The following is a 72,089-nucleotide window of genomic DNA, read 5'->3' as shown; positions in this document are numbered from 1 at the left end:
TCTTTACCTTCGTCGAGGTCTCAATCTTCAGATTTGCGTTTAATTGTTTCCAATAAATCCTATTTGAATTCAATAGTCTTCATCATAAAAGAGCTAGTACAAGAAGTATCGAGCATGGAGCGATTATTGAGAGAAAGCCGAGCATAAAAATTTTGAATAATCATTTCTCTTGAGAGCTCATGATTGGGGCATGAATATAACATTGACTTAAGCCTCCGCCAAGCTTGAGCGATGCTTTCTCCTTCACGAGGCCAAAAATTATATATATAATTACGATCACGATGAACAAGATGCATAGGATAAAACTTCTGATGAAATTCCAATTTCAATCGTTTGTAGTTCCATGATCCCATATCATCACATGGCCTATACCATGTCAATGCCTCTCCCTTCAAAGATAAAGGGAAGACTTTCTTCTTGATAACATCATCGGGCATACCTGCAAGCTTAAATAATCCACAAACTTCATCCACATAGATTAAGTGTAAATCGAGATGCAATGTTCCATCTCCTGCAAAAGGATTAGCTAGCAGTTTCTCTATCATACCTGAAGGAATTTCAAAGTAAACATTTTCAGTAGGTTCAGTCGGTTGAGGAGCAACTCTTTGCTCTACTGGTCGGGGTGAAGATATCCCGAACAAGCCCCTCAGAGGATTACTTTCCATAGTAACAAGTGACAGTAAATTTCAGCACACTATATAAATTTTTCCTTACCAAATTCCACCTACCAAAGGCGCTTCACTCCCCGGCAACGGCACCAGAAAAGAGTCTTGATGACCCACAAGTATAGGGGATCTATCGTAGTCCTTTCGATAAGTAAGAGTGTCGAACCCAACGAGGAGCAGAAGGAAATGATAAGCGGTTTTCAGCAAGGTATTCTCTGCAAGCACTAAAATTATCGGTAACAGATAGTTTTGTGATAAGGTAATTTGTAACAGGTAACGGGTAACAAGTGTAAATAAAGTGCAGCAAGATGCCCCAATCCTTTTTGTAGCAAAGGACAAGCCTGGACAAACTCTTATATAGAGAAAGGCGCTCCCGAGGACACATGGGAATTATCGTCAAGCTAGTTTTCATCACGCTCATATGATTCGCGTTCGTTACTTTGATAATTTGGTATGTGGGTGGACCGGTGCTTGGGTGCTGTACTTTCATGGACAAGCATCCCACTTATGATTAACCCCTATTGCAAGCATCCGCAACTACAAAAGAAGTATTTAGGTAAACCTAACCATAGCATGAAACATATGGATCCAAATCAGCCCCTTACGAAGCAACTCATAAACTAGGGATTAAGCTTCTGTCACTCTAGCAACCCATCATCTACTTATTACTTCCCAATGCCTTCCTCTAGGCCCAAATAATTGTGAAGTGTCATGTAGTCGACGTTCACATAACACCACTAGAGGAAAGACAACATACATCTCATCAAAATATCGAACGAATACCAAATTCACATGACTACTAATAGCAAGACTTCTCCCATGTCCTCAGGAACAAACATAACTAATCACAAATCATATTCATGTTCATAATCAGAGGGGTATTAATATGCACAATGGATCTGAACATATGATCTTCCACCAAATAAACCAACTAGCATCAACTACAAGGAGTAATCAACACTACTAGCAACCCACAGGTACCAATCTGAGGCTTTGGGACAAAGATTGGATACAAGAGATGAACTAGGGTTTGAGAGGAGATGGTGCTAGTGAAGATGTTGATGGATATTGACCCCCTCCTAATGAGAGGATCGTTGGTGATGACGATGGAGATGATTTCCCCCTCCCGGAGGGAAGTTTCCCCAGCAGAACAGCTCTGCCGGAGCCCTAGATTGGTTCCGCCAAGGTTCCGCCTCGTGGCGGCGGAGTTTCTTCCCGAAAGCTTGCTTATGATTTTTTTCTCGGATGAAAGACTTCATATAGCAGAAGATGGGCACCGGAGGCCTGATGGGGGGCCCACAAGGCAGGGGGCGCGCCCAGGGGGTAGGGCGCGCCCCCCACCCTCGTGGCCAGGGTGTGGGCCACCTCTGGTATTTTCTTCGCTCAGTATTTTTTATTAATTCCAAAAATGACTTCCGCGAAGTTTCAGGACTTTTGGAGGTGTGCAGAATAGGTCTCCAATATTTGCTCCTTTTCCAGCCCAGAATTCCAGCTGCCGGCATTCTCCCTCTTCATGTAAACCTTGTAAAATAAGAGAGAATAGGCATAAGTGTTGTGACATAACGTGTAATAACAGCCCATAATGCAACAAATATCGATATGAAAGCATGATGCAAAATGGACGTATCAACCTGCAAGCTTAAACAATCCACAAATTTCTTCCACATATATCAAGTGCATATCAGGATGTTCGGTTCCATCTCCTGCATAAGGATTAGCTAGCCGTTGTTCTATCATACCCGAAGGAATTTCATATTCAATATTTTTAGTAGGTGTTGTAGGTTGAGGGGTAACTAATTGTGGTTCCGGTCGAGGTGAAGATACCCCGAACAAACCCCTCAAAGGATTGTTTTCCATAGTAACAAGTGACAATAAATTTCAGCACGTAGTAATAATTCTTTCCTTACCGATTTCCACATACCAAGAGCGCTTCACTCCCTGGCAACGGCGCCAGAAAATAGCCTTGATGACCCACAAGTATATGGGATCAATTGTAGCATTTTCGATAAGTAAGAGTTTTGAACCCAACGAGGAGCAGAAGGAAATGACAAGTGGTTTTCAGCAAGGTAATGTCTGCAAGCGCTGAAATTATAAGTAACAAAGTAGTTTGATAGCAAGATAATTTGTAACGAGCAAGTAATGATAGTAGTAACAAAAGTGCACCAAGGTAGTCCAATCCTTTTGAGGCAAAGGACAGGCCAAAACGGTCTTTTATAATAAGCAAAGCGTTCTTAAGGGTACACGGGAATTTCGTCTAGTCACTTTCATCATATTGGTTCGATTTGTGTTCGCTACTTTGATAATTTGATATGTGGGTGTATGGCTGCTTAGGTGATGTTCTTACTTGAACAAGCCTCCTACTTATGATTAACCCCCTCGCAAGCATCAGCAACTACGAGAAAAGTATTAATAATAAATTCTAACCATAGCATTAAACTTTTGAATCCAATCGGTCCCTTACGGAATAGTGCATAAACTAGGGTTTAAGCTTCTGTCACTATCGCAACCCATCATCTAATAACTACTCCACAATGCATTCCTTAGGCCCAAATATGGTGAAGTGTCATGTAGTCGACATTCACATGACACCACTAAGGGAATAACAACATACATACTATCAAAATATCGAACACATATCAAGTTCACATGATTACTTGCAACATGATTTCTCCCGTGACCTCAAGAACAAAAGTAACTACTCACAAATGATAATCATGCTCAAGATCAGAGGGGTATTAAATAGCATATTAGATCTGAACATATAATCTTCCACCAAATAAACCATATAGTAATCAACTACAAGATGTAATCAACACTACTAGTCACCCACAAGCACCAATATATAGTTCCAGTACAAAGACTGAACACAAGAGATGAACTAGGGTTTGAAAGGAGATGGTGCTGTTGAAGATGTTGATGGAGATTGCCCTCCCCAAGATGGGAGAGTTGTTGGTGATGATGATGCTCCGGGAGGAAAGTTCCCCCGGCGGAATCGGTCCGCCGGAGGGCAAAAGTGCTCCTGCCCAAGTTCCGCCTCGAGACGGCGGCGCTCCGTCCCGAAAGTCCTCACCTTATTTTTTCTAGGTCCAAATGACTTATATACCAGAAGATGGGCACCGGAGGTGGGACGAGGGGAGCACAAGCCACCATGGCGCGCCTGGGCTCCCTGGCGCGCCCAGGTGGGTTGTGCCCACCTGGTGGGCCCCCTCTGGTACTTATTGGCTCCAACATTCCTCATTTATTCCATAAAAATTCCTCGTGAAGTTTCAGCTTATTTGGAGTTGTGCAGATTAGGTGGCCTGACATAGCTTGTCGAGGTCCAGATTTCCAGCTGCCGGAATTCTCCCTCTTTTGTGTGTACCTTGCATATTATGAGAGAAAAGGCATAAGAATTAGTCCAAAAAGCATTATTATGCACAAAAAATCATAAATAACAGTAGGTAAACATGATGCAAAATGGACGTATCAAATAGCAAGACAAAAAAAAGTAAGAACCACAAGTAGACATTTTAAAAGATATCCAAGTTCTGTAACTGCTCCCACAAGTTGGATTAGTATCTTCTCGGTGCCTTCGTTGTTGATCAGTCGATTCTCGATCTTGCATACTTCTTTCTTCTTCGATTCTAAAGAAGTAGACATTGCTTCGCATCTAGTCTCATATCTAGCCTTTATTCTAGCAACGAGTGCACGAACATCTATCAAATTTTGTTCTATCAATAGATCGATGTATTCTTCTTTCCAATACCCAAACTTGCATCCTTCCTACACAATTTTTTTGAGTATATAAGTAAAGAGCTAGCTATAGAAAATGTGCCGAATCTAGGAGCACAACCGAAGCAAAACAAGCACATACCCCATCATTTTTGCACTTGACGAGCACCCATTCGGGATGTTCCGATGTTGTAGACACGCGGTGCACGACCATCCGTGGGCAGCCATCGCACTTTCTGAGTGGAAATGATGCACCGACGAGCCTTTAGGCCAGCACCGAGCCCGGACGACGGCCGGGCGTGTCTTTGCCGGCGAACCGCCGACGGGATAGATCCGAGCGGCTAAAGGCGAAGTCAATACTTTTATGCGGCATGGGGGCGTTGGCGGGGCTGTGCAGTCCAGTACCAGGCCAATCCATGGCAAGGCGCAGCCTCCGGCAGCCGGGTGTGCTCAAATCCGGCCGGATCCGCTGCAAATCCGGCGGGTGGATGTGCTGAAATCAGGCAGCCGGGGTTGGACAACTCGGGGGCCGCGAAAAAGGGGGGCTTTGGCAATGGTAGGGGCGCGGCGTAGCCGTGCTGGACAGCGATGTGACTGAGAAAAATGGTGGAAGTGGCGGATAGGGCGGCGAAAAGTGGGGCGGGGCGGCTGCTGGAGTGGGGGATAGAAAAAGGGGTGTTTGTGTCCCCGACAGGCGGGCCAGCGGTGGACAAGGGCACGCATCCTGCCCGTCCGCGCGTGTCCGTTTTGACGCAAACGTGACCCAAAGTTGGGCCGGGAATGGGTCAAAAGCGGCCGAAAATTGGATTTTTGTCCATTTGCACCCGCGCATTGGGCTGTGTTTTGTGTCCGTTTACCCCCAAACAGACGCGGTCGGACCATTTGGGGTTGTGCGTGGGCCCAATGCCAACTCCAATGCACGACCCCATCATGTCCGGCCCTATCCGCTTCGGCCAAAATGGACATAGGAGACGACCCAACGAGCGACCCCATCCGCAAAAATGTCTATTCGACGTCTAGCTTGACCCATTTTCGGTGCAAACAAGTGCTCCGTTTGCCTCCAGACGGACAAGAACAAATAACCACGCGCCCGCTCCTCGTCCGCCTCGGTTCCGCCTGTCGGCCGCCTCCCACCACACAAATTAATTGCACACGGGCGGTCGGACCCACCTGCCAGCCACCCATGAACCTGGTCCTCGTCCTTTTTAATGTGGAAGCCGTGGACCGGCCAGTCCACAGGCTCCCACTTCCATCAACGCATGCCTCCTCGAGCCCCGACAAGCAAACCCTATCCCGCCGCTCCTCCACCTCCCTATCGGCGACCATGGTTGGACGCTGGTTCCCCGGCTGCAAGACGAGGCACGACCACACGGCCTCGTCGTTGTCCGGCCATCATCACCGCTCTACCACTCCACCTCCACCTCCACCGCCTGCATTCCACATCTCGCCGACGGGGCCGCACCTTGGATGTAGCCGTACGTCAAGGCAGAGATCTATAAGAGATATTGAGAGACATGCACCTCCCCAATAACTGGCATCTCAGCGTGGATCAGGTGCCCATTGCCCCGATCCCGGTGAGCGGCCGCGCCCGTCGCGACGAGATCAACCGATGCTGCGCCCGCCTGCCGCCGGACCTCATCGACGACTGGAGGTATGCCATCGATTCCCCACTGTGGGATACGTAGCTCCGTGATGAGCACGACATATGCCGGCGATCTTTCTTTGTCGGTCGTTCTCCGAGCCCGTCGCAGGTCCACTCTGACAACCGGGCACGTGCTCCCAACCCGCCCTAGCCACGCGGGCGTAGGCTGCTTCTCGGCCTGACTCCTACGCCATCGCCGTCCCCGTCACCGCCACCACCCACACCAATGACGACCGAGGTGGAGGAGGAGCTCATGAGGCAGGTGATGGAGGACTCCGTCCACACCCACGATGAGCGACAATGGCAGGGCCTTGAGGAGATGATGGCCCTGACAGCGGCCGGCGCTATCACCTTCCCGGAGCTAGATGCCTACATCAAGGAGGAGGCCATGGTGAACGTTCGTTCAGAGTCGCTGAGGGAGGAGGAGCCGATGGGATGGAACCCTGCTTTGGTCGGGCAGTCTTGGTCATGGACGAAGACCATGCCATGCATGCCTAAAGTGGACGCCGGCCCATGGTCAGCCTCCCTGCCATGGGAAGAGGTTGTGCAGGCACAACCGCAACTGCCACAGCAGCCGCTTCCGGCCTGGCAGGGGCCGCCAGCCCACCTCTAGCAGCCACCTCCATACGTCGACTTCACTGGCGACGATGACGACGAGTAGGACGGCGGCTATGGAAGACGATGGCGGCCGTAGCGGCAACGAGCCTTATCTAGTTTTTTTAATGTTTTCTAATGTTTTGTTTATATTAATGTGTTGAACTTGGCTACTGTGGACGTTTTAATGTTTATATTAATCTTTTTATATTATTTGAAATGTTTATTTGGTTAAAATCTCAAGTCCAAATAAAAGGACGGTTTGGGGTGCGGCAGGCCGGTTGGACGCACCGACAGCCCCATGACCACAAGCGGACAGGCGTGTCCGTTTTTCTGCCCCAAATGGATGAAATCCTGGCAAAACGAGCGTCCGTTTGGGGTCATCCGTTGGAGTTGGACTTAGAGTTTCTTATGGAAAAGCCTCTAGTACTGTCCCGAGTGTGACGGCTTGAAAGTGCCTCTGGCCAGTAGAGTGCCCCTGTGTGGGACCTGGTCCCTTTCCCCCAAATGCACCCTTTTCCATCCTCTTTCAATCCCAATCCTAGCTAAACCCACCGATCCTGGAGCCCTTTTCCTAGGAGGGGGGTTCCCCATCGTAGGGCCAATGCAATGGGGAGGATTCCTCCCCCTTTGTGGCGCCCCCTCCCCTTGGATACACAAGTTTAAGAGCCACATATAGTTCTCTAGTTCTAATTCTAGTTGATCCAAATAGAGCTAGATCTAATCCTCTCTAGTCCTCATAATTAGAAGCCCAGTGTGGTTCTAATATTCTCCCTCTAATTCTCCAGCATCGATTAGCTCTGGACGGTGAAGTGTTGCCAGATCGTGAAGACCGTAGCTTGCAAACTATGGAGAGGTCGTGCTTTCGGTCTTCGATTCGAGGGATCATTCGTGAAATGTTTGAGGGGCTTCAAGTATGATCTACAACGACTCTTCTTCCGCTGCAACTCAGAGTTGGTAATGATCCTATAAAAACCGTTAATGCATCTTCATATTGTTCCGAGTTTGGTCGTAGGGTGAATTTTTTTCTACTACGTTTCCCATCAACTTCGGGTGGCTGCAGGTGGGACTTTTATGACCTGGAGCGGGGTGCGCGGTCTTGTTCGGTCGCCGCCATATCGTCCCTACATTTGGTCCCGATTTGAGGGTTGCGGGTTAGTCCGGGCGTTTAGGGACTAAGTGAGGGGTCCGGTTGGGTCAACTTTTTTGACCGGGCACTAATCAGGCGAACGTTGTGGATGTTTAATGAGGAAATAGGGGGTCTAAAATCACATTTTCTCCCTTGGTGGTTTTTGTAATTCATCTCAACATACATATTGTTGGACTAATGTTTCCCTCAAGTATATTTCAGGAAAAGTTCAACTGAGGCAAGAAGATGGATGGAGATGTGGACCCCTAAGCTACTAAGGAACAATGTTGGCAAAGCCTCAAGATTCTACATTTTGGTTAAGTGATCCAAAATCACATCGAGTCCTTAGGAAAGTCAATACTATTAAAAGGGGATGAGATTTTGATCATGGACTATTTGCTCAAAGTGCTTAGAGATATTGCTCCAAAACCCTCAGCTACACCCTCATATTCCTATCTGTCCAGAACATCAAAGTCAAACTTGGGCCCACCGAACCATTCCTAGCCGGCTCATCAAGTTATACTTAATAGAGCCACTACCTAAACCCTAGGAACTTGGTCTCACCGAGATGACATTCGGTCCTACCGAAGTGCGTGTGCCAACCATTTGTAACCTATCGATTTTCACTTCGGAATTTTCGAGTGGTTTCGATCGGTGTCACCGAAGTGTGCAAAGTGCTTAGGTCATCACCCATCAGTCCCTCCGAGTAGTTTCACCCGGTCTCACCGAAAAGCCTGAAGTTCAAACCTTTTGCACTAGTCGGTCTCACCGAGTGGTTTCACCCAGTCCCACCAAGTTGTGCATAAAGGTGTGTAATAGTTAGATTTTTGGTGATGGACATATATACCCCACCCATTCCACCTACTATCAGAGAGAGCAACCAGGACGAACCTACCACTTCCCACATCATTTTTCTGAGAGAGAACCACCTATCTCGTCTTGAAATCAAGGGGATTCCACTCCAACCTTTGATCCTTGATTTCTACCCCCCCCCCTCCCCCTCAAGTTGCTTTCCACTCCAACCCTTCTCCTACCACCATGCCAAATCTGTGAGAGAGTGACTGAGTGTTGAGGAGACTATCTTTTGAAGAACAAGAGCAAGGAGTTCATCATCAACAACATCTATTACCTTTTGAAGAGTGGTGTCTTATTGATTGGTTAGGTATAACTTGGGAGCCTCCAAATCTTGTGGAGTTGAACCAAGGAGTTTGTAAGGGAAAGGAGATCACCTACATCATGATGGCATAGACAAGGTTGCTTCTTCGTGGACCCTTCGTGGGTGGGGCCCTCCATGGACTTGCCCACTCGTTACCATCTGTGGTTTGAAGTCTCCATCAACGTGGATATACGATAGCACCACCTATCGGAACCATGCCAAAAACCAGCGTGTCTTCGTTGCGTTTCATCTTCCTAACTCTACCCCTTTACTTTCTTGCACTTGCATGTTGTCTAGTATCCATTGTCTATACTATAGATATACATGTGTGAAAGGATCGATATGGTTAACTAGAGGGGGGTTAATAGGCAACTACCAATTTTTAGCTCTTTTAATCAAATTAGGTTTAACAACAAAATATGTTGTCTAGATATTCAACTAGGTGAACAACCTATATGACAAGAACAACAACAAGCTCACAAGCAAGCACAAGATACAAACACAATATAAGCTTGCACAAAGTAAAGGTAAGAAGTAACCACAAGTGAAGTCGATGAAGACGAGAATATGTTACCGAAGTTCCCTCCCTTTAGAGGGGGTACGTCTCTGTGGAGCAGTGTGGAGGCACAATGCTCCCAAGAAACCACTAGGGCCATCATATTCTCTTCACGCCCTCGCTCAATGCAAGATGTCGTGATTCCACTAGTGGTGCCCTTGAAGGTGGCGACCGAACATTTACAAACAAGGTTGGGCTCTTTCCACAACTTGATTGAAGACTCCCAACACCATCATGGAGCTTTACCACAATGGATTGTGGCTCTAAGGTGACATTTTCCATCTAGGATGCCCACCCAAGAGTAAGAGCATCTCCACTCGTTCGGCCCCCAAGGGCTAGAAATAGCGCCGCTCTAGGGGCGCCCCGACTGAAATTTCGGCTTGGGGGCGATCGGGTTCCCAGCCGCCGCCCCCGGGCGCCGATTTCGGCCCATTTCCGGCGCAAATTGGCCCACTTTCCAGCACATTTTCAGTGCAAAATGGCCCACTATCGGCGCAAATTGACCAATTTCGGCCCTTATTCGGCGTGATTCGGCGTGCTTCGACATAAATTCAATAGAAACTATTTTTTATCACATAGTTCATCACAGAAAATCAATAGAAATAAAACAGTTCAATACAAATTATATAGTTCAACAAATAAAAACTCATATTTCATCACACGTCGAGCTAGGCGTTGCCCTTGAGCCTCCATAGGTGCTCCACCAGATCCTGCTGCAGTTGTTGGTGCACCTGTGGGTCTCGGATCTCCTAACACATATTGAGGAAGGCAGTCCAGGTTGCCGGTGGCTGGTGATCAACTTGGGCAAGAGGACCCTGCCTATAATATGGTTCGGTGTCAAACACTGGCTCTTCCTGCTCGCTCTTAATGATCATGTTGTGCAAGATGACACAGCAAGTCATGATCTCCCACATTTGATCTTTTGACCAGGTCTGAGTGGGGTACCGGACAACAGCAAATCGAGATTGGAGCACACCAATTGCCTGCTCGACATCCTTCCTGCAAGCCTCCTTAACCTTTGCAAAGTGGGAGTTCTTGCCTCCTGGCACAGGGTTTGAGATAGTCTTCACAAATGTGGACCATCTCGGATAGATGCCATCTGCAAGGTAGTATCCCTTGTTGTAGTGCCGCCCATTGACCTTGAAGTTCACTGGAGGAGAATGACCTTCAACAAGCTTGGCAAAGATAGGGGAGCACTGCAGTACGTTGATGTCATTGTGAGTTCCTGCATACCAAAGAAGGAGTGCCAAATCCAGAGGTCCTGTGTGGCCACTACCTAAAGTACCACACTGCAACCGCCTTTGGCGCCTTTGTACATCCCCTGCCAAGCAAATGGACAGTTTTTCCATTTCCAATGCATGCATTCGATGCTTTCAAGCATCCCAGGAAATCCTCTTGCTGCATTCTGTGCTAGGATCCGAGCAGTGTCTTCAGCATTGGGTGATCGCAAGTACTGCAGTCCAAACACTACCAGCACTGCCCTGGAGAACTTGTAGAAAAAATCAATGGTCGTGGACTCGGCCATGCGCCCATAGTCGTCGAGTGAATAACCGGGAGCTCCGTGTGCAAGCATCCTCATAGCTGTCATGCACTTCTGGATTGAGGTGAATCCAAGTGTGCCAGTGCAATCCTTCTTGCACTTGAAGTAGCCGTCGAACTCCCCGATGGAATTCAGAATCCTGAGGAAAAGCTTTCGCCTCATTTGATAATGGCGCCGAAATACTTTGTCGCTGATGACCCACAAGTATAGGAGATCTATTGTAGTCCTTTTGATAAGTAAGAGTGTCGAACCCAATGAGGAGCAGTAGGGAATGACAAGCGGTTTTCAGCAAGGCATTCTCTGCAAGCACTGAAATTATCGGTAACAAATAGTTTCGTGATAAGATAATTCATAACGGGTAACAAGTAACAAGTGTAAAAAAGGTGCAGCAAGGTGGCCTGATGTCTACTACGCAACTTTATTCTTGTAGACACGTGTTGGGCCTCCAAGCACAGAGTTTTGTAGGACTGTAGCAATTTTCCCTCAAGTGGATGACCTAAGGTTTATCAATCCATGAGAGGTGTAGGATGAAGATGGTCTCTCTCAAACGACCCTTCAACCAAATACAAGAAATCTCTTGTGTCCCCAACACACCCAATACAATGGCAAATTGTATAGGTGCACTAGTTTGGCGAAGTGATAAAAGTGTAATATGGATGGTAGAAATATATTTTTATAATCTAAATAAATAAAAACAGCAAGGTAACAATTAGTAAACAGGCACAAAAATGGTATTGCAATGCTTGGAAACAAGGCCTAGGGTCCATACTTTCGCTAGTGCAATCTCTCAACAATGCTAACATAGTTGGATCATATGATTATCCCTCAAAGTACAGCAAAGAATCACTCCTGAGTTCCTATTAGCAGAGAACAAAAGATAGAAATTGTTTCTAGGGTAAGAGACCACCTCAAAGCTATTCTTTCTGATCAATCTATCCAAGAGTTCGTACTAGAATAACGCAAGCTATTCTTCCCGATCGATCTAATCAAGAGTTCGTACTAGAATAACACCAAAGCAAATTCATATTCATAATATTCAGTCCACACAAAGAACTACAAGGAGACCCCAAAATTTCCGTCGGAGAAAAACGTGCATCAACCCCTATGCATAGATTACCCCAATGTCACCACGGGAATCCGCAAGTTGAATGCCATAACACATATCAAGTGAATCAATGGGATACCTCATTGTCACCTCAAGTATTCATATTGCAAGACATATATCATATGTTCTCATCTCTGAATATTCAATCCGACAAGACAAAACTTTGAAGGGTAAAGATTCAATTCATCATAACAAGAGTATAGAGGGGAGAAACATCATATGATCCAACTATATTAACAAAGCCCATGATATAGATCACGAGAGATAGAGAGATTAAACACATAGCTACTGGTACAAACCCTCAGCCCCAAGGGTGGACTACTCCCTCCTCATTGTGGTGGCCGCTGGGATGATGAAGATGGCCACCTGTGATGATTCACCCCTCCGGCAGGGTGCCGGAACGGGTCTAGATTGGTTTTCGGGGGCTACGGAGCCCTGCAGCAGCGGAACTTCTGATCTAGGGTAACCCCGATGGGTTTCAGAATATTTTGGAATTTATAGTGCAAAGAAGGGGTACCGGAGGCCTCCGAGGTGGGCACAACCCACCTGGGCACGCCAGGGGGCCTGGCGCGCCCTGGTGGGTTGTGCCCCCCTCGGGGCACCCCCCAGGTGCAGCTCTCGCCCAATGGATGTCTTCTGGCCCCAAAAAAATCTCCAAAAAGTTTCGCGTTGTTTGGAATTTGTTTGATATTGATTTCCTGCGATGTAAAAGACAAGCAAAAAACAGCAACTGGCACTGGGCACTGGGTCAATAGGTTAGTCCCAAAAAATGATATAAAGTTGCTATAAAATGATTGTAAAACATCCAAGAATGATAAAATAATAGCATGGATACTTCATAAATTATAGATACGTTGGAGACGTATCATGGCCCAATCTTTTTTATAGCAAAGCACAAGCCTGGATGAACTCTTATATAAAGCAAAGCACTCCCGAGGACACATGGGAATTATTGTCAAGCTAGTTTTCATCATGCTCATATGATTCGCGTTCGTTACTTTGATAATTTGATTTGTGGGTGGGCCGGTGCTTGGGTGTTGTCTTTACTTGGACAAGCCTCCCACTTATGATTAACCCCTCTCGCAAGCATCCGCAACTACAAAAGAAGAATTAAGATAAATCTAACCATAGCATGATACATATGGATCCAAATCAGCCCCTTACGAAGCAACGCATAAACTAGGGTTTAAGCTTCTGTCACTCTAGCAACCCATCATCTACTTATTACTTCCAAATGCCTTCCCCTAGGCCCAAATAATGGTGAAGTGTCATGTAGTCGACGTTCACATAACACCACTAGAGGAAAGACAACATACATCTCATCAAGATATCGAACGAATACCAAATTCACATGATTACTTATAACAAGACTTTTCCCATGTCCTCAGGAAAAAACGTAACTACTCACAAAGCATATTCATGTTCATAATCAGAGGAGTAATAATTATCATTAAGGATCTGAACATATGATCTTCCACTGAATAAACCAACTAGCATCAACTACAAGGAGTAATCAACACTGCTAGCAACCCACAGGTACCAATTTGCGGCTTTGAGACAAAGATCGGATACAAGATATGAACTAGGGTTTGAGAGGAGATGGTGCTAGTGAAGATGTTGATGGAGATTGACCCCCTCTCGATGAGAGGGTCGTTGGTGATGACGATAGCTTTGATTTCCCCCTCCGGGAGGGAAGTTTCCCCGGCAGAACAGCTTTGCCGAAGCCCTAGATTGCTACTGCCCAGGTTCCGCCTCGAGACGGCGGCGCTTCGTCCCGGAAGCTCAAATCTGATTTTTTTTCCACGTCAAAACACATCACATAGCGGAAGATGGGCACCAGGGGCCTGCCAGGGGGCCCACAAGCCTGGGGCGCGCCTAAGGGGGTAGGGCGCGCCCCCACCCTTGTGGCTACCTGGTGGGTCCCCTCTGGTACTTTCTTCGCCCAATATTTTTTATATATTCCAAAATAATTCTCTGTAAATTTTCAGGACTTTTGGAGTTGTGCAGAATAGGTCTGTCAGATTTTCTCCTTTTCCAGTCTAGAATTCCAGCTGCCGTCATTCTCCCTCTTCAGGTAAACTTTGTAAAATAAGAGAGAAAAGGCATAAGTATTGTACCAAAATAGGTAATAACAGCCCATAATGCAATAAATAACAATATAAAAGCATGATGCAAAATGGACGTATCAACTCCCCCAAGCTTAGACCTCGCTTGTCCTGAAGTGAAAGCCAAAATCGGTAATCATGTCCACATGTTTAGAGATAGAGGTGTCGATAAAATAAAATATGGACATGAAGGCATCATGATCATCTTTAGAACAACAACATATTGTTATATAATTTCTCATGCTAAAGTAACAATTCGTTCAGAAGGTAAAGTATGAAACAAGAACTTTATTGGAAACTAACAATCATGCTAAAGTAACAATTCGTTCAGAAGGTAAAGTATGAAACAAGAACTTTATTGGAAACTAACAAACTGTGATCTCAGTCATTGAAGCAATTGCAATTTATCGTAACATAAGTAAGAGTCAATATAAGAGCTTTTCAGCAAGTTCACATACTCAACTATCATTTAACCTTTCATAATTGCTAGCACTCACGCGATACTTATGAGATCAAAGTTTCAATCGGACACAGAGAAAGATAGGGGCTTATGGTTTCACCTCCCAACCTTTTACCTCAAGGGTAATGTCAACAATAATAGCTTATGAATTTCTACATCCGAGTGGATATATATATATATATATATATATATATATATATATATATATATATATATTTGGATCTTCTGCCAACATAAAGTGCTTGCCAAAAAGAAAAAGTGTAAAAAGGAATAGGTGAAGATCACCATGACTCTTGTCTAAAGGTAGAAAGTAAAAGGTAAAATATAGGCCCTTCGTAGAGGGAAGTAGAGGTTGTCATGCGCTTTTATGGTTGGATCACAAAATCTTAATGCAAAAGAACGTCACTTTACATTACCGCTTGTGATAAAGAACTTTATTATGCAGTCTGTCGCTTTTATTTCTTCCATATCACAAGTTCGTATAAAGCTTATTTTCTTCGCACTAATAGATCATACATATTTAGAGAGCAATTTTTATTGCTTGCACAGATGACAACTTATTTGAAGGATCTTACTCAATCCATAGGTAGGTATGGTGGACTCTCATGGCAAAACTGGGTTAAAGGATGTTTGTATGCACACGTAGTATCTCTACTTGGTGCAAAGGATTTGGCTAGCAAGCGGTGAGAATCAAGCTCAACATGTTCGAGGATCCATAATAATATAACTTCTATTCGGATATAAAGAAACATAACCCATTGTGTTGTCTTCCTTGTCCAACATCAACCTTTTAGCATATAATATTTTAATGAGTGCTCACTATCACAAAAGATGTCCAAGATAGTATATTTATATGTGAGACCTCTCTTTCTTTATTACTTCCTATTAATTGCAACAATGACCAAAACTATGTTTGTAAACTACCAACAAGTTTCATACGACATACTTCTTATATGTGAAGTCGTCACTTCCCATAAGATCATTATATGATATTTTTATTTCTTTTATTCTTTTTCTTTTTCTCATGATCATAGCAAGAAAACAAAGCCCTCAACTCAAAACTAATCTTTATTATATATCTCTCGGACTCGATTACATAGGGGGAACATAAAGCAAAACTCAAGGCTAGATCATACTAAAAAGATATAACCAAAAGGATCGAACTAAGAAAAACGATAAAGGTAAAGGTGTGATGGTGATATGATACCGGGGCACCTCCCCCAAGCTTGGCACAAGCCAAGGGGAGTGCCCATACCCATGTATTTATGTCTCTTTCTTCGGAGGTGGTGATGATGGAGTTGTTGATGATGAAAGAATCTTATCCTCCATCTTCCAACGCATAGGTTCACCATCATAAAAAGATGAATGAGTCTCCAGGATCCTAAAATCTACAACCAAACTCATCCTCTTAAATCTGTATTCATACTCACCGTTTTGGTTTTGCAGGTCATAGATCTGGGCTTGGAGATGCTCAATTCTCTCATGAAGCTTGAAGATAGCCTCTCCGATGTTCTTGGCGTCCAGCTCGTGGTCACGGGTAAACTCCGTGATCATCAAGTGATTGGCATTGAGTCCATGTTCCACCATCCCTTGGCACTTGAAGACTTGCTGCTCCATTGCTTCGAGCCTTGCCTCCACGCTTCCTGTCTTCTTTGGCCCTTCAACATCACGGATGTGCAGCACCCCCTCACGCATCTCAATGGTTTGAGGGTGTTGCAGCACCTCAACGAGATAAGGGTCGATGACCTTCTCGAAAGACTTGTCCTTGGGGGCGCTTGGAGACGTCATGGCGATCTAGATCTGTCAGAAAAACAACCCGAAACAAGAATAGAGGATTTTGTCATGGTACGGTGGTCAAAACCTTCGGGAGATTATGTAATGAATTTTTACCGATCAAAATGAGTATTCCACAAGAAAACGGAGTCCAGAGGGCATACGAGGCGGCCACAAGCCACAGGGGCGCGCCCCCAGGTTTGTCGCCTCCTCGTGCACTTTTTGGACTACTTTTAATTTTCCTAATTTTTTAAATATTCCAAGACGGAGTAAAATTGCCAATTGAAAAGTTTTTTAGTCGGTTTACTTACCGTACCACATACCTATTCCTTTTCGGAGTCTAAAACGTTCTGGAAAGTCTCCCTTATGTACTCCTCTGGGGTTATCATATTAATTATATTGGTTTCAACATTTATGGGAGTACCTGAGATATAACGTTTAATTCTTTGCCTGTTTACCACCTTCGGCGTTGTTGATCTTGATGGCACCGGAATGGTAGACCTCCTCGATAATATAAGTACCTTCCCATTTAGAGAGAATCTTTCCTGCAAAAAATCTTAAATGAGAGTTGTATAGAAAGACAAGATCACCGACATTAAATTCACGCTTTTGTATCCTTTTGTCATGCCATCTTTTAACTTTTTATTTAAACAATTTGGCATTCTCATAGGCTTGGGTTCTCCATTCATCAAGTGAGCTAATGTCAAATAACCTCTTTTCACCAGCAAGATTGAAATCATACCTGAGCTCTTTAATTGCCCAATAAGCTTTATGTTCTAGTTCAAGAGGTAAGTGACATGTTTTCCCCATAAACCATTTTATATGGAGACATACCCATAGGGTTTTTATAAGCAGTTCTATATAAGCTCATAATGCATCATCAAGTTTCTTAGACCAATTCTTTCTGGATCTATTAACATTCTTTTGTAAGATCAATTTAATTTCTCTATTGCTCAATTCTACTTGACCACTAGACTAAGGATGATAAGGAGATGCAATCCTATGGTTAACATCATACTTAGCAAGCAATTTACGGAAAGCACCATGAATAAAGTGTGAACCACTACCGGTCATTAAATATCTAGGGCCTCCAAACCTCGGAAAATAACTTTTTAAGCATTTTAATGGAAGTGTTATGATCAGCACTACTAGTTGGAATAGCTTCTACCCACTTAGTAACATAATCAACAGCAACCAAAATATGTGTATATCCATTGAAGGAAGGAAAAGGTCCCATATAATCCAAGCCCCAAACATCAAATGCGTCAATAACAAGTGAATAGTTCATAGGCATTTCCCGACGTCTACTAATATTACCAATTCTCTGGCATTCATCACAAGACAAGACAAGCTTACGAGCATCCTTGAAGAGAGTAGGCCAATAAAAACCAGATTGTAATACCTTGTGTGCAGTTCTATCTCCAGCATGGTGTCCTCCATAAGCTTTGGAGTGACACTTGCGTAGGATCTGTTCCTGTTCATGCTTAGGTACACAAAGTCTAATAACACCATCTACTCCTTCTTTATAAATGTTTGGGTCATCCCAAAAGTAATGTCTTAAATCATATAAAACTTTTTCTTTTGCTAGTATGTGAAACTAGGTGGTATAAATTTAGCAACAATGTAATTAGCATAATCAGCATACCATGGAGCATTACGAGAAGCATTTATGACAGCTAATTGTTCATCGGGAAAGCTATCATCAATAGGTAGTGGGTCATCAAGAACATTTTCTAACCTAGACAAGTTGTCTGCTACGGGCCGTTCTCAGCACCCTTTATGTCAATAATATGCAAATCAAATTCTTGAAGCAAGAGAACCCATCTAATAAGTCTAGGTTTAGCGTCTTTCTTTTCCATAAGGTATTTAATAGCAGCATGATCGATGTGAACAGTTACTTTGGAATCAACAATGTAAGATCTAAACTTGTCACAAGCAAAAACAACTGCTAAAAAATCTGTTTCAGTAGTAGCATAATTTCTATGGGCACTGTCTAGAGTTTTACTAGCATAATGAATAGCATTCAATTTCTTATCAACTCTTTGTCCTAGAACAGCACCAACAGCATAATCACTAGCATCACACATAATTTCAAAGGGTAGATTCCAATCAGGTGGTTGAACAATAGGTGCAGAAATCAAGGCTTTCTTAAGTATTTCAAATACTTCTACACAATCATCATCAAAAACAAATGGGACATCTTTTTGCAAGAGATTAGTGAGAGGCCAAGAAATTTTAGAGAAGTCTATAATAAACCTCCTATAGAAACCAACAAGACCAAGGAAACTTCTTATACCTTTGATATCCGTGGGACACGGCATTTTTTCAATAGCATCAACTTTAGCTTTATCAACTTCAATACCTCTTTTAGAGATTTCATGCCCCAAGACAATACCTTCATTAACCATAAAGTGGCACTTCTCCCAATTCAAGACAAGATTAGTTTCTTCACATCTCTGCAAAACTCGATCAAGGTTTCCTAAGCAATCATCAAAAGAAGTTCCGTAAACGTAGAAATCATCCATGAAAACCTCAACAATCTTTTCACAAAAGTCAGAGAAAATAGCAGTCATACATCTTTGAAAGGTAGCAGGTGCATTGCATAAACCAAAAGGCATACGCCTATAAGCAAAGGTACCGAAAGGGCAAGTAAAGTGGTCTTTTCTTGATCCTATTTTGACACAGGTATTTGAGAGAAACCAGAATAACCATCTAGAAAGAAGAAGTGTGTATGTTTGGATAGTCTTTCCAACATTTGATCAATAAAAGGTAGAGGGTAATGATCCTTCCTAGTCACTTTGTTTAATTTGCAAAAATCAATTACCATTTTGTAACATGTAACAATTCTTTGTGGGATCAATTCATTTTTATCATTAGGGACAACAGTAATACCTCCCTTCTTAGGGACACAATGAACATGACTTACCCATCTACTATCAACAATATGATAAATTATACATGCCTCCAGAAGCTTTAGTATTTCATTTCTTACCACTTCTTTCATCTTGGGATTTAACCGTCGTTGGTGATCAACAACTGGTTTAACATCAGGCTCCATATTAATTTTATGCTGACATAGAGTGGGACTAATGTCCTTAAGATCATCAAGACTATATCCAATAGTTTCACGGTGCTTCCTCAGAGTTTTCAATAATCTCTTTTCTTCATGCTCTGAAAGTTTATCACTAATAATAACAGGATATATCTTCTTTTCATCAAGATAAACATATTTCAGAGTATTAAGTAATTATTTAAGCTCATGGGATCACCCTTGGGTGGAGGAGGATCCCCAAGAATCTCAACAGGCAAGTTATGTTTCAAAATAGGCATTTGGTTAAAGAACATTTCATCTAACTCCTTCCTTTCATTCATAAACATATCATTTTCATGGTCTAGCAGATATTGTTCTAAAGGATTAGTAGGCGGCACAGCAATAGAAGCAAGACCAATAGTTTCATATTTACTAGGAAATTCTTTGTCATGGGGTTGTCTACGAAATTTAGAGAAATTAAACTCATGAGACACATCCCCAAAACTTACAGTAACAGTTTCTTTTTCACAATCTATCTTAGCATTAACAGTGTTCAAGAAAGGTCTACCAAATGTAATGGGACAAAAATCATCTTGTGGGGAACCAAGAACAAGAAAATCAGTAGGGTATTTTATTTCCCCACACAAGACTTCAACATCTCTAACAATCCCAATTGGTGATATAGTATCTCTATTGGCAAGCTTGATAGTAACATCAATATCTTCTATCTCAGCAGGTGCAATATCATTCATAATTTCTTCATATAAAGTAAAGGGAATTGCACTCACACTAGCACCCAAATCACATAAGCCATGATAACAATGATCTCCTATTTTAACGGAAACAACAAACATGCCAGCAACAGGTCTATGTTTATCCTTTTCATCGGGTCTAGCAATCTAGCAGCTTCATCACAGAAGTAAATAACATGCCCATCAATATTATCGACCAAGAGATCTTTAACCATAGCAATACTAGGTTCAACTTTAATTTGTTCAGGGGGTGTAGGTGTTCTAGTATAACTCTTACGAACCACAGCTGAAGCTTTAGCTTGTTCCTTTATGCTAACAGGGAAAGGTGGTTTTTCAATATAAGCAGTAGGAACAACAGGATCAACATTGTAAGTAATAGTTTCTTCTTCAACTATAATAGGTTCTGCTACTTTCACTTCAATGGGAGCATGATATTTAAACCACTTCTCCTTAGGGAGATCAACATGAGTAGCAAACGATTCACAGAAAGAAGCTACTATCTCAGAGTCAGGTCCATATTTAGTGCTAAATTCATGAAAAGCATCAGTATCCATAAAATATTTAACACAATCAAACTTAAAGTTTATACCTGACTCCTTATGTTTGTCGAGTTCCCAATCTTCAGAGTTGCGTTTAATTCTTTCCAATAAATCCCATTTGAATTCAATAGTCTTCTTCATAAAAGAACTAGTACAAGAAGTATCGAGCATGGATTGATCATTACGAGAAAGCCAAGCATAAAAATTCTGAATAATAATTTCTCTTGAGAGCTCATGATTGGGGCATGGATATAACATTGAATTAAGCCTCCTCCAAGCTTCAGCGATACTCTCTCCTTCACGAGGCCAAAAATTATAAATATAATTCCGATCACGATGAACCAGATGCATAGGATAAAACTTCTGATGAAATTCCAATTTCAATCGGTTGTAGTTCCAAGTCCCAATATCATCGCATAGCCTATACCAAGTCAATGCCTTCTCCTTCAAACATAAAGGGAAGACCTTATTCTTGACTTCATCCTTGGGCAAACCTGCAAACTTAAATAATCCACAAACTTCATCCACATAGATTAGATGCATATCAGGATGCAATGTTCCATCTCCTGCATAAGGATTAGCTAGCAGTTTCTCTATCATACCCGAAGGAATTTCATAATAAATATTTTCAATAGGTTCAGTAGGTTGAGGGGCAACTCTTTGCTCTTCCTGTCGGGGTGAAGATACCCTGAACAAACCCCTCAAAGGATTATTTTCCATAGCAACAAGTGACAGTAAATTTCAGCACACTATATAAATGTTTCCTTACCAATTCCACTTACCAAAGGCGCTTCACTCCCCGGCAACGGCACCAGAAAAGAGTCTTGATGACCCACAAGTATAGGGGATCTATCGTAGTCCTTTCGATAAGTAAGAGTGTCGAACCCAACAAGGAGCAAAAGGAAATGACAAGCGGTTTTCAGCAAGGTATTCTCTGCAAGCACTGAAATTATCGGTAACAGATAGTTTTGTGATAAGATAATTCGTAACAGGTAACAAGTAACAAGTGTAACGAAGGTGCAGCAAGGTGGCCCAATCCTTTTTATAGCAAAGGACAAGCCTAGACGAACTCTTATATAAAGCAAAGCGCTCCCGAGGACACATGGGAATTATTGTCAAGCTAGTTTTCATCATGCTCATATGATTCGCGTTCGTTACTTTGATAATTTGATATGTGGGTGGACCGGTGCTTGGGTGCTGTCCTTACTTGGACAAGCCTCCCACTTGTGATTAACCCCTCTCGCAAGCATCCACAACTACGAAAGAAGAATTAAGATAAATCTAACCATAGCATGAAACATATGGATCCAAATAAGCCCCTTATGAAGCGACGCATAAACTAGGGTTTAAGCGTCTGTCACTCTAGCAACCCATCATCTACTTATTACTTCCAAATGTCTTCCCCTAGGCCCAAACAATGGTGAAGTGTCATGTAGTCGACGTTCACATAACACCACTAGAGGAAAGACAACATACATCTCATCAAAATATCAAATGAGTACCAAATTCACATGATTACTTATAACAAGACTTTTCCCATGTCCTCGGGAACAAACATAACTACTCACAAAGCATATTCATGTTCATAATCAGAGGAGTAATAATTATCATTAAGGATCTGAGCATATGATCTTCCATCGAATAAACCAACTAGCATCAACTACAAGGAGTAATCAACATTGCTAGCAACCCACAGGTACCAATCTGAGGTTTTGAGACAAAGATGGATACAAGAGATGAACTAGGGTTTGAGAGGAGATGGTGCTGGTGAAGATGTTGATGGAGATTGGCCCCCTCTCGATGAGAGGATCGTTGGTGATGACGATGGCTTCGATCCCCCCCCCCCCGGGGGGGGAGGGAAGTTTCCCCAGCAGAACGGCTCCGCCAGAGCCCTGGATTGCTTCTGCCCAGGTTCCGCGTCGAGACGGTGGTGCTTCATCCCGAAAGCTCTCTTTTGATTTTTTCCAGGTCATAACACATCATATAACAGAAGATGGGCACCGGGGGCCTGCCAGGGGGACCACAAGCTAGGGGGCGCCCCCCACCCTTATGGCTACCTGGTGGGTTCCCTCTGGTACTTTCTTCGCCCAATATTTTTTATATATTCCAAAATAATTCTCTGTAAATTTTCAGGACTTTTGGAGTTGTGCAGAATATGTCTCTCAGATTTGCTCCTTTTCCAGTCCAGAATTCCAACTGCCAGCATTCTACCTCTTCAGGTAAACCTTGTAAAATAAGAGAGAAAAGGCATAAGTATTGTACCAAAATAGATAATAACAACCCATAATGCAATAAATATCAATATAAAAGCATGATGCAAAATGGACGTATCAGTCGCCGTGCAGTGGAGCGTCGGCGAAGTAGTCGAAGTAGAGCATGCAATAGCCTTCCAACCGATGCCGGTTCTTTGCTTTCAGCCGCCCCAGCGCCGAGCCACCTTGTTGTTGGGGATCGTTGCAGAAATTAAAAAAATTCTACGCATCACCAAGATCAATCTATGGAGTTTACCAGCAACGAGAGGGAAGTGCATCTTCATACCTTTGAAGATCGCGATGCGGAAGCGTTGCAAGAACGCGGTTGGAGGAGTCGTACACATAGTGATTCAGATCGTGGCAGAATCCGATCCAAGCACCGAACAACGGTGCCTCCGCGTTCAACACACGTGCAGCCCGGTGATGTCTCCCGCGCCTTGATCCAGCAAGGAGGAGGGAGAGGTTGAGGAAGAAGGCTCCAACAGCAGCACAACGGCGTGGTGGTGGTGGAGTGGCAGTTCTCCGGCAGGGCTTCGCCAAGCTCACGCGGAGGAGGAGAGGTGTTGGGGAGGGGAGGGGCTGCGCCTTGGATGTGGTGTTGCAGCCCTCCCTCCACCCCTCTATTTATAGGGAGAAGGGGCAAGGGGGCCGGCCCCTCTAGATGAGATCTAGAGGGGGGCGGCGGCCAAGGGGGACGGGGCTTGCCCCCCAAGCAAGGGGGGCGCCCCCCTTTAGGGTTCTCCCCAATCCTAGGCGCATGGGCCCTAGGGGGATGGAGCCCAACCCACTTAGGGGCTGGTTCCCTTCCACCTACAGCCCATAAGGCACTCCGGGGCAGGTGGACCCTACTGGTGGACCCTCGGAACCCCTCCGGTGGTCCCGGTACAATACCGGTATACCCCCGAATATTTCCGGTGACCGTATGATGACTTCCCATATATAAATCTTCACCTCCAGACCAATCCGGAACTCCTCGTGACATCCGGCATCTCATCCGGGACTCCGAACAACATTCGGTAATCACATACAAACCTTCCTTATAACCCTAGCGTCATCGAACCTTAAGTGTGTAGACCCTACGGGTTCGGGAATCATGCAGACATGACTGAGACACCTCTCTAGCCAATAACCAAGAGCGGGATCTGGATACCCATGTTGGCTCCCACACGTTCCATGATGATCTCATCGGATGAACCACGATGTCGAGGATTCAAGCAATCCCGTATACAATTCCCTTTGTCAATCGGTACGTTACTTGCCCGAGATTCGATCGTCGGTATCCCAATACCTCGTTCAATCTCGTTACCGGCAAGTCACTTTACTCGTTCTGTAATGCATGATCCCGTGACCAACTACTTGGTCACATTGAGCTCATTATGATGGAGCATTATCGAGTGGGCCCAGAGATACCTCTCCGTCATATGGAGTGACAAATTCCAGTCTCGATCCGTGCCAACCCAACAGACACTTTCGGAGATACCTGTAGTGCACCTTTATAGCCACCCAGTTACGTTGTGACGTTTGGTACACCCAAAGCATTCCTACGGCATCCGGGAGTTGCACGATCTCATGGTCTAAGGAAATGATACTTGACATTAGAAAAGCTTTAGCAAACGAACTACACGATCTAGTGCTATGCTTAGGATTGGGTCTTGTCCATCACATCATTCTCCTAGTGATGTGATCCCGTTATCAATGACATCCAATGTCCATGGTCAGGAAACCGTAACCATCTATTGATCAACGAGCTAGTCAACTAGAGGCTCACTAGGGACATGTTGTGGTCTATGTATTCACACATGTATTACGATTTCCGGATAACACAATTATAGCATGAACAATAGACAATTATCATGAACAAGGAAATATAATAATAACCATTTTATTATTGCCTCTAGGGCATATTTCCAACAATCTCCCACTTGCACTAGAGTCAATAATCTAGTTACATTGTGATGAATCGAACACCCATAGAGTTCTGGTGTTGTTCATGTTTTGCTCGTGGAAGAGGTTTAGTCAACGGATCTGCGACATTCAGGTCCGTATGCACTTTCCAAATATCTATGTCTCCATCTTGAACATTTTCACGAATGGAGTTGAAGCGACGCTTGATATGCCTGGTCTTCTTGTGAAACCTGGGCTCCTTGGCCAAGGCAATAGCTCCAGTGTTGTCACAGAAGAGAGTCATCGGGCCCGACGCATTGGGAATAACTCCTAGGTCGGTAATGAACTCCTTCATCCAGATTGCTTCATGCGCTGCCTCCGAGGCTGCCATGTACTCCGCTTCACATGTAGATCCCGCCACGACGCTTTGCTTGCAACTGCACCAGCTGACTGCCCCACCATTCAAAATATACACGTATCCGGTTTGTGACTTAGAGTCATCCAGATCTGTGTCGAAGCTAGCGTCGACGTAACCCTTTACGACGAGCTCTTCGTCACCTCCATAAACGAGAAACATATCCTTAGTCCTCTTCAGGTACTTCAGGATATTCTTGACCGCTGTCCAGTGTTCCATGCCGGGATTACTTTGGTACGTTCCTACCAAACTTACGGCAAGGTTTACATCAGGTCTGGTACACAGCATGGCATACATAATAGACCCTATGGCCGAGGCATAGGGGATGACACTCATCTTTTCTCTATCTTCTGCCGTGGTCGGGCATTGAGCCGTGCTCAATCTCACACCTTGCAATACAGGCAAGAACCCCTTCTTGGACTGATCCATATTGAACTTCTTCAATATCTTGTCAAGGTACGTGCTTTGTGAAAGACCAATGAGGCGTCTCGATCTATCTCTATAGATCTTGATGCCTAATATATAAGCAGCTTCTCCAAGGTCCTTCATTGAAAAACACTTATTCAAGTAGGCCTTTATGCTTCCAAGAATTCTATATCATTTCCCATCAATAGTATGTCATCCACATATAATATGAGAAACGCTACAGAGCTCCCACTCACTTTCTTGTAAACACAGGCTTCTCCATAAGTCTGCGTAAACCCAAACGCTTTGATCATCTCATCAAAGCGAATGTTCCAACTCCGAGATGCTTGCACCAGCCCATAGATTGAGCGTTGGAGCTTGCACACCTTGTCAGCATTCTTAGGATCGACAAAACCTTCTGGCTGCATCATATACAATTCTTCCTTAAGGAAACCATTAAGGAATGCCGTTTTGACGTCCATTTGCCATATCTCATAATCATAGAACGCGGCAATTGCTAACATGATTCGGATGGACTTCAGCTTCGCTACGGGTGAGAAAGTCTCATCGTAGTCAACCCCTTGAACTTGTCGATAACCCTTAGCGACAAGCCGAGCCTTATAGATGGTCACATTACCATCCGCGTCTGTCTTCTTCTTAAAGATCCATTTATTTTCTATGGCTCGCCGATCAGCGGGCAAGTCAGTCAAAGTCCATACTTCATTTTCATACATGGATCCTATCTCGGATTTCATGGCTTCAAGCCATTTGTCGGAATCCGGGCCCGCCATCGCTTCTTCATAGTTCGAAGGTTCACCGTTGTCTAACAACATGATTTCCAAGACAGGGTTGCCGTACCACTCTGGTGCGGAACGTGTCCTTGTGGACCTACGAAGTTCAGTGGTAACTTGATCGTGATCGTCATCATTAACCTCCTCTCTAGTCGGCGCAGGCACCACAGAAACATTTTCTTGTGTTGCGCTACTCTCTGGTTCGAGAAGAGTCATCTCATCAAGTTCCACTTTCCTCCCACTTACTTCTTTCGAGAGAAACTCTTTCTCCAGAAAGGACCCGTTCTTGGCAACGAAGATCTTGCCTTCGGATCTGAGGTAGAAGGTATACCCAATGGTTTCCTTCGGGTATCCTATGAAGACGCATTTTTCCGACTTGGGTTCGAGCTTTTCAGGTTGAAGTTTCTTGACATAAGCATCGCATCCCCAAACTTTTAGAAATGACAGCTTAGGTTTCTTCCCAAACCATAATTCATACGGTGTTGTCTCAACGGATTTCGACGGAGCCCTATTTAAAGTGAATGCGGCAGTCTCTAAAGCATATCCCCAAAATGATAGCGGTAGGTCGGTAAGAGACATCATAGATCGCACCATGTCCAACAGAGTGCGATTACGACATTCGGACACACCATTACGCTGAGGTGTTCCAGGCGGCGTGAGTTGTGAAACAATTCCACATTTCCTTAAGTGCGTGCCAAATTCATGACTCAAATATTCTCCCCCACGATCTGATCGTAAGAACTTTATTTTCCTGTCACGTTGATTCTCAACCTCACTCTGAAATTCCTTGAACTTTTCAAAGGTCTCAGACTTGTGTTTCATCAAGTAGACATACCCATATCTACTTAAGTCATCAGTGAGGGTGAGAACATAACGATAGCCACCGCGAGCCTCAACGCTCATTGGACCGCACACATCAGTATGTATGATTTCCAATAAGTTGGTTGCTCGCTCCATTGTTCCGGAGAACGGAGTCTTGGTCATTTTGCCCATGAGGCATGGTTCGCACGTGTCAAATGATTCATAATCAAGAGACTCCAAAAGTCCATCTGCATGGAGTTTCTTCATGCGTTTGACACCAATGTGACCAAGGCGGCAGTGCCACAAGTATGTGGGACTATCATTATCAACCTTACATTTCTTGGCATTCACACTATGAATATGTGTAACATCACGTTCGAGATTCATTAAGAATAAACCATTGACCAGCGGGGCATGACCATAAAACATATCTCTCATATAAATAGAACAACCATTATTCTCGGATTTAAATGAGTAGCCATCTCGCATTAAACGAGATCCAGATACAATGTTCATGCTCAAAGCTGGCACTAAATAACAATTATTGAGGTTTAAAACTAATCCCGTAGGTAAATGTAGAGGCAGCGTGCCGACGGCGATCACATCGACCTTGGAACCATTTCCGACGCGCATCGTCACCTCGTCCTTCGCCAGTCTCCGCTTATTCCGCAGCTCATGTTTTGAGTTACAAATATGAGCAACCGCACCGGTATCAAATACCCAGGAGCTACTACGAGTACTGGTAAGGTACACATCAATAACATGTATATCACATATACCTTTGGTGTTGCCGGCCTTCTTATCCGCTAAGTACTTGGGGCAGTTCCGCTTCCAGTGACCGTTCCCCTTGCAATAAAAGCACTCAGTCTCAGGCTTGGGTCCATGCTTTGGCTTCTTCCCGGCAACTGGCTTACCGGGCGCAGCAACCCCCTTGTCGTCCTTCTTGAAGTTCTTCTTACCCTTGCCTTTCTTGAAACTAGTGGTTTTATTGACCATCAACACTTGATGTTCCTTTTTGATCTCCACCTCCGCTGATTTCAGCATTGAATATACCTCAGGAATGGTCTTTTCCATCCCCTACATATTGAAGTTCATCACAAAGCTCTTGTAGCTAGGTGGGAGCGACTGAAGGATTTTGTCAATGACCGCGTCATCCGGGAGATTAACTCCCAGCTGAGATAAGCGATTGTGTAACCCAGACATTTTGAGTATGTGCTCGCTGACAGAACTATTCTCCTCCATCTTACAACTGTAGAACTTGTCGGAGACTTCATATCTCTCGACCCGGGCATGAGCTTGGAAAACCATTTTCAGCTCTTGGAACATCTCATATGCTCCGTGCTGCTCAAAACGCTTTTGGAGCCCCGGTTCTAAGCTGTAAAGCATGCCGCACTGAACCAGGGCGTAATCATCAACACGTGCTTGCCAGGCGTTCATAACGTCTTGGTTTGCTGGGACAGGTGCTTCACCTAGCGGTGCTTCCAGGACATATGCTTTCTTGGCAGCTATGAGGATGATCCTCAAGTTCCGGACCCAGTCCGTATAGTTGCTACCATCGTCTTTCAGCTTGGTTTTCTCTAGGAACGCGTTGAAGTTGAGGTTGACATTAGCGTGGGCCATTTGATCTACAAGACATATTGTAAAGGTTTTAGACTAAGTTCATGATAATTAAGTTCATCTAATCAAATTATTAATGAACTCCCACTCAGACAGACATCCCTCTAGTCATCTAAGTGATACATGATCCGAGTCAACTAGGCCGTGTCCGATCATCACGTGAGACGGACTAGTCATCATCGGTGAACATCTTAATGTTGATCGTATCTGCTATACGACTCATGCTCGACCTTTCGGTCTCTTGTGTTCCGAGGCCATGTCTGTACATGCTAGGCTCGTCAAGTCAACCTAAGTGTATTGCGTGTGTAAATCTGGCTTACACCCGTTGTATGCGAACGTTAGAACCTATCACACCCGATCATCACGTGGTGCTTCGGAACAACGAACCTTCGCAACAGTGCACAGTTAGGGGGAACACTTTCTTGAAATTTTAGCAAGGGATCATCTTATTTATGCTACCGTCGTTCTAAGCAAATAAGATGTAAAACATGATAAACATCACATGCAATCAAATAGTGACATGATATGGCCAATATCATTTTGCTCCTTTTGATCTCCATCTTCGGGGCGCCATGATCATCATCGTCACCGGCATGACACCATGATCTCCATCATCGTGTCTTCATGAAGTTGTCTCGCCAACTATTACTTCTACTACTATGGCTAACGGTTAGCAATAAAGTAAAGTAATTACATGACGTTCCAGTTGACACGCAGGTCATAAATAAATTAAGACAACTCCTATGGCTCCTGCCGGTTGTCATACTCATCGACATGCAAGTCGTGATTCCTATTACAAGAACATGATCAATCTCATACATCACATATATCATTCATCACATCCTTCTGGCCATATCACATCACATGACACTTGCTGCAAAAACAAGTTAGACGTCCTCTAATTGTTGTTGCAATTTTTACGTGGCTGCTATAGGTTTCTAGCAAGAACGTTTCTTACCTACGCCAAAACCACAACGTGATATGCCAATTTCTATTTACCCTTCATAAGGACCCTTTTCATCGAATCCGATCCGACTAAAGTGGGAGAGACAGACACCCGCTAGCCACCTTATGCAACTAGTGCATGTCAGTCGGTGGAACCTGTCTCACATAAGCGTACGTGTAAGGTCGGTCCAGGACGCTTCATCCCACGATGCCGCCGAATCAAGATAAGACTAGTAACGGCAAGTAAATTGACAAAATCGACGCCCACAACAACTTGTGTTCTACTCGTGCATAGAAACTACGCATAGACCTAGCTCATGATGCCACTGTTGGGGATCGTTGCAGAAATTAAAAATTTTCTACGCATCACCAAGATCAATCTATGGAGTTTACCAGCAACGAGAGAGGAGTGCATCTTCATACCTTTGAAGATCGCGATGCGGAAGCGTTGCAAGAACGCGGTTGGAGGAGTCGTACACGTAGCGATTCAGATCGCGGCAGAATCCGATCCAAGCACCGAACACCGGTGCCTCCGCGTTCAACACACGTGCAGCCTGGTGACGTCTCCCGCTCCTTGATCCAACAAGGAGGAGGGAGAGGTTGAGGAAGAAGGCTCCAACAGCAACACGACGGCGTGGTGGTGGTGGAGTGGCAGTTCTCCGGCAGGACTTCGCCAAGCTCACGCGGAGGAGGAGAGGTGTTGGGGAGGGGAGGGGCTGCGCCTTGGATGTGGTGCTGCAGCCCTCCCTCCACCCCTCTATTTATAGGGAGAAGGGGGAAGGGGGCCGGCCCCTCGAGATGAGATCTAGAGGGGGGCGGCGGCCAAGGGGGAGGGGGCCCTTTAGGGTTCCCCCCAACCCTAGGCGCATGGGCCCTAGGGGGGACGGCGCCCAGCCCACTTAGGGGCTGGTTCCCTTCCACCTACAGCCCATAAGGCCCTCCGGGGCAGTGGACCCTCCCGATGGACCCCCGGAACCCCTCCGGTGGTCCCGGTACAATACCGGTATACCCCCGAATATTTCTGGTGACCGTATGATGACTTCCCATATATAAATCTTCACCTCCGGACCAATACGGAACTCCTCGTGACGTCCGGGATCTCATCCGGGACTCCGAACAACATTCGGTAATCACATACAAACCTTCCTTATAACCCTAGCGTCATCGAACCTTAAGTGTGTAGACCCTACGGGTTCGGGAATCATGCAGGCATGACCGAGACACCTCTCTAGCCAATAACCAACAGCGGGATCTGGATACCCATGTTGGCTCCCACACGTTCCACGATGATCTCATCGGATGAACCACGATATCAAGGATTCAAGCAATCCCGTATAGAATTCCCTTTGTCAATCGGTACGTTACTTGCCCGAGGTTCGATCGTCGGTATCCCAATACCTCGTTCAATCTCGTTACCGGCAAGTCACTTTACTCGTTCCGTAATGCATGATCCCGTGACCAACTACTTGGTCACATTGAGCTCATTATGATGATGCATTACCGAGTGGGCCCAAAGATACCTCTCCGTCATACGGAGTGACAAATCCCAGTCTCGATCTGTGCCAACCCAACAGACACTTTTGGAGATACCTGTAGTGCACCTTTATAGCCACCCAGTTACGTTGTGACGTTTGGTACACCCAAAGCATTCCTACGGCATCCGGGAGTTGCACGATCTCATGGTCTAAGGAAATGATACTTGACATTAGAAAAGCTTTAGCAAACGAACTACACGATCTAGTGCTATGCTTAGGATTGGGTCTTGTCCATCACATCATTCTCCTAATGATGTGATCTCGTTATCAATGACATACATTGTCCATGGTCAGGAAACCGTAACCATCTATTGATCAACGAGCTAGTCAACTAGAGGCTCACTAGGGACATGTTGTGGTCTATGTATTCACACATGTATTACGATTTCCGGATAACACAATTATAGCATGAACAATAGACAATTATCATGAACAAGGAAATATAATAATAACCATTTTATTATTGCCTCTAGGGCATATTTCCAACACTCGCCGCGGCTTTGCATTGCTCGCGCGTAGGCCGGACAGGGCAGCGAGGACCATGAGATGCTCTTCGTCCTGGACTTCGGCATCGGCTTCCTCCTCCAGCAGCGCCGCGAGCGCGTCCTCGTCGTCCGAGTCCATCGCCGAGCAGACAATCGCCGAACACCCAGCGGGCGTGCTGGGCGCACAGCCGCCGGTATCCCGCCCTGCGAGGCCGGAGCACTGGGAAAACTCGTCCAGGAAGGTGGTGGGGAAGTTGTCGCGGCGAAACCCTCTCTTTTTTCCGGCGGGTAATGGCCTATCTAGCGGTGGTGGGGGGTGGAGGGTGGGCGGCGCCGGGATCGGCAAGACGTGCGCGCGTGTGGCCCAAGCACGGTTTTCCCCTTCCACCGGAGCCCCCAAGCGCCCCCCAGTGCGCTGGGTTCGGCCTGGGATCGCCGAGCCCAAAAACGGGCCGAGCCGGCGGATTTTGGCGTTTTGGGGGCGCGACTGGGGGTTTTTTCGGCGCCGGCGTGAAAAAAGTGACCCTGGGGGGCTGTTGGGGCCGCGGCTGGAGATGCTCTAACAAGATTCGCAAAGAGAGGGGCGATGACGGCGGCGTGCCTTCGGCTCGCTTCAGTGCTTGTAGTCGTCGCTAGGTGGTCTACAAATTTGAATGTAATTTTTATTATTTCTAAAATGTCCGTTGTACTGACATTATTGAAGATGAATAAATCAGGAGTTTTTAAAAAAAAGGAGAGTAAAGTTACATATACGCCTAAAAAAGAGTGAGGTTGCATCGTTTGCAAGAAATAATTTAACAAGAAATCAGGAGGTTCCTAAAGTAAGTTCTCCCTTCGCCTCAAGAGGGGAATAGGATGACCACACCTCCCAGCTTGGTCGATTTCCTCTCCTCTCTGATTCTGTCTCCCTCGGGGCGTATAGCGGCCCCGACTAGCAGTTGGCACTGACCGGCGGTCCCTCAGCGACATCGGTGTTTGAGGAGAAGAATAGGGCGGGATGTCCTTCCCGAGCCGAGCGTCCCACTTGAACTCAAGTAGTAGCAGAGAGGGGGAGACAGAGGAGAGCAGAGAAACAGAGAGAGGACAGGATTATCGGAGCATGGGGCTGCTGGCGCTCAAGCGGGAGCTCAAGCGGAACCATGGCCGTAGCCAATCCAATAGTAAGCCCCGATCAGCCGATCTGCCAATACTCATCTATGTTCTGTTCTTCTGTCTGTATATTCAGATTCAGATGCTCAGCCGCTACTGATTTGCTTACTTTTGTTCATATATACGAGTACAAAAAAGAACCCTTTGATGTGCTTAGTCTGGTTCGTTTGCGAAAATACGTATGCTCAATATGTAGTTTGATTTTTCATATTAACACAATGTGTGCGCCGCGGCTACTCATGACACTTAAGTGCTGCAGAAGGATCGGCTGCTTCATTATCTAAAAGAGACATATCACCTTTCCAACAGGATGATAATTCACACACGGAAAAAAGAAAGGATGATAATTCTCATGGTGGAAAAAAGGCAAGATTTATTGGTCCAGACCTTCCAGAGGTATGTTCCGATAACTCAGACTTCTACTGCAAGTGAAAATATCAGTAGAATAGCTAAAGGCAAAAAATTACGAACATAGTCTTCACAACCGCAATCTCCTAAGATCCCAGTGCATTAGTACTAGCTTTGCTTTGTTCTGCTTCCAGCTGCAACCGGTTCCCCAGCGGAAAATTGTTTCGCAAAATAAAGATACCCTGTTATCATGTTTCCCTCATAAGTGGTGTCTTCTGTTTCATTCACCATGATTCCTGCAGTTTAGATCCACTCTTTGGTGTATGGTTAGAAGAAGCCTTTGAAGGCTTTTTAGTCCTTAGCCTCTCATCCTCTATCTTATGCTACCCATGTCCAGCTTAAAATCAACATTTAAAGAGCAATTCTTGTGCATTATTATCCCTGAATAGTAGTTCCTTTGTAATTTTGACTCCGCGAGTCAAATGTTGAATTTCTCCACTTATGCATGCAGGAAATCTGGCATCATATACATTCACTAGTGCCAATGCGGGACGCGGCCAGGGCTGCCTGTGTGTCTCGTTCCTTTCTGAACTCATGGAAATGCCATCAGAATCTCGCCTTCACCAATGAAACAATGTGCTCAGAAGAAACATCATTGAAGGGAACAACTGACCCGAATTATAGAAGAAATAGAAGAGAGTATAACAACAATATTGACCGTATTATGGCAAATCATAGAGACGTCGGTGTGAAGACATTCGAGCTTGAATTCTATGGTCCTTACAATACCAAATTTTATAATCGTCTCAATAATTGGCTTCAGATTGTTGTTACACCAGTGATGGAAAAACTTACACTTACACTTCCATCGGAGAAGGCAAAGTATGAGTTCCCTTGTTCACTTTTATCTGACAGAAGTGGAAACACGATAAGGCATCTCGACCTTGCTAATTGTATCTTGCATCCAACAGTTAACCTTAATTTGAGATGCCTGGCAGTATTGGATTTGTATGAAGTGCATATCACAGGGGGTGAGTTAGCGTGCCTTCTTTCTAATTCATTTTCTCTGGAAAAATTGACACTCCTACATTGTCATGATATGATTCGCCTCGAGGTGCCTTGCCTGCTGCAGCGGCTAAGCCATCTCGAGGTGTTTGAATGCCCGAGACTTCAAGTTATAGAGAACAAAGCTCCAAATATCTCCAGCTTTGAGTATACAGGTAATGAAGTAGTACAACTCTCACTTGGAGAATCATTGCAAGTGAAGTACCTTAGGTTGGATTATAGATGTGCCATCAGTCATGCTATCGACAAGCTTCCATCCAGTGTGCCTAATCTTGAGACTCTCATAATAATTTCTCCTCGTGAGGTACCACGTTCTTATATTTAGGTGATACATATGCACGCAACAGTAGCTATATCTTGGATTGTAATTAATCTGAGACATTTTTATGCAGATAGTCAATGCACCAATGATACCTAGCAAATTTCTCCACCTCAAGACCTTGAGTATTACTATTCGTAGGTGGTGGAGCCTCAATATGGAATATGATTTTTTATCTTTGGTTTCTTTCCTCGATGCTTCTCCTTCCTTGGAGACTTTTGGCTTGTCTGTAAGTCACTGTTCATCATGCAAATGTATTTGATAACTATGGTGGAATCATTTGTTAGGAATAAGCAACTTGTATTCCCATGAGGCCATAGGCCGATATATATACATGTACAGGTGTGGAACATATGCAGGAAACCCCTTATACAACGGGATAAATACAAAGGGGTACATGACCTATATTATAGCTCTAACACCCCCCTCAAACTCATGGTGGAGGAACAACACTGAGTTTGGAGAGATAAAAGCCATGGTGCGCTCTAGTCTGGGCCTTCGTCAGGAAATCCGCCAACTGTAACTCGGAAGGCACATACTGAAGAGCAATAACCTGATCCTGCACAGCAGCGCGCACATAGAAAGCATCAACACCAATATGCTTGGTGAGCTCATGCTTCACAGGATCGCGCGCAATGCTAATAGCACCTGTACTGTCAGATAAGAGCATAGTCGGTGTAGTGACAGAAACACCAAAATCCTGAAGTAACCACCGTAACCAAGTCACCTCTGCCGTCAAAAGAGCCATAGCTCGCAACTCAGCCTCAGCACTCGAACGAGAAACTGCAATCTGTTTCTTCGTCTTCCAGGCAATGAGAGAACCGCCAAGAAAAACACAGTAAGCAGAAAGTGAACGGCGATCAGAAGGATCACTAGCCCACGTAGCATCCGCATAGGCCTGAAGCTGTAAAGAACTGGAGCTAGGAAAGAAGAGACGGTGAGAGATCGTGCCCCGAAGATATCGGAGAACACGAAGGAGATGACTATAATGAACCGATGTGGGAGCAGAAACAAACTGACTCAGAATATGAACCGGATAAGAGATGTCCGGACGAGTGACAGCTAGATAGACAAGACTGCCAACGAGATGACGATAGCGCGTCGGGTCAGGAAGAGGATCACCATCAGTAGCACGGAGGTGAACATTGAGCTCCATAGGAGTCTCAACAATGCGCTCGTCAGTAAGAGCAGCACGGGCAAGAAGATCCTGAATATACTTTTCCTGGGATATAAAAAAGCCATCAGAGGTAGAAGAGACTTCAATCCCAAGAAAGTAGCGAAGAGGTCCAAGATCGGACATAAGAAACTGCTCACTAAGACGGGCCTTTACAAAGGCAATATACTCAGGGTCATCCCCAGTGATGACCATATCATCAACATAGAGAAGAAGAAGAGTCCGGCCACGAGGAGAAAGGTGAATAAATAATGCTGGATCATGAGCACTTGCTGAAAAACCAGCAGTAGTGACCACAGAGGCAAAACGCTCAAACCAGGCGCGAGGGGCTTGCTTAAGGCCATAGAGAGAGCGACGAAGACGACACACCATGCCATCAGGAACAGAATACCCAGGTGGTGGCTGCATGTACACCTCCTCACGCAGCTCACCATTAAGAAAGGCATTCTTAACATCAAGTTGGGATATAGACCAGTGGCATGCAGAGGCCACGGCAAGAAGTGTACGAATAGTGGTCATATGGGCCACAGGAGCAAAAGTCTCGTCATAATCACGACCATGCTCTTGCTGAAAACCACGAGCCACGAGACGAGCTTTGTGACGCTCAAGAGAACCATCGGAGCGAGTCTTAACCTTGTAGACCCACTTACAAGTGATGGGACGGACGCCGGGAGGAAGAGAAACAAGATCCCAGGTACCAGTGCGTTCAAGAGCAGCAATCTCCTCTGCCATCGCAAACTGCCATTCAGGATGAACAACAGCCTGACGGTAAGAAGTCGGCTCAAGAACAGCAGCACCAGCGGTGGGAAATCCAAAGCGATCAATAGGCGGACGAGGACGAGAACGCAAGCCATAAGTAGGCTGAGAGGAAGAGGACGACTCATCCAAGGAAGCATCCACAGGTCGTGAACGACGAGTGTAATGCTGAGGCAAAGACGGAATAAGAGAAGGAGGAATCGCCAAGGTAGAATCGGGGGGTGGTGATGAAGAAGTCATCGGAGATGAAGGTGTAGAATCCAGTGACATGCTAGGGGAGGAGACCGGGGAAGACGGTGGCGATGACTCGACGAGAGGTGGAGAAGCAGAGGGAGGGGAACGAAAAGGCACAGGCGCGACAGGGGTGATAGGTGAGTCAGGAAAAGTGAGGAAAGAGATATCCTCCACTGAAAAAGACGAGGAAGATGGGCGTGGGTAGAAAGGACGAGACTCATCAAAAGTCACGTCTCGAGAGATACGCATCCGACGACCGATAGGATCCCAACAACGATAGCCCTTATGCTCATCACTGTAGCCTAAGAAGACACACTCAACAGACTGAGCGGTCAGCTTGGTGCGTTCGCGAGGGGCAAGAAGAACATAGCAAACACAACCAAACAAGCGAAGCATCGAATAATCGGGAGACCGATCAAAAAGACGCTCAAAAGGAACACCACCCTGCAAAGCAGCGGACGGCTGAAGGTTGATGAGAGAGGCGGAAGTGGAGATAGCCTCGGCCCAAAAATGAGGCGGAAGAGAGGCGGCAATCATCATAGCACGAGCCGTCTCAAGAAGGTGACGATGCTTGCGCTCAGACACGCCATTCTGAGCATGAGCACTAGGACAAGAGAACTGGGCAAGAGTACCCTGCTCAGCAAGAACACCACGCAACATCTTAGAGATATACTCACCAGCGGAGTCAGCACGGAAAACACGAATGGGTGAAGAGAACTGAGTATGAACCATGGCAGCAAAACGCTTATAAATAGGCAACACCTCACTACGTGAAGTCATGAAATAAAGCCATGTGTAACGAGAAAAATCATCGATGAAAATAATATAGTATTTATGACCACCTTTCGAAGCGAAAGGAGCCGGACCCCATACATCAGAATGGACTAAATCGAAAGGACGCTTAGATACTGACTCACTATGTGAATATGGTAGCTGAATCTACTTGCCAAGACGACAACCCTGACACTCTAAAGAGACATCTCCTGAGACAGACCCCAGAAGACCTCGACGAACTAAAGACGATAACCGAGAACCACACAGATGACCAAGTCGATGATGCCACTGCTTGAAGGAACCAGTAACAGAGGCGACAGCAGCGGAGAGACTGGCAGTGGTGGTGGCAGCGGAAGGAACATGAAGCCAGTCCAACTCCCAAAGACCCTGAGAATCACGACGGCGAGGGCCAGCCCCAACCAGAGTGTGCGTGCGACGATCCTGGACAGAACAAGAGTCAACATCAAGGATGACACGACAACCAGAATCAGTAAGTTGACCAGCAGAAAACAGATTCATGGTAAGGCGAGGAACATGAGCAACATCAGGAACAGAATAAGAAAGAGTGGAAAGATGGCCTCGACTAGCAACAGAAAGTGGAGTACCATCAGCAGTTAAGACATGAACAGGAGAAGCCAGCGATCGAAGAGAGGACAAAGCAGAAGAATGAGAAGACATATGAAAAGAAGCTCCAGAGTCCAGAACCCATGGGAATGTACCTGACTGTGTAGAGGGCGGGTGCTCAGTGCGGGAAGCATCAGTCACAGAACCAGCAGTACCCGTCGAGGAAGAACCTGAAGCCGCGAGCAGACGCTTAAGTCTCAGAATATCCTGCTCAGTCAAAGCAATGGCTGAAGCTGGCGAGGGAGATGACGAAGTCCCTGAGGAGGATGAACGCGCCTTGCGCAGATGTTTCCGCTTTGTGTAGCACTGGGACTCAATATGACCATCATTATTGCAGTAGTCACAATGTGAACGGGGGCGACCTGAGCCTCCAGAAGGAGTGGGCAAGAGCGGCGGAGCACTCGAGCGAGAATGGGGCGGTGCAGCAGGTGGAGTGGAAGAAACCCGAGTAGCGAGCACAGAGGGAACCTCCAGCAAACCAGCACCACGTAGGCGAGTCTCCTCAGCACGAATCTCTGAAAGCGCCTCCATGAGAGAAATACGGCCACGAGCAAGCAACTGAGCACGCCGGGGCTCAAACTCCTTACGGAGCCGAGACAGGAACTCGTAGACGCGATGAAACTCCAAATCGGCCTGGACAGCCTGGCAGCAGGGGCAAGCACGACAACCAGCACTGCGGAGAGAATCAAGCTGGCGCCAGATAGCAGAACTCTGTGCATAAAAGTCATCAACAGTAGAGTCACCCTGCTGAAGAGCATGCTCCTGACGAACCACAGAAAGGTATAAGGCATCACCAGAGGGCTCATAGCGCTGACGAAGACAGGTCCACATCTGGAAGACAGTAGGAAGACCCAGAAACTCATAAGCAAACTGAGGCAGAACACTAGCAGTGAGAACAGCTGCAGCACGAGCATCATCATCAAGCCACTGGGTGTAAACAGACAAAGCACCATGATACGTCTGAAGAGCCTCCTCATAAGCCAAAGCCCTCTCATCATAGGCACGATCAGCAGCCTCATCAGCAACCTTAGCCGCATCCTTGGCGGCCTGATTAGCATCCGGAGGAAGAACCAGTGGAGTCGGCGGAGTAGGGGCCACCGGAGGAACCGGACGTGGCGGACAGCAGACCTCGCCAGAAAGAACACCCCAGAGACGGATGCCACGCATGTGAATGCGCATGAAGCCAGCGAACTCGGTGTAGTTAGTACCATCGAAGATCACCGGACAGCGAGGGACAGCAACATAGCCCGATGCAGCAGACATTTTTTTTTTGGAAAGAGATCCGAAAGCAGTAGAACACCGGACGGCAAGCGGAAGACCACGAGCGAACGGCGGCCGCGGGAAGGGGATGCGAAGTCCAGGCGGGAGGGGCGGAGTCCAGGCACCTGAGCGCGGGAGCGGCGGGAGCAGCGGGCACCTGGCGGGCGGCGGGAGCTGGCAGGCGGGAGCGGCGCCTGAGCGCGGGGGCGGCGGGAGCTGGCGGGCGGGAGCGGCGCCTGAGTGCGGGAGCTGGCGGGCGGGAGCGGCGCCTGAGCGCGGGAGCGGCAGGAGCGACCCGGAGTCCTGGCGGGAGAGGCAGACGACCGCTGAGCGGGACCAGCTGGGCGCCTGGAGATCGATCGGGGGCCTCCCTGCGGCGATCGAGGAGGAGAGGCGCCTGGCGGGAGGAGATGTAGCAGCGACGCCGAGCGAAGGGAGAACGCGGCGACGACAGGAGTGGATCGAAGCACGAGTTGCGCGTGCGAAAAAAAAAACCTAAAGCTCTAATACCATGTTAGGAATAAGCAACTTGTATTCCCATGAGGCCATAGGCCGATATATATACATGTACAGGTGTGGAACATATGCAGGAAACCCCTTATACAACGGGATAAATACAAAGGGGTACATGACCTATATTATAGCTCTAACATCATTAACCCAAAAAATTGGCCATTTATCTTCAGCTATCAGTGGAGGCGAAGTATGACTTGTTGGTTGGAGATCCATCAACCCTGAGGCAAATGCCAGAACACCACCATGACAAGCTCAAGAGTTTCCGGATCACTGGTTTTTGCCCCCAAAGGAGCTTGGTTGAGCTAACACGCCATATTCTAGAGAGTTCAATGTCAATTAAGTGCCTTATATTAGACACTATTAGGGTGAATCGTCGGTGCTTTGGAAACATATCTAGGAAATGCTCTACCCTGGACAAGGCGTATATCAAGGAGGCGTGCGAATCGATTGTGGCTATAAAGACATACATTGAAGGAGTAGTTCCATCTACAACTCGGTTACATGTTCTGGGGCCTTGCAGCCGGTGTCATGCTTTGTGAAATCTAGAGGTCGAATTATCATACATTACCAAATATTCATTTGTGTAGTCGTAGCTGTGCTAGGCTTTGCTGCTTCTGTTTTTATTTTCTTTTGAGAAACACATGTAAGATTCATACTCGTAACCATTATAAGTACGATCCTTTGGACCCAAGATCCAAGAAACTACTCCCTCCATTCACTGTTATAAGATGTTTTTTAAAAATAATCTGATTCGGATGTATATATATAGACACATTTTAGTGTGTTTGCTCACTCATTTATGTAATCCATATTGAAATGTCCAAAACATCTTATATTTGTGAATGGAGGGAGTACAAAGTAATTCCTACAAGTAAGAATTACAATAAAACCGCTCGGAGTTATCTTCTCCATATTACCAGAGTTGCCCAATGGCTGCAGGGATCTATAGTGGATGCACTGTCATTGATCACTGATGTACAACTTGTACTGAAGGAAGTGGACAGGTACCCCAGCAGGCCCAGCTGTAGGTGCAGCTAGGGATCGTACCAAGGCAGCGGTAACTACAACAACGGGCCAGGGAGGCATTACCAACAGAGAACTCTGCCAGAAGAGTGCCGTGTAGGAAGTTAGTGCCAAGTCTGCCGTAACGGTGTTCTGAGAACTATAATTACCACTACAAACTTGGCTTAGGTAAGTGCTCTGTTTTCCCCTTTGTTGAAATAAATACATTGCTGACTATGTTTTTCGCATTGAGCCAGAACTTTGCTATCCGTGGTCATACTGTAACAGCGACTTGCTCTGTTTTTTCGTTCTGTCGGATCACTTTTCCCTATCATTTAGAGTAATTGTGTGTGCACAAATGGGTTTGCCGCGTGTCGATTGATTGTAGCAGATCCTGGATTTCAGGTTCTTGCAGCGGCTGATGTCTGAGCTCCTTTTTGCGTTTGCGCATTTTGGTGTTAGATAAGAAATGCATGTTTCCTCATGGTGCCAAGGTTCCCGGCTCCATTGATTTGTGTCCAGACTCGAGAGTGTGTCACCGCATTTATATGAAGGGGTTGCGGCGATTCTTGGTTTTAGGCATGTAATACCGTTCACCATCGATTTGTTATGTGACAGCCTTTTTTTTATCTCAAACCAAGGTAAGCTATTAGGTTTTCCGTGGCTTGGGCAGTTGTGCATAATATGTATCCAATTTGTGTTGCTGACTATCCTGTCGACCTGCTGGCTACCTGGACAATTAAGATGTGATCTCAGCTGGAGCAGCCTATCCCTTTTTTATTTCTTCACCGCCCGTCATCCAAGTCCACTATCATGGTTCTAGGGGCTTTGGGACTGAAGGTGATTTGAACTTGTAGCTGTGAGGTTGTCAGTACGAGTGTAGCTATCTGATCTATACAATATGTGGGTTTCTGAAGGAGTGAATTGCAAAAAGCATTAACATTGAAGGCTAGGGTTACAGAACCACGCTTCAGTTTTGTGTCAGAAACCACTAATTCCAAGACTAACTTTTTGCAAAAAACACTAGTCACCCGGTTGCAACTTCACAGACATCTGTCTTGTGCCGGTTTCAAAGTTACATTCTGCCGTCTCTAGCAACGGTTTTACGATACAAGCTTCTCCAATGCACACAAATACGTACTCCCTCCGTTCCAAATTAGTTGACTTGAATTTGTCTAAATACGGATGTATCGATACTTGTTTAGTGTCCAGATACATCCGTGTCTAGATAAATATGGGTCAAGTAATTTGGAACGGAGGGAGTATTTTCTTGCAGGCGGGAAACTAACTACAGAAGCTCACTTCTTGCCACGCCCCTTGTCGGGCTTCTTCGTCCTCTTGGATTTCTTCTTGCCCTTCTGCTTCTGCGCCGCCTTTGTTGAAGTCGAGGCAGCTTCTCCCGTGTCAGCTCGTTCATCATCTGGGCGAGTGTTCGATATACTCGCTGTGGGCACCTTCATGATGCTGAAGCCCGGGAATTTCCCCTTCCCCTTGCAACAGCCATCCTTACTTTTGTGATTCGCGAAACAATCATCCATGACATGCCTTGTACCATACACAAGGCGGATGACCTGCTCCAGTGCCTTCTTAGAACCTTGCCACTTTGAGAATAGATCATCCACGGCGTTTTTCGCCGTCCTGTGAATTTTCACGTGCAAGTGCTAAGGTCAATTTTCACAAGACATGTTTTACACTAGACTAGAAGGTACTGTACTACCTCTGTTCCAAAATAACTGAAGTTCTAGGATTGTCCTAAGTCAAACTTCATAAACTTTGACAATGTCTATGTAAAAATATATCAACATCTACAAAACCAAATTTACTTCTTTAGATTCATTAAGAAATCTATTTTCATATTGTACATATTCGCTATCGTAGATCCTTGCGGATTTTTCTACAGACTTGCTCAAGCTTTAAAATGTTAATAATATCCTAGAACTGCAATTGCAATACAGCATATTATGAAATTTAGATAGAGCTGGCCCTAAATTAACCCTTTCTTACCTGTCAGAAAGTTTTTCAAACTCACTGCAGATGTGCTTGATCTCTTCCAGATTGTGTTCATCAATCTGTTTATCAATCACTGCTAGAACGCCTGATTGCTCCAGCCATGGAAGGGCATCTCTAAGAAATTGAATAACAACCCTTGAGTCTTTCTGCAGAAATTAGCTTTTAGAATTAGTTGGCAGCTGCCGATAATGGGACAAACTGGAGAATAACAATACAAGCAATATTTATAACATGTGAAACTCACATGGCCTTCCTCGTCGAGTCGAAAAGTCTCAAACTTCTTCCAGAGAGTCTCAAACATATCATTTGATGAATCTGTCTGTCTCGAACTCTCTATCGTTAATACCTCTACAGGCACAGGATTTCCAAACTTGGTACCATCAGATTTTTCTGGCAATGGAGTCTCTTGCTTTACAGAATTTGGTTCTTCAAGACACAGAAGTGCCATTATCTTCGGAACATCATGCAAATCCTCCTTGCTAATCATATAAGCATTCAAATTTTGACAGATTGCTGGGCCTTTGGGTGAACCAATAAATACCATATGATCCCCGATTGTGGCAAGTGCATCAGCAAGCACTCTTGTGAAGTCGCTCCGTGTGCGAGGCCTCATTTTCAAAGCATCTTCAATCTTCTTAGAGAACTCCAAAGGTAAATCCTTGAAGACTTCATTCCTCACAAGGATACGTGTGACCTCATAGCAATTCCCTAGAGAAAGAGTGATGATCAGAGGATAAAGTGTAACAACTAGTCTCAGGAAAACTGCTGTGTATGAAGTACTAGAAGGACATGAAGTCTTGTGCACCCATTCCTGGAGCATATGTTTGGTCGTCAAGATAGTCATAATTGTGTCATATATGAAACGGCCTGATGACTTTGTCCAATGATCTAGATCAGAATCTGGGCTCGACTTAGATACCAGGCAGCTTTCAATGTAAGCCTTGCTGGTACGGCACTCCAGCATATTGACCAACAGAGATTTCGTGCAGCATATAAATTCATTCTGTACCAAGTATGATGAAGCCAAGAAACCAAGGCACTCCATAAGGCTCACATAGCATATTGGGGATATGTAGTCTAATTCATCCTTCCAGTTTACACTGAAGGTAAACTCAAGAGCAAGCTTAAAGTTCAAGATCAAGGAGGATCTATCACAACCACTGTCAAGAAATCTCTTCAAAAATCAGAAAAAATCTGCCCACTCAGAATTATTGCCCAGGTACTGTAGTAGTCTTGAAAGTAGCACTTCATCCAATTGTGCTGCATGAAGCAGAAGCATGGTCGTTCTCCCAAGATGCCCATGAGTCAAATTTTTATTTGCTGGGCGAAGATTTGCACTAAGAGAATCAGCAATCAACCCATATGCAGCTGGTGAGTCAAGTAGATGCAAGAGGCTCCCCTTTGTCCCATATCTCCACACAAGAAAAACTAACTCAAAGAAGCGACGCTCACAGAGAACAAAAAAGCTTCTTAACTTCATGGAACCTTTTGGCATACTGAACTGTGGTTCTTCCAGAAGCTTTCCTATCTCATGCATGATAAGGATAGTTCTCAACAGGGTATATGAAGATGTCGGCTTTGGAGAAATTTGAACAATCGACTCCAACTTCTTAAGTACACTGAAACCAACAGAAGACAGTTCATTCATCCAGAAACACTGAGCACATGAATGACACTGAGGGGCACCCAATAAACATCTGTTGCCGTCTTGCGGCAATGAATTCCTGTCAGCATTGGAAAGCCAACTTGCATTCATGTTCAGCACAACATATCTGTCAACTTCACCATCTTTTCTCAATCCAAAGTACTTGGCGCAAAGATCTTCATACACAAAAGCATAATCATTTAATTCTGGACCATCAGTGTGGCGAAGATGAGATAGTACTTTGATTATGATCGACTTCCAGTGATTCCAGGCATAAAACAGAGTTTAGGGTGACATCTGGTTAGAGGCCAGTATATCATTGCAGCTATTTTCATCTTCAGATCCTGGCCCTAATTCTATCTTGTATCCAGAGGCTCGAGACTGAAGATGAACATCAAGGATTGAACGGGAAGCAACAAGTTCAACTAGTAAGTTTGCACATTTTCTGCCCTCAAGCAAAGTGCAATTCAAACTGGAAAGAGACTTATTCACATCTGACAATGCATCAGCTTCGACGCAAACAAAGCAGTAGAAGCACTCAGAGACCTTTTTTGCCATCTCTTTGGCTTTTGCAAGCAACTTTGCCTTCTCTGCATAACTTTTGGGAGGCCACCCTCTACTATTTGAAGACCACAAGGATTCCACAATGATATGGAGGAGTAGAAGGCGTGTTGCATCCTCAAACAAATCTGCCTTCTCGAGGATGTCTACCTCCAGTAATACATCTCCCTTATGCTTTGCTATTCCTGCAGCTTCTAGGAAATTACCCATTTCCATCTCTAAACTCAACAGTTCATCAACAAGATTTCTAGAATTTAGGAACGTCCGTACGTGATCCATAGAGCTGAATGCTTTAACAAAGGGCATCATATGCTTTATGTCAGCATGCTCAAAATAATGTTGAGCGCAATTATCCAGATACTTCGTTCTAATTGCAGAAACCTCCAAGGATTTTGAATTCTCAAGTGAATGTTCCTCCTCTAACTGTTGCAGAAACTGCAAGCCCAGATTGTATAATTGTTTTCCTTTCGAGCACATGGAGAAACACTTGGTGTAACATTTAGCTTTCAAGAACATTTCAGCCGCCTCCGACCAGCATTCAGCCTTAGCAAAACAGTCACCAGCTTCCTCAAGTCTAGAAGTACCACACTTTTGCATATAGACCATACCTATGTCAATGCAAGGAGCACAATGTTTAGTCAGACAGAGCTTCGTGGAGTGTAAGGTAAAATTACCCATATGAAAGCTAAAAAATAGCATGTCTGCAATTTATATAGGGATATCATTTCGAAAAAAATGATTTGAAATTTGATGACATTTACTTATATAGCAACTCTTTAACAGCACCTATTCATTTGTAAAACGTTAAGGAATGATGAAATCTCAAAGTACGGATATAGCTTGAGAATTATGGAGAGTTGGCAGACCTGCTTTTTTGTAGTCACCTAATTTGATATAGCAAGTAGCAGCTTTCTCATGCATGCCTATGGACTCGTAAATTTCTGATGCTGTTTGCAATGAAGCCTTGCCCAACTCCAAATTTGTTGAAATGACACGGTCAGCGGTAGCTACAAGTCCGGAAGCTCTTGCCTACTTCTCTCTGTATGCATCACCAGCCTTTTCGAAACACATAGTAGCCATCTCGAATTGCCCCTCATTGAACAACTACAGAAGGAAAAGAGAGAGAACTTGTGACATGGAATAACAATGGTAAAAGAGAAGCACAGAAGAAGTGTAAGTAGGTATGCGCCATGACCCACCTAAGACCTAACAAAGAATTTGTGTGCATAGAACAATCGTGAGAAAAAAACATGAATTTCACAGGATTAAAAACACACAAAAAACCACTGAGTAGGGCAAAATAATGCATAGCATGATAAACTAAAATTGCTTTCCAGACCAAACAAGTAAAGATCACCAACCTTGATTCCCCGTAGCCTCCAATCATCACTGCTGCTCCCTGTCTGCATTGCCTGAATGAGGGAAGAATCAAGTAATCTAACTTCTACAAGACACAACTTTTTCCAGTAGTCAAACATTGGTCGACAGTAATCATCTGTATTTTCACACATCCACAGTCTTTGCCTAGTGCGTGTGATTGCAACATATAATTGCTTCAGCTCTGAACAGAGAAGATAATGCTTGCTTGTGTCAAAACCCGGATGAGAAATCTCCTCAGAGTGTGCTATGATATCTTTATCCTCCATGTAGCCATAGAGAACTCTCCATTTGTTTCTTAAAGGCGACAAACCAAAGAAGTTGTACAACAGCACATCCTATAAAATATCTTTGAAGTAAGTATATTTGACATTTTGAAACAACGTGTTTTACAGTTAAAATATTTTGCAAAATAAATAAAGATGAAACTGAATTTATAGGCCCATACCTGAAACTCAAGGCCCTTACATTCAACAATAGTCAAAACAAGAGCTTGTTTACCAACAATATCAATAATTTGTTTTTTGGTAGCATCATCACGAACTAATATGACTTGCTCAGCACCAAACCCATGCAGGTTACCATGTTTACTTTTGCTTTCTCCAAAAATAGTCATAATTGCATTCTCATCGTTATCAGACTCCAGCAGCACAGGAGCTTCTCCATGTACAAGTCCAGTCTCTGGATTAAGCTTGTCAACACTTGACGGGAAAAAGAAGTAAAGAAGGCTCATGATACTTTGTGCCATACGGAGGATGCCAGAGTGTGTGCGGAAATTCTGAGATAGTTGGAACATATCTGAGAGATGTACTCTTTTCCGATGTTTAAGTCCTTCATTAGACGCTTCAGTTTCTGGGAGGAATGCAGTATAAAAAAGTGAACGGATATCTTCAAACCTGAAATCAATACCCCTTGCTATAGTCTGTGCAGTGTCACCAGCAAAAAGGAAGCCTTCCTTGATGTTCACACAGACATACTTAATAAGTGCTATTTGTGTCATGGTGAGATCCTGCACCTCATCTATGTAAACAAAATCCACCATATCTCCATTGTAGCCCTCGGATACAAGACTGCTGTGAAGACTATTGACGAAATCTGACAAATCAAACTCCCTGGCAGTGCATTTCATACTCTCATATTCAAGGAATATATCATAAATTCTATCTCTCTTCTCATTGTTCAAAGATGAAAATCTTTTGTCTGCGAGCATCACATAATCTTGTCTTCCCAGTTTGCCAGTATAAGGCCTGCTTGCTTGATACGCGCCCTTTATATGAGAAATTATTTCAGTGAAGACAGTAGACGCAGCAAATTTCTTTGTCAGGTCTGCATTAAAACGAGGCCAGTAGAAGGTAACAAATTTTTCATAGGTAACTTCCTTCAATTCAATAAAAGTTTGCACTGCACGAGATCTTGAATGGCCTCTCTCAAAGCTAGACTTCATTTCACCATAAAACGCATCGAAAAAAGATGTCTGGCATGTTCCATCAAGCATCATCAAAAACTTGTGATATGTTATAGTAAGAGGATAGTGCCCGTGAGGTAGATCACAAAAACTGTCAGGAATTTCTGTAAACTCTTCCAGGTCATCCATGATGTCATGCATGTGAAGAATGCTAGGCTGGTCAGAGACATCACTGGTGCCAAATCTATAAAGGGTTGAAATAAATTGGAATTAATACAAGAATTATTGTTGGTACAAATCATAAAAGAAGCAAAGCGAGTATCTTCTAAGAAATCAATGAACCAGCTTGCGATGTACTCCCTCTGTAAAGAAATACTCCCTCCGTTCCAAAATAGATGACTCAACTTTGTACTAACTTTGTACTAAAGTTAGTACAAAGTCGAGTCATCTATTTTGGAACGGAGGGAGTATAACAGTGTTTAGGTCACTAATTTAGTGATCTAAACGCTCTTATATTTCTTTACAGAGGGAGTATAATTTCACAAAAGAGAACCAAGCGTGGCTCAGTTGGCTAGTCATGTGAGTGGCTGAGTGCACGCCCAGCCCAGCCGCATTCAAGTCCTGGCCTGCAAAGTAGTGCTCATGATTTGTCTAACCCTTTTATAAAAAGCTACTGGCACAGTCCCCATATGTGTACTTTCTTTTTCTAATTCCCAAAAATCACATCTTAAAGAGAAAATGCACCTCATATGGATGAAATATCAACCCTTCATAAGGGTATGCAAAGGGCCTAAAGAATATGAGGTTAGAGAAAGAAGTACAGTGAAAAAAAACTGAGCCAACCCGTGCACACATTGCTGTCCACTTTAAATAGTTATATGAAAATCATTTCCAAAATGGTGTAGACATATGTAATACTTTTAAATAGGGGTCCAATTCAACAGACTTGCCTTTTAAGTCTGCAGATGTGATCTTTTATGGCTGAACATAGCTTTGGGCTTACAGTGATAAATACTTGTCTCACAGAACTTTCTCCTCCATTCTTTGGTGGCATAATATTACTGTCATCTACCCCAGATAAATCAGCTCCATCCAAATTTAGACCTTGGGATGCAATCAATGACTGTTGCTCTTTTTGAATCAGTTTCATTGTCAATATAGTGGTTTTTCCAGTGCCTGACCTCCCAAGTATAAAACTAGTGAGCGGGAATTGGATTATCACCTACTCTTCATCAGTCAGTTCAAAGGGGATGTTGATTTCGGACCCATCAGTAGCTGTCAGCAAATGCTTTGCCATTCCAGATGATAAAGAGTAGAATTTCATCAGCAAGAAGCTTTCACTGACTTTTGAGTTCTCCAAGGCATATGATGTATCGACGAGATCATGCTCTTCATGAGCATCAACTTTGCAATCCTTGTTATAGCGGACAACATCATGCACAATATTCCAAACCATAGGAACCTCCATTTTCCTGTTATCCACAACAAAAAGGAGGGCAAAAATTAGAAGAATGTCTTCAGGCAGTTCATTTGTATGCATAACCTATGTACAAACAGTTCATCTCTGTAAGTATCAGAGGTATAAAATATCTAAGGAACTAGATTAACAATAAAAAAACTCATACCCCTGTGTCTGCACTCTCCTGCAAAGATCCAGGTAATCATCCGTGTACAAGGAGAACAAATTCTCGAGACGTTGAACAGTTCTTGCAACATTTTTCTGTGACAGTAGGTCCCAAATTCTTATTATCTGGGAATACATTCTTTCGGTTTTCTCCACGTCAATACTCCAAACAAGATACAAGTCCCAGACCTTGTATACTTTTACAAGATGAGAAACACCAGGCATATCAAGGTTCTTAACTGTTGTCCTCCAACCATCTCCAAGTTTGATAAGCTTTTGGAGTACTTCCTTCCTGAGCTGTGGTGATTTTAGTTTGGTGAAAGACTTTCTAAACTCGTCGCTAAGAATGACCTGTTGAATATATGAATACAAAAAATGGAACGTGAGAAAGAGTGTATACGAGAAAATGAACAGTGTGTACTTCCAAGAAAACTAGAGGTTCAAGTAGCACATGTCCTGAAAACCTTATTTACAAACCTCTCACGATCCAATTACAGAGCAAACAGCCTAGCAGAGACAAGTGAACCACATACATGATTCCAAAAAGTAAAAACAGATCTATTTGTGAACACAAACAAAATCACACTATAAATGAAGTGTATATTCAGTAAACCCTAACTACCTGACAACAAGCATGAGTCTCATAAGACAAATGCACATACATGTGGCTTGCATTCTGGGTAATTTAAGTGCAGCGATATATTAGAAAACAAGAAAGTAGTTCAAAGCCAAACTGGCTGAAACCATGGTACTTACCTTCCATCTGGTATTGCTGAAAACCGCTGAATCAGCACTAAGAAGATCCTCAAGTTCATCAAGCTCTTGTTTTACTTGCAAAACCAACTTACAGATGGTTGCGTCATTAGTGGCACTGAAAATACATTTACGTCTCTCCGCATCAGCAACAAGGTCTGTCCATTCGGTCCCACTTTTATAAAGTGTATGAGCATTCCCAACAATCCAAAGACAGTGCCTGTATGAATAAAGCATACATCAGATAATTTATATCACCAGTCTGACATACTTTGAACAGCAACAAAACAAGGGACCGCAAAAAAATTGATGCACACCTTGCTCTAGTAAGAGCAACATTTGTTCTTTGGTTATCAGCAAGAAATCCAACAACTCCTCTCCCGTTGGATCTAACAGTTGATAGTATTATTATATCATCCTCTTCTCCTTGAAAACCATCAATGGACATCACCCGCACATGAAATCCATCACATGTATCATATTTTTTGCCAAGTCAGCTTTTAATTGCATCAACTTGAGCATTATATGGAGAGACCACGCCGACGCTGAGCCCTTGGTCTGTCCTTTTCCAAGCTGCAGAGAAAACTCAAGTGGTATGCTTACTGATCTTTAGGCACATTTGGACAAGGCAACTGAAAGAATTTTCTTCAGCAAATTTAAGTTGATTCTGTATCACCAAATCATTGACATATCATTGCTTTTCAATTACAAAGTCCCAAGATAGGGTATAATGTTTTATCTTTCATGTCATCTACCTAATGTTCTCTTTTTTCTAAATAAAAATGTAACACTGTCTACAAACAGGGGCAGTAGAATAGAAATTTCATAGAGCCGGATTGATGCAATTAACCATATCATGACATACACATGGAAAACTGGACTCTCGAATGTACACTATTGTAGTAAATACCTTTCTACAATTGGAGGTTATGCACTATGCAATACAAGAATGGCAGACCACATAAGCTTCTAAAGATCTCATGTTATATTAGCCAAGTAGTGTGATAAAAAATAACTAGAAAGGATATTAAGGTTAAAGAAAGGATAGAGTTCAGCTTAGACATACATTTGAAGATGGTATGGATTAGGTGCAAAACAACAGCAACTTCAACCATGTTTCTGCGACTGTTTCCCGTGCCCTCTTTGTCTTCCCTTCCATCGGTGAGATTTATAAACGTGTAGCTTCCAAAAGGGAGGCATGTGTAATCCTTATTATAACTAGGAGACAGGACGTCGAAACCATCTAAAATCTTCCTCTCATAAAACTGAGCATTTGGAAATAAGCTGGTACAAGGATTCATGCGATACTGTATATTCAGCAAATGTTTGTCAAATTTGAGCATAACCAATCTCCCAAATAAACTTGTCGCAAAACCAGCTTCTTTGCATACCTAGAGATAAACAATGAAAAGTAAGATTTAAGAATATAAAAAACAGATCAATAACAATGCAGCATAAAAGAAAGATATGGCCGTTACATTTTTTTGGAAGAAAAAAAATAGCATTTCAGTATCAAAAGTTTATCTTGTTAGTAAATGCACCAATGACTAAGAAATGAACTCAGACGGTATAAAGAGGGTTAGGCAAAACCTTACTTTGCTTTTAACCATTGCACTCAGCTGACAGTTATCTCCTACCAAAACAACATGTTTTAACCAATGCAGACGTAGCGGGATCACCAATTCACACTCCCGCACTTGAGCAGCCTCATCAACAATCAATACATCGAGGGGTGCAATCTCCATGTGATGCAACTGATAAGAGCTAGAGGTAGTACAGAAAAGAAGTGTTGCATTGCATATGCAGTAGTTCTGCACCCAGCTTTTGTCTACTCCAGTGGGTAAATTAAGTGAGTGTAGCAGATCTTTAAGCAATTTGAGGCATGTAGACCTTGCTCCATCCAGTTCCTTCTCAATAGAAGATATAGGCTGTGTACAAACAGAGTTTTCAGCTGACAGACAACCAAGGCCCCTTTTCAAGCCCTCGTCAGTCAAGTCTACGTCGCACAGAAGGGCGCCAAAATTTTCCAGCATATGAAGCAGTGTAGATATATTTATGATGCTATCACAAGAAAAGCACCTTCCAGGAAGGTGAACCCACAAATTCATTATGCATCTTTTCAGAGCTATTGCTGTAGCGTCAAATTGCTTCTTTATGAAGTCAAGAAAGCACACTGGATCAGTTTTGCCATCATCCTCAAGAAGCATATCATACCGTGAAGCAGAGTCTTCAAAAAAGGATATCATTGAAGCTATTCTGCTGTTCCATCCAGACAACGATGAAAAGCATTCCACAAGTTCGTCGACACGAAAATCCAAGAAAACCTCCTGAAGATCCTTGGTGATGTCCATGTTAGACCTGCTTCCAAATAACAAGATATCTCCAAGAGAAGTAGGTAGACCAATGTTGTCAGTGTGCTGATTGAAATCCTTCAAGTTTTGAAGGAAACGAGTGCAAACTCCAACAACAGCAACATTTGTGGGAGCACAAGCAAGAGTTCTGCATTTCAAACACGCCAAGACCCACAGTAAAGCGCTAACCGTCTTGGTTTTTCCAGTGCCTGGTGGACCCCATATAAGCTTCATGAGGTTCACATGCCCACATTGTACAGCTGAGATGACAGATTCAATAGCATCCACTTGTGATTGATTAAGCATAACCGACAGCAATTGCTCTGTGAAAGAAGCCAAAGAGCCCCCATCCTGCTTAACACACATACCGCAAATATCCTCACCCTGCAACAGAGCAGGCAAAGAGGAGCTCAAAAGGTTAGGTCCCATACTAATTTATACTGGTAATGAAAATGGCAAGTAAAACTAAAACACGAGTATGCATGTCATATTACCAGATTTGTGGGGGCTAAGAGCGACTTGATTATTGTGAAATTGCCATTCATGTGTGCATCGAAGGTAGGTGCTTTCCATATACGTATGTTTGTGGTGATATTATTGAGAAATATTGCATGTTTGAGTTTGTTCAAGTCTTCTTCCAAATCAATATTCTTTTCAACTTTGACTCTGAAGCCCTTCTGGTATTCATCATCCATTGAAACCTCAGTAACCATTGCCAAGCAATATGTGACACCATGGCGGTTTAAGTCCTCTGCAGCTTCAGGTTTTATGCTAGACAAAATAAAGATGTCACCATTCCTGGCAGAATAAGCCCCAGTAGAGAAACCAGCATCATTGTCCCAAAAGTCCACATCCATGAAGTATGATCCCGACTTTCCTGCTACCTCCATGGAAAGTATTTTGGACGAGGGTGCTTGACTGATGAGTTCAAGGCATGAGCACAGATCTGACCTTGTTTCTTCAATCAGAGGCACACGGTACGATGCGAGATAGTGATCAAGTGACTTGAAGTTGCAGGGAATAGTCTCAACCTAAAAACAAAAGAGGCCATTTCCAAAAGAAATATGATTATAGCTAGCAAAAGATGGTTCTCCAACAGTTCCTTGAGCACACAAATGGCATGTAAACAGAAGAGCTATATGGTCAATTTCATCTACTGCAAGAACAAGCAGTGATCAATACAGGGCTTAAGCTGCTCATATCACAGGGACTCAACAGTTCCTTGAAACTTATTAGAGACAGTTCACAAATGGTGGTCACATGATAGGCATAGCAAATTGGTGTGTTATCGTTTTCAACAGCAATGGGCACCTCCATTCAGCAACAATGTAACATAAGAAAAAATGCATAACATTTTTTAGAATGATGTACAGTAGTTAGCCCGAATCAGTCAGAAATACTAGCAGCAACAGGCAACAGCAACCTGCAATTTCCTGAAATCCAACAATTACGTACGTTGCCATCAGACGACAGTCCAGAAATGGCACTCAGCACATGCTAATTAATTGCAGTTCCAGTTCCATGACACGTGGACAGAAACCCCCTCTAAACCCTAGCGCACGGATCACACACACCACAATCTGGAGCATCCAACGGCTGGCCCAGCTTCGATTACACACAAAAAGGCAGCGCACTAAACGCTATTAATAAAAAAAACACCAGATTTAAACCCAGCTTGTCCGGAGTCCGTGCCAGACACACACAGATTCGGGCGACAAAAGGGTCGAGCCCGCACAAATCATCATCATCCGGAGGCGGAGCGAGGGAGGGATGAATGGATGGCGCACGGAGAGCACCACGTGCAAGGCACGTACCTTCCCCCTGTAGAGGTCGTCGTCGTTGATCTCCTGGAGCGACCAGGAGAGCACCACGTCCTCCAAATCCGTCTCCCCCATGGCTTCCCCCCTCGGCCTCGCGCGTCGTCCTAGCCGCTCACGCGCGAGCACCGGAGCAGGCAGGCGGCATTTGGGAGGAGAGGGAGGAGGAATGGAAGCAAGGGGGGTTGGTTTGTGGCCTTCGAGGAGGGAGGGGTCGCTTGTGGTCAGTCAATGCGGAAAAGCAGAGCAGATGAGCGATCAATGGGATGGCAGGGGAGGGGAGGGGGATCAGACGATCAGTATGGTACTGCGCAGAAATCTTTTGCTTGTGGGAGAGGGAGAGGGAGGAGGCTAGCAGGATGCTTTTTGGGGTGGTGTCTTGGGAATCGGGCCCTTTTTCACGGGGCGGGTAAAAAGAGGAGGGTGGCAGCCAGCCGCGGTGAACAGTGCCAGAGCTAGCACGGGGAGCTCCGGCCGAGGTGCTACGGCTACAGTAAAATGCGATGGTAAAAAGTACTGCTAGTAGGGTAGACCGTCTCTCCTCTCTTGTGTTTGGTCGCAGACAGTCCTTGTGTCTCTCTCGCTGCCAACGTGTTCTTTTTTTTAAAACACCTATTCATATATTAATTAATTAAAGAAGGCTGCTACAAATCAACCGCATGATTTCTATAGGAAATCATCCGCCTAGCCAGCCGTCTGATCTGCACGCCAGTGGCCGTTCGATCACAACAAGTCAGCAGCGCCACATACTTCAAACGCAGCACCGTGGACATCTCGTGAAGCTCCAGTGCAGCCCCGTGAATCTCCATTGCATAACGGTCACACCTTCCACAGCCCCGGTGGTGCTCCATTGCAACCCCGACGAAGTTCCAATGCAGTGCCGGCGGTGCGGCAAAAACTCCAAGGCAGCCCGGCGAAGCTTCATTGCACGACGGAGTTGCAACGTGTTAGACTTCGTATTGTAGCCCTACTGTGTAAACCATATCTTATTGGTATTGGACTTGTATGTCATCATTATATATATATATATATGTGATAGGCCACCCCTTTGAGGGTCGAGCCAGTTCTCCCAAAACCTACGTTTTACATGGTATCGAGTCTAACCTAGGTCCTCCACCCCACCCGCTGTCGCCGCCGCCGCCGCGCCAAAAACCCTAAACCCTAGGGCCGCCGCCATGACTGCTTCCGCTTCGGGCGCCGCCAGCTCCGGGTCCATCCCCGCGTCGCTTGCCGCCCTCCTCAACCTCCCACCTCACCCCCTGGCTCTGTCGGTGCCTCAGTTCTTCGGCACCACCGCTGTGGGCTCCATGTTCTCAGCTCCAATCCCGCCGCCGTCGCCTGCAACCTCCGCCGGCACGACGGCGATCCTACCCGCGACGCCACCCGCGGCCTCTTCCTCATCACTTGCCGTCCTCCCGGCGGCCTCGGGGGAGGTTCCGCCCGCGGTGCCACCCGCGGCCACGCTCGCGACTCTGCCTGCGGCCATGATCCCGCCCCTGCCCGCGGCGCCACCCGCGGCATCGGTCGCGGCCGTGGATCCTATCGCGGCTCCGCCGCCAATCGTCCCTGCTGCTGGCGCTATCACGTCCACCGGGCCGTTCCACTTCGACAACTTGATCGCCATCCGCCTCACGCCGGACAACTACTTGTTCTGGCGCGCCAAGGTCCTACCGCTGCTACGCAGCCGGTCTCTCCTAGGGTTTGTTGATGGTTCGCTACCGTGTCCTCCGCAGGTCATCCCTACCGTCCACGGCCCGCCCATCAACCCGGAACACCGTATGTGGGTGCAGCAGGACCAGGCGATCCTCTCTGCCATCCAGGGTTCCCTCGGCGACGGGGTCGTTGGCCTTTGTCTCTTCGCTGCCACCTCCATGGACGCCTGGACGACCCTGGAGCACGCCTTTGCCCAGGTCTCTACCTCCAGCTCGATGGCCCTTCGCAGCGAGCTCGCCGACATCAAGAAGCTGGACTCCTCCGCTACGACTTACTTCAACAAGATGAAGGTGCTGGCGGACACGCTCACCTCTATTGGTCGGCCGCTTAGCGACGAGGAGTTCGCCGGCTTCGTCATCAAAGGCCTCGACGCCGACTACGACAATCTCGCCGAGGCCGTTCACAACGCCAAGCCAGCGATGCCTCCTCACGAGCTCTACTCACGCCTCCTCTTCACCGAGCAACGCGTCGAGGCTCGTCGCTCCTCCGCCACCATCACCGCCCAGCCGGCGGCCTTCTGGGCCTCTCGCGGCCAGCGCCCCCCTGCCCCGTCACCTGGCAAGGCAGCCCCGCCCCCTGCATCGACCCTGGGTGGGGGCCCTAACACTAGGGTGGTGTGCCAGCTATGTGGTCGTGAACGCCATGTCGCCTCCAAGTGTCACCGCCGCTTTCAGAGGAGCTTCCTTGGCATCGGCAACGACGGCAAGGGCAACGAGCGCCAGTTTGCCATGGCAGACTTTGGTCCTCCCGCTGCCGCCCCGGCTGCCCACATCGCTGCCGCCCCGGCTGCCCACATCGCCGCCAAGGGCAAGGACCCACGCGTCGAGCAGGATACACACCATCCTACCCTGTTGATCCAGCCTGGTACATGGACACCGGCGCCACGGATCACATGACGAACGAGCTTAACAAACTCTCCACCTACCAGCCCTACTACGGGCACGATCAGGTTCACACCGCCAATGGTGTAGGTATGCCCATCTCTCATATTGGCCAAGCATATCTTTTAACTAGTCATCCCTCTAGGCAGCTCCATCTTCGTAATGTTTTACGGGTTCCCTCGGTGACTCGTAATCTTTTATCTGTCCCTAAGCTTACCCTTGATAATCATGTCCTCTGTGACCCTTTTAATCTTTTTGTTAAGGATCGAGCAACCCGGGATGTTCTGCTTAGTGGCCGGTTGAGCCAAGGCTTGTACCGTTTGGAGGATCCATCCGCCCCGTGCGTCTTCAGCGGTGTTCGTGTGTCGCCTTCCCAGTGGCACTCTCGCTTTGGTCACCCCGCCACACCCATCGTTCGCCACATAATCCACCGTCATGAGCTGCCATTAGTGTCTAGCAATAAAGAGATGTCCGTGTGTGATGCCTGTCAGCAATGCAAGAGTCATCAACTACCTTTTGTTTCATCTACTAGAGAAGTAAAGGACCCTCTTGAAATTGTGTTTTCTGATGTGTGGGGTCCGGCACAAACATCTGTTAGTGGTCACAACTATTATGTCAGTTTTGTTGATGCCTATAGTCGCTTCACTTGGCTTTATCTTCTTAAGCGCAAATCTGATGTGTTTGATATATTCATACAGTTTCAATTGCATGTTGAACGTCTACTCAAGCATAAAATTATCCATGTTCAATCAGATTGGGGGGGCGAATATCGCAACCTCAACACTTTCTTTAATAAGCTTGGGATCTCTCATCGTTTATCATGCCCGCATACACATCAGCAGAATGGCGCTGTTGAGCGCAAACATCGCCATATAGTTGAGACCGGCCTCACACTTCTTGCTCATGCTTCTGTACCCTTTCGTTTTTTGAGTGATGCTTTTGCTACCGCGTGTTTTCTCATTAACAGATTACCTACGCGTGTTCTTAATATGAAAACTCCTATTGAGCTTCTCTTAGGTGAAACTCCTGACTATACCTTTTTTAAGGTGTTCGGGTGTGCCTGCTAGCCTCATCTTCGTCCTTATAATGATCGCAAACTTGAGTTTCGCTCCAAAAAGTGTGTGTTCTTAGGGTATAGTTCTCTCCATAAAGGCTACAAGTGTCTCCATGTCCCAACCAATCAAGTCTACATATCTCGGGATGTTGTTTTTGATGAGACTGTCTTCCCCTTTTCTGTCATGCCTCAGTCATCCAGCACAGCACCATCTATGCATTCATTTCCTCTTATGCCTGGCCAATTTGAAGATGTTGGATATTCGCCTGTGTTGTTACCTAATCATGGTGCAGGAACTAGACGTGGAGCTCGCCTGGAACTCCTCCCCGACGGACCCGCTACGTCGCATGTGGTGCACGTCGATCGGCCGGTGCATGCACCACCTCCCACTCTCGACTCCGCACCGGGCGCTCCGTCTCAAACCGCGCCTGGGCCGGAGCCCATGCTGGCTACTTCGATCGGGCCAGAGCCTGCGACGGCCTCCTCTGAGCAGTCTCCGTTGCCGCCTCCTCGCCCGGACTCCCCTCCATCGTCACCCTCGCCATCCGCGCGGGCGTCCCTGGTGCCTACTTCGCCTAGGTCTGTAGTGGCCCACACGCCGCCGGGGCCTACGTCGCCTGGTCCGCCGTCGCCCGGCCCGCCGTCACCCGGTCCTTCTTCGCCGGAGTCCCCTGGACCGGCCTCACCTGCTCCGGACATCCCGCCGGCCCCGGTGTTTGCTCCTCGGCGGCGTCCACACACTCGCAGCCGCAGTGGCATTGTTTGTCCCAAGGAGCGCACCGATGGCACGGTCACCTATCTTGCTGCTTGCCTGGCTCATGCTGTGGATGATCCAACCGCCGAACCACGCAGTTATCAAGCCGCTATGAGTATTCCACACTGGAGGGCTGCTATGGAACAAGAATATCATGCTCTTATGAAGAATAAGACCTGGACACTTGTTCCTCCTCCGTCTCGCGTCAACATCATTGATTCGAAGTGGGTGTTCAAGGTGAAGAAACATGCAGATGGTTCCATTGAGCGCTACAAAGCGCGCCTCGTGGCTAAGGGCTTTAAACAGCGTCAGGGCCTGGACTATGAGGATACATTCAGCCCAGTTGTCAAACCTACCACTATTCGACTTCTTCTGTCTCTGGCAGTTTCTCGCGGATGGTCTCTCCGCCAGCTTGATGTGCAGAACGCTTTTCTTCATGGATTGCTTGAAGAAGAGGTTTACATGTTGGGGAACGTAGCAGAAATTCAAAAAATTTCCTACGTGTCACCAAGATCAATCTAGGAGATGCTAGCAACGAGAGGGGAGGAGTGCATCTACATACCCTTGTAGATCGCGAGCGGAAGCGTTCAAGAGAACGGGGTTGATGGAGTCGTACTCGTCGTGATCCAAATCACCGATGATCCTAGCGCCGAACGGACGGCACCTCCGCGTTCAACACACGTACGGAGCGGGGACGTCTCCTCCTTCTTGATCCAGCAAGGGGGGAGGAGAAGTTGATGGAGATCCAGCAGCACGACGACGTGGTGGTGGAAGTAGCGGGATCCCGGCAGGGCTTCGCCAAGCGCAAGCGGGGAGGAAGAGGTGTCACGGGAGGGAGGGAGGCGCCAGGGCTTGGGGTGCTGCTCCCATGCGCCTCCCCACTATATATAGGGGTGGAGGGGGCTGGTTTCTTGCCCTCCAAGTCCATTGGGGCGTTGGCAAAGGTGGGGGAAAGAAATCCCATCATTTCCCTTCCCCACCGATTGTTATCCCCCTTTTTTAGGGATCTTGATCTTATCCCTTCGGGATATGATCTTATTCCTTCTAAGGTGGGATCTTGGTGCGCCTTGACCAGGGGTGTGGGGCCTTGCCCCCACTACCCACGTTCATGTGGGTCCCCCCATGCAGGTGGGCCCCACTTCGGAACCTTCTAGAACCTTCCCGGTACAATACCGAAAAATCCCGAACATTTTCCGGTGGCCAAAATAGGACTTCCCATATATAAATCTTTACCTCCGGACCATTCCGGAACTCCTCGTGATGTCTGGCATCTCATCCAGGACTCGGAACAACTTTCGGTTAACCGCATACTAATATCTCTACAACTCTAGCGTCACCGAACCTTAAGTGTGTAGACCCTACGGGTTCGGGAGACATGTAGACATGACCGAGACGACTCTCCAGTCAATAACCAACAGCGGGATCTGGATACCCATGTTGGCTCCCACATGTTCCACGATGATCTCATCGGATGAACCACGATGTTGAGGATTCAATCAATCCCGTATACAATTCCCTTTGTCAATCGGTACGTTACTTGCCCGAGATTCGATCGCCGGTATCCCAATACCTTGTTCAATCTCGTTACCGGCAAGTCACTTTACTCGTACCGTAATGCATGATCCCGTGACCAAACACTTGGTCACATTGAGCTCATTATGATGATGCATTACCGAGTGGGCCCAGAGATACCTCTCCGTCATACGGAGTGACAAATCCCAATCTCGATTCGTGCCAACCCAACAGACACTTTCGGAGATACCTGTAGTGCACCTTTATAGCCACCCAGTTACGTTGTGACGTTTGGTACACCCAAAGCATTCCTACGGTATCCGGGAGTTGCATAATCTCATGGTCTAAGGAAACGATACTTGACATTAGAAAAGCTCTTAGCAAACGAACTACACGATCTTGTGCTATGCTTAGGATTGGGTCTTGTCCATCACATCATTCTCCTAATGATGTGATCCCGTTATCAATGACATCCAATGTCCATGGTCAGGAAACCATAACCATCTATTGATCAACGAGCTAGTCAACTAGAGGCTTACTAGGGACCTGTTGTGGTCTATGTATTCACACATGTATTACGGTTTCCAGTTAATACAATTATAGCATGAACAAAGACATTTATCATGAACAAGGAAATGCAATAATAACCATTTTATTATTGCCTCTAGGGCATATTTCCAACAGTCTCCCACTTGCACTAGAGTCAATAATCTAGTTCACATCACCATGTGATTAACACTCAAAGTTTACTAGAGTCAATAATCTAGTCCACATCACCATGTGATTAACACTCAATGAGTTCTAGGGTTTGATCATGTTATGCTTACGAGAGAGGTTTTAGTCAACGGGTCTGCAACATTCAGATCTGTGTGTGCTTTACAAATCTCTATGTCATCTTGTAGATGTAGCTACCACGCGCTACTTGGAGCTATTCCAAATAACTGCTCTACTATACGAATCCGGTTTACTACTCAGAGTCATCCGGATTAGTGTCAAAGTTTGCATCGACGTAACCCTTTACGACGAACTCTTTTACCACCTCCATAATCGAGAAAATTCCTTAGTCCACTAGATACTAAGGATAAGTTCGACCGCTGTCATGTGATCCATTCCCGGATCACTATTGTACCCCTTGACTAACTCATGGCAAGGCACACTTCAGGTGCGGTACACAGCATAGCATACTGTAGAGCCTACGTCTAAAGCATAGGGGACGACCTTCGTCCTTTCTCTCTCTTCTGCCGTGGTCAGGTCTTGAGTCTTACTCAATACTCACACCTTGTAACACAGCCAAGAACTCCTTCTTTGCTGATCTATTTTGAACTCCTTCAAAATCTTGTCACGGTATGTATTCATTTGAAAGTACTATTAAGCGTTTTTGATCTATCCTTATAGATCTTGATGCTCAATGTTCAAGTAGCTTAATCCAGGTTTTCCATTAAAAACACTTTTCAAATAACCCTGGATGCTTTCCAGAAATTCTACATCATTTCTGATCAACAATATGTTAACAACATATACTCATCAAAAATTCTATAGTGCTCCCACTCACTTCTTTGGAAATACAAGTTTCTCATGAACCTTGTATAAACCCAAAATCTTTGATCATCTCATCAAAGCGTTCATTCCAACTCCGAGATGCTTACTCCAATCCTTAGAAGGATTGCTGGAGCTTTGCATACTTGTTAGCATCTTTCAGGATTGACAAAACCTTCTGGTTGTATCACATACAACCTTTCCTCAAGAAAATCGTCGAGGAAACAATGTTTTGACATCCTATCTGCAAGATTTCATAAATAATGCAGTAACTGCTAATATAATTCTAACAGACTCTTAGCATCGCTACGAGTGAGAAAGTCTCATCGCAGTCAACTCCTTGAACTTGCCGGAAAACATCTTAACGACAAGTCGAGCTTTCTTAATGGTGACACTTACCATCATTGTCTGTCTTCCCTTTAAAATCCATCTGTACCCAACAGCCTTACGACCATCAAGTAGTTCTTTCAAAGTCTATACTTTGTTTTCATACATGGATCCTCTCGGATTTTATGGCCTCAAGCCATTCGTCGGAATCCGGGCCCACCATCGCTTCTCCATAGCTCGTAGGTTCATTGTTGTCTAGCAACATGACTTCCAAGACAGGATTACGTACCACTCTGAAGTAGTACGCATCCTTGTCGTCCTATGAGGTTTGGTAGTGACTTGATCTGAAGTTTCATGATCACTATCATAAGCTTCCACTTCAATTGGTGTAGGTGCCACAGGAACAACTTCCTGTGCCCTGCTACACATTAGTTGAAGTGACGGTTCAATGACCTCATCAAGTCTCCACCATCCTCCCACTCAATTCTTTCGAGAGAAACTTTTCCTCGAGAAAGGACCCGTTTCTAGAAACAATCACTTTTGCTTCCAGATCTGAAATAGGAGGTATACCCAACTGTTTTGGGTATTCTATGAAGATGCATTTATCCGCTTTGGGTTCGAGCTTATCAGCCTGAAACTTTTTCACATAAGCGTCGCAGCCCCAAACTTTTAAGAAACGACGACTTAGGTTTCTCTAAACCATAGTTCATACGGTGTCGCCTCAACGGAATTGCGTGGTGCCCTATTTAAAGTGAATGCGGTTGTCTCTAATGCCTAACCCATAAACGATAGTGTAATTCGATAAGAGACATCATGGTATGCACCATATCCAATAGGGTGCAGTTATGATGTTCGGACACACCATCACAATATGGTGTTCCAGGCGGTATTAGTCGTGAAACAATTTCCACAATTTCTTAATTGTGTGCCAAACTCGTAACTCAGATATTCATCTCTATGATCTCACAGACATTTTATCCTCTTGTCGCGACGATCTTCAACTTCACTCTGAAATTACTTGAACCTTTCAATAATTCAGACTTGTGTTTCATCAAGTAAATATTCTCAGCATCTACTCAAATCATCTGTGAAGTAAGAACATAACGATATCCACCGTGTGCCTCAGCACTCATTGGACTGCACACATCAAATGTATTACTTCCAACAAGTTGCTCTCTTGTTCCATCTTACTGAAAACGAGGCCTTTCAGTCATCTTGCCCATGTGGTATGATTTGCATGTCTCAAGTGATTCAAAATCAAGTGAGTCCAAATGATCCATCTGCATGGACTTTCTTCATGCATATATACTAATAGACATGGTTCGCATGTCTCAATCTTTTCAAAAACGAGTGAGTCCAAAGATCCATCAACATGGAGCTTCTTCATGCGTTTTATACCAATATGACTCAAGTGGCAGTGCCACAAGTATGTGGTACTATCATTACTATCTTATATCTTTTGGCATGAACATGTGTATCACTACGATCGAGATTCAATAAACCATTCATTTTAGGTGCAAGACCATTGAAGGTATTATTCAAATAGACAGAGTAACCATTATTCTCCTTTAATGAATAACCGTATTGCGATAAACATAATCCAATCATGTCTATGCTCAACGCAAACACCAAATAACAATTATTCAGGTTTAACCCCAATCTCGATGGTAGAGGGAGCATGCGATGCTTGATCACATCAACCTTGGAAACACTTCCAACACATATCGTCATCTCACCTTTAGCTAGTCTCCGTTTATTCCGCAGCTTTTATTTCGAGTTACTAACACTTAGCAACCGAACCGGTATCTAATACCCTGGTGCTACTAGGAGTACTAGTAAAGTACACATTAATATAATGTATATCCAATATACTTCTGTCGACCTTGCCAGCCTTCTCATCTACGAAGTATCTAGGGTAGTTCTGCTTCAGTGACCGTTCCCCTCATTTCAGAAGCACTTAGTCTCGGGTTTGGGTTCAACCTTGGGTTTCTTCACTAGAGCAGCAACTGATTTGCCGTTTCATGAAGTATCCCTTCTTGCCCTTGCCCTTCTAGAAACTAGTGGTTTTACTAACCATCAACAATTGATGCTCCTACTTGATTTCTACTTTCGCGGTGTCAAACATCGCGAGTTGCTCAAGGATCATCATGTCTATCCCTGATATGTTATAGTTCATCACGAAGCTCTAATAGCTTGGTGGCAGTGACTATGGAGAACCATCACTATCTCATCTGGAAGATTAACTCCCACTCGATTCAAGTGATTGTAGTACTCAGACAATCTGAGCACATGCTCAACGATTGAGCTTTTCTCCCTTAGTTTGCAGGCTTAAGAAACTTGTCAGAGGTCTCATACCTCTTGACGTGGGCACTAGTCTGAAATCCCAATTTCAGTCTTTGGAACATCTCATATGTTCTGCGACGTTTCAAAACCGTCTTTGGTGCCACAATTTTAAACCGTTAGCATCACGCACTGAACTATCACGTAGTCATCAAAACGTGTATGTCAGATGTTTCGCAACATCTACAGACGACGCTCGAGGTTCAGCACACCGAGCGGTGCATTAAGGACATAAGCCTTCTGTGCAGCAATGAGGACAATCCTCAGTTTACGGACCCAGTCCGCATAATTGCTACTATCAACTTTCAACTAAATTTTCTCTAGGAACATATCTTAGTAGAACTAAAGCGTAAGCTACGACATTATTTGCAAAGACCTTTTGACTATGTTCATGATAATTAAGTTCATCTGATTATTTAATGAACTCCCACTTAGATAGACATCCCTCTAGTCATCTAAGTGATACATGATCCGAATCGACTAGGCCGTGTCCGATCATCACGTGAGACGGACTAGTCATCATCGGTGAACATCTCCATGTTGATCGTATCTACTATACGACTCATGTTCGACCTTTCGGTCTCTTGTGTTCCGAGGCCATGTCTGTACATGCTAGGCTCGTCAAGTCAACCTAAGTGTTTTGCTTGTGTTCCGAGGCCATGTCTGTACATGCTAGGCTCGTCAACACCCGTTGTATGCGAACGTTAGAATCTATCACACCCGATCATCACGTGGTGCTTCGAAACAACGAACCTTCGCAACGGTGCACAGTTAGGGGGAACACATCTCTTGAAATTTTAGTGAGGGATCATCTTATTTATGCTACCGTCGTTCTAAGCAAATAAGATGTAAACATGACAAACATCACATGCAAATCATAAAGTGACATGATATGGCCAATATCATCTTGCGCCTTTGATCTCCATCTTCGAGGCGCGGCATGATCACCTTCGTCACCGGCATGACACCATGATCTCCATCATCATGATCTCCATCATCGTGTCTTCATGAAGTTGTCTCGCCAACTATTACTTCTACTACTATGGCTAACGGTTAGCAATAAAGTAAAGTAATTACATGGCGTTTTCATTGACACGCAGGTCATACAATAAATTAAGACAACTCCTATGGCTCCTGCCGGTTGTCATACTCATCGACATGCAAGTCGTGATTCCTATTACAAGAACATGATCAATCTCATACATCACATATATCATTCATCACATCCTTTTGGCCATATCACATCACATAGCATACCCTGCAAAAACAAGTTAGACGTCCTCTAATTGTTGTTGCATGTTTTACGTGGCTGCTATGGGTTTCTAGCAAGAACGTTTCTTACCTACGCAAAAGCCACAACGGTGATATGCCAATTGCTATTTACCCTTCATAAGGACCCTTTTCATCGAATCCGATCCGACTAAAGTGGGAGAGACAGACACCCGCTAGCCACCTTATGCATCAAGTGCATGTCAGTCGGTGGAACCTGTCTCACGTAAGAGTACGTGTAAGGTCGGTCCGGGCCGCTTCATCCCACAATGCCGCCGAATCAAGATAAGACTAGTAACGGTAAGCAAATTGAACAAATCATCGCCCACAACTACTTTGTGTTCTACTCGTGCATAGAATCTACGCATAGACCTGGCTCATGATGCCACTGTTGGGGAACGTAGCAGAAATTCAAAATTTTCCTACGTGTCACCAAGATCAATCTAGGAGATGCTAGCAACGAGAGGGGAGGAGTGCATCTACATACCCTTGTAGATCGCGAGCGGAAGCGTTCAAGAGAACGGGGTTGATGGAGTCGTACTCGTCGTGATCCAAATCACCGATGATCCTAGCGCCGAACGGACGGCACCTCCGCGTTCAACACACGTACGGAGCGGGGACGTCTCCTCCTTCTTGATCCAGCAAGGGGGGAGGAGAAGTTGATGGAGATCCAGCAGCACGACGGCGTGGTGGTGGAAGTAGCGGGATCCCGGCAGGGCTTCGCCAAGCGCAAGCGGGGAGGAAGAGGTGTCACGGGAGGGAGGGAGGCGCCAGGGCTTGGGGTGCTGCTCCCATGCGCCTCCCCACTATATATAGGGGTGGAGGGGGCTGGTGGCCTGGATCCCATCTACAAGGGGGCGGCGGCCAAGGGGAAAGGGGGGTGGCTTCCCCCCAAGCCAAGTGGGGCGCCCCACCCTAGGGTTTCCAACCCTAGGCGCAGGGGGAGGCCCAAGGGGGGGGGGCGCCCCAGCCAACTAAGGGCTGGTTCCCTCCCACTTCAGCCCATGGGGCCCTCCGGGATAGGTGGCCCCACCCGGTGGACCCCCGGGACCCTTCCGGTGGTCCCGGTACAATTCCGACTAACCCCCAAAACTTTCCCCGATGGCCGAAACTGGACTTCCTAATATATAAATTCTTCACCTCCGGACCATTCCGGAACTCCTCGTGACGTCCGGATCTCATCCGGGACTCCGAACAACTTTTGGGTTCCGCATACTCATATCTCTACAACCTAGCGTCACCCGAACCTTAAGTGTGTAGACCCTACGGGTTCGGGAGACATGCAGACATGACCGAGACGCCTCTCCGGTCAATAACCAACAGCGGGATCTGGATACCCATGTTGGCTCCCACATGTTCCACGATGATCTCATCGGATGAACCACGATGTCGAGGATTCAATCAATCCCGTATACAATTCCCTTTGTCAATCGGTACGTTACTTGCCCGAGATTCGATCGTCGGTATCCCAATACCTTGTTCAATCTCGTTACCGGCAAGTCACTTTACTCGTACCGTAATGCATGATCCCGTGACCAAACACTTGGTCACATTGAGCTCATTATGATGATGCATTACCGAGTGGGCCCAGAGATACCTCTCCGTCATACGGAGTGACAAATCCCAGTCTCGATTCGTGCCAACCCAACAGACACTTTCGGAGATACCTGTAGTGCACCTTTATAGCCACCCAGTTACGTTGTGACGTTTGGTACACCCAAAGCATTCCTACGGTATCCGGGAGTTGCACAATCTCATGGTCTAAGGAAATGATACTTGACATTAGAAAAGCTCTTAGCAAACGAACTACACGATCTTGTGCTATGCGTAGGATTGGGTCTTGTCCATCACATCATTCTCCTAATGATGTGATCCCGTTATCAATGACATCCAATGTCCATGGTCAGGAAACCATAACCATCTATTGATCAACGAGCTAGTCAACTAGAGGCTTACTAGGGACCTGTTGTGGTCTATGTATTCACACATGTATTACGGTTTCCAGTTAATACAATTATAGCATGAACAATAGACATTTATCATGAACAAGGAAATGCAATAATAACCATTTTATTATTGCCTCTAGGGCATATTTCCAACATTACATGCGGCAGCCACCTGGATTTGTTGATCACACTCAGCCTCATCATCTCTGTCATCTGACGAAGGCCATATATGGACTGAAGCAGGCTCCCCGTGCCTGGCATGCTCGCCTGGCTTCAGCTCTACGCACTCATGGGTTCATTCCTTCGACGGCTGATACTTCACTGTTCTTGTTTCAGCGACCGAGTGTGACCATGTACCTCCTTGTGTATGTGGATGATATTGTCCTGGTGAGCTCATTTCCGACGGCTGTTGATGCTCTTGTGACTGCATTTGGTCGTGATTTTGCAGTTAAGGATTTGGGACAGCTTCATTTCTTCCTGGGTATTGAGGTCGCTCATCAGTGTCGTGGCAGTTTGGCTCTCACCCAGAAGAAGTACTCTCTTGATCTCTTGCGTCGTGCTGGTATGCTCAAGTGCAAGCCATCGCCTACGCCCATGTCCTCCACTGACACCCTTTCTGCTGCTGATGGTGCTCTTCTCTCTCCTGAGGATGCTACTGAGTACAGGAGTATTGTTGGTGGCCTGCAGTATCTGACGATCACGCGTTCTGATCTCTCCTTTGCGGTTAACAGGGTGTGCCAGTATTTTCATGCTCCCACTGATGTACACTGGTCTGCTGTGAAGCGCATACTGCGTTATGTGCGTCTCACTGTCTCCTTTGGTCTTCACCTGCGCCCCAGTTCCTCCGTAGTTCTTTCTGCATTCTCTGATGCTGATTGGGCTGGGTGTCCAGATGACAGGCGATCCACGGGGGGACATGTTGTGTTCTTGGGTCCTAATCTGATCGCCTGGAGTGCACGCAAGCAAGCCACTATTTCCCGCAGCAGCACAGCAGCTGAGTACAAGTCGGTTGCCAATGCAACTGCTGAGCTTATATGGATTGAGTCCCTACTTCGAGAGCTAGGAGTTGCTCAGCCACATCCTTCGGTCCTTTGGTGTGACAACAACGGTGCTACGTTTCTGTCGTCAAACCCGGTGTTCCATGCACGGACTAAACACACTGAGATTGACTATCATTTTGTGAGGGAACGTGTTGCACAGAAGCTACTACAAGTCAGGTTTATCTCTTCAAAAGATCAACTTGCAGACATCTTCACCAAGCCTCTACCTTCTCCCATGTTTGAGGTCTGTAGGCGCAATCTCAACCTCCTAGATACTTCAGGAGTGAGTTGAGATTGAGGGAGGGTGTTAGACTTCGTATTGTAGCCCTACTGTGTAAACCATACCTTATTGGTATTGGACTTGTATGTCATCATTATATATATGTGATAGGCCACCCCTTTGAGGGTCGAGCCAGTTCCCCCAAAACCTACGTTTTACACAATGCCATGGCCGCCCCGTCGCGGCACCTGTGAAGCTCCATTGCAACGCCATGGTTGGCCCATCACGGTCGTCCTCGCAGCACCGGTGCGGCAAAAACTCCAAGGCAGCAGCCCGGAGAAGCTCCATTGCAGCGACGGAGTTGCAACGCCATGGCCGGCTCGTCGCGGTCGTCATCGCGACACCGGCGAAGCTCCATTGCAACGCCGAAGTTGCAACCGCCATGGCAGGCCCGTCGAGATTGTCTTCGCAGCACCTGCGAAGCTCCAGTGCCACGCCGGAGTTGCAACCGCCATGGTCGTTGCGGTCGTCATCACAGCGTCGGCGATGCTCCAATGTGGCACTGACGGGCGCACGCAATGCTCCATCGTAGCACCGGCCACCACACTCGGAGGCTCTGATCCATTGCAGCACACCGCGCTTGCCTATCTGATCTCCATGGATGTTGCTTTTGCGGCAAAACGCCGCCATCCCCGCAAAAGTAGCATCGTTAATGTTGGGGTGGGTTGTGTGGCAACGGTGGCGGTGGTTAGCGACGGGGAGCTTGCAGCGTGTTTTTTGGGAGAGGTAGCAGGGTAGTAGTAGTTGTGTGTAACAGCGGCGGTTGTCGAGAGAGGTGGCGGCACCTGAGGAAGAAGAAAGGAAGAAGAAGGCTCTGAGGAGAAAAACGTGTGGACTAGAGCCTTTGCGTGAAGATAACACTACGAGGAGAAGCGGTGGGTGGGCCCGTAGGGGACGCGTGTCACTCGCTCGAGGGGGCTTACGATTGCCTGGGATCATCCGGTTGTTTTTAACCCTTTCCTTAATTAAAACACCATTATGATCGTTCATAACAGTAGACACCACGTAGGGCGGGAAATTATTTACAAAAACCATCACATCTATTGTCAAAACTAAATTTAGTAATCTCATGCGCCACTGAATTGGCCCTTCTATTTATTTTTGATAACTTGAAGTTTTTCAGGAGCCTGATGATGTCAACCGCTTCCTTCTTGAGGTCAACGAGCGGGGATCTGTCACAACTTTCATTTGCAAGAAAAGAAGCCACAAACGCACAATCAGTTTCCAAAATAATAAGCATGTTAAGGCCAACTCCACCGCACGACCCCATCTTGTCCGCGTGCATCCGTTTGGGGTAAAACGGACGAACCAGACGGCCCAGCGCGCGGGCGCAAACGGACTTTTGTCCATTTTCTGTCCGCTTTCAACCCATCCCCGGCCCAAGTTTGCGCCGCTTTTGGGGTGAAATGGACAGCACGCGGACGGGCGGGCCGTCTGCGCGTGTCCACCTCTGGCCCGCCCGTCGGTGGCACAGGGACGCCTTTTTCTATCCGCCCCCCACCCTCCCTCCGGCCGCACCCCCTCCACTCTTCTCCACTCTTCCCCTTGCCGCCGCTGCCATTGCAGCTGTGCAGCTCGGACGTGCACTCGCCCAGCCCCTTCCCCTCGGCGCCCCCGAGCTACCAACCACGGCCACCTGATTTGTGCACCCGCCGGCCAGATTTGGGGCGAATCCGGTCGGTCTTGAGCTCGCCCGGCTATGGGAGGCCGCGCCATGGACTGGCCGGACACCGGGCTGGAAGGCCCTGGTAGGGCCGCAAGGCCACATGAAGGCGGTGGCTCCTCCTCTAGCCGCTCAGATCTACACCATCGGTGGTCCGCCGGCAGATAGACGAATGGCGGTCGGCCGGGCTCGGTGCTAGCCCAAAAGCTCGTCGGCGCACCGTTGCCACTCATTAAGTGCGACCACTGCCCAAAGAAGGTCGTGCGCCGCGTGTCTACAACATCGGAACATTCCGGATGGGGTGTTCATCAAGTGCTTAAACGATGGGGTATGTGCTCTTTTTAGCTTCGGTTGTGCTCTTAGATTTGACTAGTTGTGCTAACTTAAAATTTTATTGTGTAGAATGGATGCAAGTTTTGGTATTGGGAAGAAGAGTACATCAATATATTGATAGAGCGCAATTTAATAGATGTTCGTGCACTTTTAGCTAGCATAGAGGCTAGAGATGAGACTAGTGCACTTGTTGCTAGATTAGAGGCTAGACATGAGACTAGATGCGAGGAAGCAACCTCTACTTCTTTAGACTCGAAGAAGAAAGAAGCACGCAAGATCGAGACTCCTCCACAGATAAACAATGAATGCATCGAGAAGGCACTAATCCAACCTAGATGAGCAGTTATGAAAGTTGGATATCTTCTAAAATGTATTCTTGTGGTTCTTGTTTTCTTTGGTCTTACTTTTCTAGTCAAAATTTGGTGATGTATTTCCATGTACCAAATATGAATGATGAAAAAAAGTTAAGGGCTTGCAAAGAAAAATGTACGCGGACAGGATGCGGCCCGGATGCGGTCGCGCGTTGGGCGCACGGCCACCGCATCTCAGAAACTGCCCGGACACGACCCCATTACCCTACCCAAACGGACAGAATTCGGGCAAAACGGACGTCTGTTTGGGGTCGCACGGTGGAGTTAGTCTAAGAGAAATACCGATATAAAGCCCAACAAGGCATGCTCGAAGCTCCACTTCATCCACACCAGAGCATACCCCAATGAAGTCCCAAGAGAGACAATGATATCACCCTCCTGGCTTTGATGTCTTTGATAGTATTGCTAATAGAAAATT

The 72,089-nt window shown here is 45.8% G+C and overlaps 1 protein-coding gene and 1 pseudogene across 1 annotated transcript; one reads left to right on the top strand and one right to left on the bottom strand.

The window, feature by feature from the left end:
* Window positions 1-32,692: 32,692 nt before the first annotated feature.
* On the top strand, window positions 32,693-34,952 carry LOC123125126 (uncharacterized). Its single transcript, XM_044545656.1, has 3 exons — window positions 32,693-33,048; window positions 33,297-33,433; window positions 33,897-34,952. Exons 1-3 carry the CDS (start codon window positions 32,886-32,888, stop codon window positions 34,773-34,775), a joined length of 1,179 nt encoding a protein of 392 aa, XP_044401591.1. The 5' UTR covers window positions 32,693-32,885; the 3' UTR covers window positions 34,776-34,952.
* Window positions 34,953-42,033: 7,081 nt separating this feature from the next.
* LOC123122095 (uncharacterized) lies at window positions 42,034-55,015 on the bottom strand (annotated as a pseudogene).
* Between the last annotated feature and the right edge of the window lie 17,074 nt (window positions 55,016-72,089).

Source organism: Triticum aestivum, chromosome 5D (genome assembly GCF_018294505.1).
Source record: "Triticum aestivum cultivar Chinese Spring chromosome 5D, IWGSC CS RefSeq v2.1, whole genome shotgun sequence".
Lineage (NCBI taxonomy): Eukaryota > Viridiplantae > Streptophyta > Magnoliopsida > Poales > Poaceae > Triticum > Triticum aestivum.
This window is presented reverse-complemented; position numbering and strand designations above follow the sequence as displayed.

Bases quoted from the DNA above. Each gene is read 5' to 3' on its own strand.
- LOC123125126 (XM_044545656.1), top strand. From the start codon at position 32,886: ATGTCCTTCCCGAGCCGAGCGTCCCACTTGAACTCAAGTAGTAGCAGA. The intron at 33,049-33,296 runs GTAAGCCCCGAT...TAAGTGCTGCAG, and splicing joins TGGCCGTAGCCAATCCAATA to AAGGATCGGCTGCTTCATTA. The intron at 33,434-33,896 runs GTATGTTCCGAT...TTATGCATGCAG, and splicing joins TTGGTCCAGACCTTCCAGAG to GAAATCTGGCATCATATACA.